This window comes from Trachemys scripta, chromosome 3 (genome assembly GCF_013100865.1).
Source record: "Trachemys scripta elegans isolate TJP31775 chromosome 3, CAS_Tse_1.0, whole genome shotgun sequence".
Taxonomy (NCBI): Eukaryota; Metazoa; Chordata; order Testudines; family Emydidae; genus Trachemys; species Trachemys scripta.
The window spans coordinates 62479624-62551712 of record NC_048300.1 but is presented as its reverse complement, the minus strand read 5'-3'; the positions used below and the strand labels follow the sequence as shown (position 1 = coordinate 62551712).

The window sequence follows — 72089 nt, the reverse complement described above, 5'->3', positions numbered from 1 at the left end:
AAAAGGCAGACAACTGCAGTGTCAGGGCAGCTTTTGGTAAGAGGGGCTAAAGGAAGAGAGCCTACTGTGCCACACCTAGCCAAGAGGATGGTGTACCAGCAACGAGGCCTCTCAGTGTGACTGCCCTGTTTATCGTCTTTCATATTTTGATGGTGTTAATAAACACAGTTGCTTAATTTAAACCAGACTTCACCTGTGGGTCATTATTTCAATCCCACCTTCTTCTATAATAAATCTGAGATTTCCCTCTCCTCTAAGAATAGTGCCGACTGGATTCTGTTAGATACAATGGTGTAAATCCAGAGTAATTCCATTGATTTCATTTGAGTTACTCCAGATTTACATCAGCATACATGAGTTTTGATTATCTGACCCACAATGGACAAAAAAATAGAGCAAATATCTCATGCCACAACAATTATGGTCTATGTTAAAAATAATTGTGATTATTTATTACAAGGATGCTGCATGGGACAAAGGTGTAAGGAGCATTTTAACAGAATTCTGCTGCAAATAAGAATGTACTGACGATTATTTAGGTGCAATCCAAGTAGGCACACAGCTTCTATTAAGAGTCACAGGAACTGTGCTTCTAGGTTTCACTGCACTATAATAAAAATGTCATTCTGTGGGCCTGCCCCATCTTCCACTGAAGTTAGCAGGACTCATTCCATTGACTTCATCAGGGGTTGGATCGAGCTCTGTGTGTCTGAGAAAAGCTAATATGGAATTCAACTGAATAAACAGTTTAGTGATGAAGATTACAAAGTAACCTTTTACTTGCTCTTTTTTTAAACAGGGGAGAGATGTTTTGCTGCCAGTTTGTGTGTTTATTTTCCAGTTACCATAGGAAATAACTGACCTATTTTCTTCCAACGATAAATACCTTTACTGAAGCTTCCTAAAATGAGCACGCAGCCAAGACTTGCACTGAGGGCCCCACCCACACTGTCTACTGCTAGAGCCTACTGTGGACTGATTTAAGCATTACCATTTTTACTTGTGGCTGTGAACTGTTGGATGAGTGTTTTTTCTTACTGTATGTTTATCCTGCTGACTCTGCTGTTCCAGATCAGAGATACAATTCTAATAGGAAACCTACAGCATTGTAGGCTGTAAAGAGGCCAAGGAGCCCAGCAATGCCACTGCCCCTCATTCGTAATTGTATCCCCACAATTTTGTTTAGCTCCAACTGTGCACCTTTAAAATGTTTATTCTGATTATTCCTATTTCTCTTCTTGATCCAGATGTTCAGGGCCTGATCCAAAGCCCATTGAAGTTATGGGGAGTGTTTCACTTGACTTAAATAGCTTTTGGATCAGGCCTTCAATGCTAATGCTGTTCCTCTTTGTTTCCAGTTTAGTTAATGTAGCATCTTTTCTTTTGTTAAAAAAAAAAAAAAAAAAAGAATCTGTGCAACTTTTTCAATGGGCGTTTAGCACTTGTGAAAAATAGGCTAATAGTTTCTTTAACCTACGTTATAACATTTGATTTGGCATCAATCTCGTAGCTCTTCTCCCTTGTGCTTTTTCATTTCTATTATTAGAGTAATGTCTGTGTATATATTACTCATATTGGCTTATCACGGTTTACTCAAAACAGTGCTCGAATTATTTCTGCCAAATGATAGCCAGCATTTCTATTTGTATATCATATTTGTTTTTCTTACTGCTGCTAAGCACTGTGCTGAATCTTTCAGAGTCTTATCTATCACTTTGTCCAGACACCAGTCCTGTTCAGTGTTGTACAGTACGGACAGCGAATGAGGCAAGTTTGTGTAATGAATGAGGCTGTCCAAAGGGGAATTTGAAAAGCATGTAATGAATGAGGCACAAAGAAGTGAAAGGAGAGTCTTGTGATTAAGTCATTGGACTGAGACCCAGAAAAACTGGAAGAGCCACTGATATTTTGCCCCTGCAAATATGCATTTGAAATTAATTGTTTAAAACTGTATGTCACAACTGGCCCAGTACCACACTGTACGAACACAAGTCTGTTGCAGGTGTACCCAAACACTGGGTTCCACATGCTTTGAAGCCAACTGGCCCTGGGCAGAGCATCAACTATGTTTCTAGCTCTGGAATTCTGGGGCACGCTCCCAGGCTCAGACTTCTTATCTAAGCCCCTCTTTGTGACATGAGACTTTGCAGTCCAGCTATGCTAGACTCCAAAACCACTGCCTCAGACCTCAACCCCCGTAGTTGTTTGCAGATTCTTTTGTCCTGGAAAAAAGCAAAAGGCACATCCCTGACACAGTCCACTTCTCTGCCAAATTTCAAGCCCTCGCTCCAAAGCCTGAAGGCACAAAAGTTTCTAAGAGAAACACTTGTAAGAATTTTTATAACCTGGACAAAACATTGTATTCTTACACACACACACACACACACACACACACACACACACACACACAATCAGCCTAACAGGGTCATATAATGGGAAGTGTTGGGCAACCTTCATTGTAAGTGGCACTACCAACCATTGTACATTAATAATCTGAGGTGCAGAGCAGTCAGGATCTTAAGTGTGTTCTGTAACTAGGCAAAAACCTGCCTCAGTTGTATTGGTGGTGTAGGTAAAAGGGGACCAGGATGGTTCATAGCAAATTCTCAAGCAGCATGTGCATTGCTACACTAAGCATATCCCAAATCCATCAGTCACATCTTTAAGTGAATTTTATAGCAATATCGAGTCAGTCTCCCCAGTAGCTGGTACAGAACATTCATAGATTCTTTAAAAGGCATTTGTTTAATCAAAACTAGTTTGCTTATAAAAAATTTTTTAAATATGCAAATATACAAAAAATACTTTTAAGATATGTACAATAGTGCATATTGCAAGAGTATTTCATAAATTCAGTTACAATTAAGCATGACTGGAATTCTTGAGGTGGGACTGACATCCACTGGGAAGAGGAAAGGGAAATTATTTACTCAGCACTAAGAAGAGCAGGAGTACTTGTGGCACCTTAGAGTGCCACAAGTACTCCTGTTCTGTTTGCGGATACAGACTAACACGGCTGCTACTCTGAAACCTGTCATTATACTCAGCACTGGATCTCACACCAATAAAAAAAGACACATGGTTTTGATTGCTTGTCTCCCCACTAAATTCCCTTGTATAAAAGTGAAGTGATCCTAAAGATGCTCGGGGATCTGACCATTCCAGCATCTACAAATTATTTATCCAGCTAAATAGAACCCAGTGTTTATTTTAACATTCATCAGCTCTTTCGTATGTTGTTATTGTGGCATTTTTCCTTCGTTTCACTTTATTTCAAGTGGAATTCTATTTAAGATTATAGGTCACTGCCTTGTATCCTTGGGCTGAATTTAAATCTTTAACTGAGCCACTACAAATAAATTGTAATAATTTTTATGTGATTTCAGATCATGGTTGTGCTGTTGAGAACATTTTATTTAAATGCCCTGTCACTTTTGCCTACTGCTTGAAGGCCAGTTCATGAAATGCAATAGGTGTCAGTAGAAATGTTACATCTGCAAGAAAGAACTCATGCAAATGTAAAACTAGAATGTGGAAAAATGGTGTAATACACTCTGTAATCTAATACTGTTCTGTCTTCAAGGAGATGTTTTCTATATTGTGAAGTGTGGTTTACTGGTACGATTGGTGCTTCATGTCAGTGGTGACTAAGTATATTTGATAATTTTCCTTTTCTTGGGATGCTCCTGTTAGGGCAGCTCCATTCTAGCCTCCTGTACATTTTGAAGAATGTTTTTCAATCTAATTAGGTAGAAATCTTTAGCAACACAAACTCAGAACATAATTAGAAGGGGAATTAGATCCATTTTCCTTATGGAAAAAAATAGAATTCCACCCTGTCAGAGAATGGCTGGAACTTCCAGGGAGTTGGGCCCCAGGTCACCTATGATTGGTTAGCTACCTCCCAGCTGAGACTGATCAGCTAGGAATCCGGTGATTATAAAAGCCAGCAAGTGGCTCAGTGGGGATAGAGAGCTGCTAGGGGGAGGGAAGCTCTTGGTTTGGGGAAGAGAAGCTACAGGAAATTGGTTGGCTTGCTCTGGTGTGAGGTCCTGGAGTAGGGTAGGACTTTTTCAGAGGTGGTCTGTAGAGTGGAAACCTGTAGTGAATAGATGGACCCCAGGTAGGGGGAAGGGATAATTGATATTCAGCTTATGGAAGAAATAAAGCTGAACCAGACCCTGAACATGGCATCACTCCTTTCTGGGCTGAGGGGACAGGCCAGCATTGTATGCCCCCAAGGATCCAAAGGAAATACTCCAGATATCCATGCCCCTTGATGCATTGTTTTAAACTGAATTATATACCTAATGAAACAGTCCGAAGAAGTTATTCCCCCCCCCCCCCCACTGTTTCCTGAACTAGTCATTCATTGTAGCAGCACAGAGAGCTCAAGAGGCAATGAACACAGGGGAAAAAATGAAGAGGAAAACCATTATATGATAGTGATGTCAGCCACATCAATGGTCATCTGGCCAGCTGGCAGCTATTCCTCCGCTTTAAATCTTAGCCATTCAATTAATGGCACTAGCATTCTTTCCCTTCCCAAGGTCTCTCTCCAGCCCCTGAGATCTGTCTCTGAATGAGGTCCCCTTGATGGTGCCTTCTTTATCTCACTCCTCTGTAAAGTTACTTTCTTCCATCCACTTAGGGAGGCTCCTGTTGGTCAGGCCTCTTCTTCTTATGTTGCCTCCTCTACACACACCCAGCTGGGTTGTTGCTGCCTTTACTGAGAGTGGAAGAGTCCAGAGCTCCCCAGTCTTATAGTCCCTAAATGGCATCTCTTCTGCCTTCCCCCACCCTCGCTGCTGAGGTTTAGAGTCCCCTCTTCTGCTTCATTTTTCCTGAACCCAAATAAATCCTGCCACTGAGCTGCCCCTTCTTATGTCTGAATGCCAGAGGGGTGGTGGTGACCATAAATGATGGAACAGGCTCAGTTGGATGGCACAAGGAGGAAGCCAATCACACAGTGAACAGTGCCTTAGGTGGTCCAAAATTTAATTAAAATCCAGATGGAATCTGCTTTTGAAAAAGTGGGATGCCAGTGGCTTTATGGACTCCAAACACCAGCTTTACGCAGCTTTAACAAAGACTGTAAGTGACCCAGGATTTTTAGGAAATATTATCTTGGCAAACTTTCCTTCCTAGCAAACACTTTACATTTGGAAGGCTATAGTCACAAGGGAAAAAAAACCTAAACACTTTTCTTCAAAATGGAAAACAGATTTTTCAGGGGCAGAAATGAGTCTCTTCACCTCTCTCACACACACACTCCTGATCAAACACTGAAGAAAACTGCATTATTAATTCCCCCCATTGTTCCATTAATGATAAAAATGCATTTAATTAAACTACAGTTTGGGTTGAAATACATATCAACAACTTAAGGCCAAATAAACTTTAAAAGAACCCTGAAGTTTAAACAAAAACGAATGAAACAAACAAAATTTAGAAGCTGAAAAATGTGAATTACTCTTTAAAAAATATGTTGCAAAGTATGGAAAATCAGTTAAGATCCCCTAAATAATCTTAACTCTGCTTCTGTAACCCTGTTTAGTGTCCCCACCTGTGTTCTCTCAATGTAAGGCTGTTTATGACAAGTACCACAATATCACAGCTACAGTAGTCTAGACAAGGGTGGCTCTATGATTTTTGTTGCCCGAAGCACGGCAGTCAGGCGGCCTTCGGTGGCACGCCTGCGGGCAGTCCGCTGGTCACGCGGATTCGGCGGCGTTTCTGCAGGTGATCTGCTGGTCCCGCGCCTTCGGCGTACCCGCCGCCGAATTGCTGCCGAAACCGCGGGACTGGCGAACCTCTCACAGGCATGCCGCCGAAGGCTGCCTGACTGCTGCCCTCACAGCGACCAGCACGCTGCCCCCACGGCTTGCCGCCCCAGGCACGCGCTTGCTGCGCTGGTGCCTGGAGCCACCCCTTGAGTCTAGATCTGAAACCCTACATACTGAGCTAGGAAACCTGATGGCTGGGGACACATTAAACTCCATAGATATTAAGGCCAGAAAGCACCATTATAATCACTTAGTCTGACCTCCTACATACCATAGGCCAAAGAACCTCGCCGAGCAATTTCTGCATAAAGCCCATAATGTCTGTTTGAGCTATAGCATATCTTTTTAGAAAGATATTCTGTCTTGATTCAAAGACTTCAGGTGATGGAGAATCCATTGCATCCCTAGGCAAGATGTTCCAGTGGATACCTACCCTCGCTATTAAAATTTTGCATCTTATTTCTAGTCTAAAATTGTCCATTTTCAGCTTCCAACTACTGGATCGCATTATGCCCTTTTCTGCTAGATTAAAAACCATCTACTATCAGAAATACCTTCCCAATGGTAGGTACTTTATAGACCATATTTGTCACCTCTTAGCTTTCTCTCAGACAAACTAAATAGATTGAACTTCTTAAATGTCTCACTGTAAGGCAGGCTTTCCAGACCTCAAATAATTATTTTCTGGCCCTTTCCAATTTTTCAACATTTTTTTAAAGTGTGGACAGCAGAACTGGATACAGTATTCCAGTAATGGCCTCAGGACTGTGGAATACGGGGGTAATACTACTTCCCTACTCCTACTTGTTATCCCCCCATTTGTACATCCAAGGATCACATTCACCTTCTTAGTTACAGTATCACAAGGGGAGGGGGGTCATTTCAACTTGTTATCTACCATGACCCCAAAATCCTGTTCAATGTCATTGTAGTCCACCATCTTGTAAGAGTGACCTACATTCTTTGTTCATAGATATATGACCTTGCATTTGGCTGTATTAAACGGCATGTGGTCCAAATGAGTCCATCTTACCAACTGAGGCAGATTGCTCTGTAGAACTGACCTGTTCCCCTGACTCCACCAATGTCTGTGTCATCTGAAAATTTTATGAGTAATGATTTTGTTTTCTTACAGAACACTGATAAACATATTGAATAGCATTTGGCAAACAATAAATCCCTCTGGGACCTCACTGGAAGCAACCCCATTGGATGATGAAATTCCCCTTTTACAATTCTTTTTTGAGATCTATTAGTTAACTAATAACTATTTTTAATCCATTTAACATGAGCCACACTGGTTTTGTATGGAGGAAATTTTTACCAGAATATTATGTGGGATCAAGTCAAATGCCTTAGAGAAATCTAATATATATTGTCAACAGGTTTACCTTTTTCAACCAAACTTGTGATCTCAAAAAATTATAGCAAGTTTTGTTTGTTTGACCTATCTTCCATAAAACCATGTTACCTGGCGCTAATTATGCTAGCAACCTTTAATTCTTTATTGATTACATCCTATATCAGCCTTCTCATGATTTTGCCCTGGATTGATGTCAGACTAACCAGTTTGTAGTTATGAATTTTAGTCTATAGCTATTAATTTTCATGGTTCATTAAACAATAAGTATAGTGAGTTTAGCAAAGAGTCCTGTGGCACCTTATAGAGAAACAGACGTATTGGAGCATGAGCTTTCGTGGGTGAATACCCACTTCGTTGGATGCAAGTGGGTATTCACCCACGAAATCTCATGCTCCAATACGTCTGTTAGTCTATAAGATGCCACAGGACTCTTTGCTGATTTTACAGATCCAGACTAACACGGCTACCCCTCTGATACTATAGTAAGTTTGCAGCTGTGGACCTCTTGAACAAGATTCCCTCATAGCTTAGGGATGCAAGTATACATAGCCAAACCATGAGGTTATATAGAGTTTAAGTTGCCTGCTGCTGAAGAGAGCTTGACTACTGTGGATAGCAAAAAGCTTAAAGCAGGTTTAGAGGCCAAACGACTCATTCATCTCTACTAGTGATCTCCAGAACAGATGTGAGACTCAGCGGCAATGTGATCTGGGGGATGCAAGTGCTGTTGCTTATGCTCTGCACCTTTTCTGTGGATAAACAGAGGAATTCATTCCCTACATGTACCAACCCAGCACTTTTAATGGGCATTGTTTTCTCTTTAAAGATACTTATGCCAATGTATAGAGCAGGAGCAGGAGGAATAGAGCTGGGTCTTTTGACGCCTGCGTGAATGCCCCAACCACCAAGCTATAGAGTAATTCTCTCTCGCTGGCCAAATGACTCTTTAATTATTTAATCCAAAGTGGAACAGCTTCAACAGGAGAGGCTGAAGGAGTCCTACATCAGAATATCCCCTAGCCCAGAGGTTAGGCATCTCTCTTAGAGAGGGAAGGACCTTCAAATACTTTCTCCCCAACAGGCAGAGGAGACAATTGAACCTGGGGATCTCCCACGTCCGGGATAATGATCTTACCAGTGGGCTAAAAGTTATAAGGCAGCAGCTAAGCAGGGGGGTTGTGGATCACAGTGGTGCCTAAAACTGGGCCCTAGGCACCTAAGTATCTTTGTGTATCTGGGCCCAAACCCCTAAGCTTCAAAAGAATTTGAAGACTGCATGTAACTATAGTGGTCACTTGTGACATGTCAAAAGGTAAATGAAAATTAAAAAGATAATGGGTCAGATGCTCAGCTGGTTTAAATCAGTGCAGATATATTGAAGTCACTGGACCTAGACTGATTTACCTCAACTGAGGATCCAGTTGTGGTTTGGTTTGGTCTTTTTCCTTCTGTGCCCCCTCTCAAAAATCTGACACAAAATTCCACACCTGACCCAAAGACCAATACAAATGGGATTCACTGATTTGCACCTACATTTTATTCCAGGGAAATGTTTCCACTCGTTCCTTACTAGCAACTATTCAAATTCCCTCATGCAAGTGCTATTTCAGTGCTTTACTCACAGCTGGGAATATGGGGCTTCCTCCTGGAACACCATCCTTTATTGACTCTATCAGTCATTTAACTATCACCATGGTGTCTGTACACCACACTGGATACATCAGTCTAGACAGGAGGAGCACAGCGAAAGTGTTCTTGCAAACATCACTTACCACCTCTAACCCCAAGCTGCCTAATTTGAGCATCTCTGCAATGTACCAGTTCAACTGATCTCGAAAGCAAGAGTCCCCTAAACTTGACTCTCCTACATAAAAGTGTGAAGCACCGTGATGGGCTCCTGACTTCACTGGATATTGTTAATGAACAAATAAATTATTAAAATCATACCCAGAGAAAGGAAACTGCGCTATAAATATAACAAGCTGCTGCTTGCACTCAAGAGTTAAGCAGTCATCCATACCCTAGCTCATGTTCTAAATTATATAACTAGCTCACCCCGGTGGTTTATCCATTCCCTTCAAACATTATATATCTGCATTTGCTTCTATGGCAGTGTTATATTTTGGATCCATAGAATTTAATTGAAGACTTAGCCCCATTACCCAAGAGGGGGCAGGTTTTGTAGCTTTAATCATAACCTCGAAGCCTAGGTTTATCTTTATTTTTCAAATATGTGCTGTGGGGTCAGCACTGGGTCTTTGCGTTGATGACAACTACAAACACACACAGTAGAAAAATGAACAAGGGAGGTTTAAAATGGTTTCATCGGGATGTTGCAGCCACAGGAACCTTGATATAAACCAGCTGTGAGGCACTCAGGGTAAAACAGCATTAAGATGAATCAATTTTAATAAAACTTCTAGTTTGTCTGCCATTTCCACTGTCTCTATAAGGCTGCCAGGTTTGTTGGGTTCAAGGGATATGTTCATTATTTAAATAGTTTTATTATTTGCATTCATCCAATAAAACTTAAGAAATAAGTTCCTCACATGCTAACTATGTATGCTGCCGACTCCTAAGAGACTAGTAAAGGAGCTGATAGGCCTACTTCATGTCTCAAAGTTAGCAGACGGGTCCAAGTATAAATGTAAAGCGCAGAACAAGTCTTGTAAATAAACCCTCCAAACAGGAGAAAGAAAAGTCTTCTGAGTCATTTCTGTAACCTTAATTCTGACTGAGGGCTAGATCTGAAATAATCAGCCTCCCAGGATATCTGCAAGTACCATGAAACTAAAACATCCAGCGGTAACCTAAGGTGCCTCAGCTTGTTTCAGGTACAATAAATGTGGGAATTTTCAATTAATATATTTTTCCTAATTTACACTAAATTATTCTATGTGCATTCTATTTATTGTCTAAAAATGAACAAACGTATATAGTGTTCAAAAAGTTTCACTTGTTGCAAAACGCAAACTTTTGCAGTTGTATTGTTTTTAATGCTGATTGTGAATGGGTTGAGGAGATTTGGGACTGGCTCTGAATTAGGTTTAGGTTCGGGTTCAGAGTCTGGATCGGAAGCCAAACCAAGACTAGCAGTTCAAGTTTGATGATGCTATAATCCTGCTAAGTATTCCCTGAAGATTTTGTCCCCAAATTGGTGGAATGCTGACTTCTTGAGATTGTCACCATTTAGGGGCTGATCAAAAATAGATTTGGAAAATTAAGTCCCTTCAAGTTTTGGTCTGATCACAAGCCAAGATCATACAGGCAAGTTTGGGTCTGGGGAGTTGAATCTGAACCCACACACCCACCAATCATCTAAAACGTGTTTGAAATTTGAGATTCTAGTGTTACAGTGTGTCTTGCACGCCAGCAAAGTCCTGGGCTGCGTTAATACCACATCTTCCCTGCATTTAGTTGAAGGAGGGGAAAACTCATATGAGCCACTCCTCATTGCAACCCTTGGGTGTATGCAAACCTGCAAAAGATAAGAAACTCTACGTGCAAGTACTTGGCAGTTAAGTACACCATGGAAATACAATTAATTACTGCACTGTTAAACACAGCATGCAACCTGATTATCTGTCACCCCACCTTGGAATTGTAAACAAACTAAAATGTGGGGCAAATGCGACAGGGTATAGCATCCTAAACATTTTCTTGTGCTTCAATTAATGCATCTAGCTTTCAATACAAGGAATTCAGCAGTAGGAATTTTGATGTGCCAATTAATTAAGGTGTTCAATAGTGAAAAAGAAAATGACTGATTGGTAAAAATGAATGTAACACAGTAAGGGCTTGTCTATACTTTAGCACAGCTACACCTGTGTAGTTGCTTAGTAAAGACACTGCCTACGCCAACGGGAGAGCTTCGCTCGTTGGTATAGGTACTCCATCTCCCCAAGTGGCAGTAGCTATGTTGACAGAAGAAGCCTGCTCATCAATATAGCACTGTCTACACTGGGAGTAAGTTCAGTATAACTGTGTCACACAGGGCGTGGAAAATCCACACCTCTAAGCAACGTAGTTATATTAATATAAACTGGTAGTGTAGACCAAGCCTTAGTCAAACAAATTGTCAGAGACAGTCCTGGGAAGAGTAGCAGCTTCTCAAGAAAGGGAGTTCACCCCAGCAAGGGACCCTGGCCTACCTCAGTGCTGGACCCCAAAACACCTAGTCTGCAGCACAGGACCCCTGGCCCCACTGTACACGTGTACAGGACCCCAGACTCCAATGTAGGTCTCCAGTGAAAGATCCCAGTGAGAGACCCCAGTGTACACACTTGCAAGACCCCAGCACACATCAGTGCAGGATCCAGGACTCCCCAGAGGGGGACCCCAGTGCACCTGCATTGGCATCTGTCAGTTTTGGTGTCAATCTTCTATGATGTCCATGTGTTTAGGCTTTGCCTATGGGGGCATGTGCTCACTTCCATTGTATCTGAGCACGTTGGTGTTGAGTGGCCACAGCTTAGGAGAGCACAGCCACCTATTTTTCCCCAGTGTGATCCCTGTATGTGAGTGTGTATAGCTCATGGGAGCAGTTCCCAAGCAATGGAGGAATGATTCAAAAGTGGATTATGAGACGGCACCCAGTGAGTCACATACGCTAGCCAAGAAATGCAAAATCTCACAGTCAATAGGACCTAGTGGGAACTGAGGTATTGGCAGGGAGGAGCAAGTCTCTCCTCCCGGTTTCTTCTGCAGTAGCAGCTCCATCTGCCCCACCCATCATCCAATTCTATAATAGGTCCTTGTCTTCCACAGGGTTCAGTTCAGCTCCAGGTTGGGGGAGTGGTGGCTCGAGGAGCTATGGGGCAACTTCACAGCCTCTTGGAGCCAGGCTGCAACCCTCTAAGCAGCTATTACACTGCACAGTATCATTTTTTAAACCTAAATATTTCAGCCATAGTCATTCACATATTTTTGTTTAAAACCTGGTCTACATTAGGGATTTGCAGCCTGCAGAATTTCATTTTAGAAAACAAAGGTGATTTCTGTTACAGAGGATTAAACTAGTTAAACTAAAAGATTTTTTTCTGTTTCTTTGCCCTCTCAGTTTCCTCCATCAGAGCAAAACCATGTTACTGAAGAGGACTGAAAATGGCAATTTTAGAGTACTTTTGTGCAATTGACCATATTTTTTAAATGGTCATTTAAGAAAGAATTCCATTCTCAAGTACAAAATATTTAGAGGCTAAATTTCAGCCTGAAGTTACAATTTATGACTGTTATGACCCTCTTAAAAGTGAGGGACCTTTAAATGCAATGGTGGTAACAGGCACCAGTATCTTGCTGTAATAATTTAACACTTGTAGACATTGGACAGATGTATACAAGTGCCTCTTCATACTCAGGCATCCACTAATTTTTGTAGCAAATGAACTGCAAATATAAGAGAAATATAAACTGGAATTACAGATGAAAAAACCCATGATGGTTTCAGAAGTCACAATTAGAGATATGTACAAACCAAATGACTGGGAGACATTTTTCAAGGGTATCTGAAAGTAGACTGCTCAGTACACAGTAGGAAGTACACTTCTTCCTTCCAATGTAGTCAGTTGGAGTTTTGGCCAATAGTTACATATAGCAATGCAAGTATTATATACATTATGTGAATTATCTGTGTTTCACTCATCTGATGGGCAGTAGTTTCCCTGACAAACCAATCCCTTTTAGCTGCACCTATGGAGAAACAGTGACATCCAGTGGCTAAATTGACCATAAATGTAATTATTAGACTCTAAATAGGTCAGGGCTGTTTCACAGAAGATTGACTATTCTCTTAATATCTTAAGAGTCTCTTAATATCCATAGTTTCCTATCAGCTGGTCAAGTATGAAAACTACGTTAATGGCAAGATCAAGTTGTGCTGCTGTAAAACCAGTATGAGTTCAGAATCAGCCCAATATCTTTATTTCCACTTAAAAGTCAAAATTTAAATCTGGCATCAATTGTTTGTGTTTTTCAATCTGAGTAAAATACCATGCTAACGAAATTCCCCTTACAGCAGGAAAATTGTGGGTCATGTGCTCCCCTCCCACAGAAAATCCCATGAGTGGGGAAAATTACTTTTAAAACAGAAAGCAGCCTGTGAATGTGAATTTGCAGTTTCAGGTACATGTTCCCTTTAAAGAAAAGGGATTTGTGACCTTGCAGAGGGGACAGGAGATACAGTCCTCAAATTTCCACAAGGAAATTAGCCTTCAAGCCACAGATTCCAGAACAACCATGAGTAGGATTGTCTGTCCTTCCATGCTGCTATGAGAGCCATATGTAACACACACACCATCTGGGTGTGGTGTTCTGTCCCATCTAGTGGCACCAAGACCACTTAGAGGAAAAAAAAAAAAAAGAGAGAGAGAGAGAGAGAGAGAGAGAATCAGATTCTGCTCTACAGCCTTAGCTAACAGGCATTTGGCTTTTAGCTCATGCGGTAGAGGCTCATGCACTAAGCTCTAGAGGTCCCCGCTTCAATCCCGGCGACGAGGGTCTGTTGCCATTACACGTACATTTGCTAGGGGGAGCAGATCAGGCTTTTAGGTTGACTGGTATCTGTTCCAGGTTGTGACGAAGCAAAGAAACTGCCCGCCAACTTAAGCAAGGCTTAAAGAAAGCCTTTGGGCCCTGCCCTGCTCTGCTCTACCTGCAGCCAATGCCAGGCCTGGAGGGGGGATAAAAGAAGGGAGCCTGGCTTAGTTCAAGGCTGAGTGGTGAAGAGGCAGGAGCCTATCTGTCTCCCTGCCTGAAGGGATGGACCACCAGCCTGAGCAGTCACCTGGAAGAAAGCCACCAAGGGAGACTGTGAAGGAACTCCAGCACTGGAGGGAACTGACTGAGTGAACCACTGAGACTATGGGGCTCACCCTCACCAGCTTGCAGCTGCCCCACATGAAGGAGCCTGGGACTGCATCCAGGTGCCATCCAGATCCCAGAGAGAATCCTGTGGGAAGCAAACTGCCTGGTAGATTGTACTAGAGGATCCATGCCTCAAACTAAATAGGCTGGTAGGAAGTAGCATAGGGCAGTAAATTCTGGGTCCCTGCTGAGAGGGATGCCAACCCTCCAGTTAAGGGATTGACATCCACAGGGCTCTAGGCTGGGCTCAGGTCTTCATCCTGTGTCTTACCCTCCTCTTCCCTGCCCTTAAAGGCTGAGGCCACTCACCCAGCCCCAAGCTGAGAGTCAGCTGATCTAAGCACTCTGCCACACAAGCCCTGTTACACAGGTCCTCAAAGGTTCTGAATCCACACTGCTTATTGAAAGAAATGTGACTCAGTATCAGTTTCTATCTTATACATTTTATTAAATCCCTTAAACTATAATAAAACTGAGAAAACATATAACCAGAGCTAGGTGACTAATTATACTTAACTAAGAATAAAACACTCTACCACATTAAGATAAAAATCAAACCAGTTATTTTCAATATTTGAGTGGAGTTAAATCTTCATATACATTCTAAGAAGGCTGTTTGTTTGATTATAAAGCCCAACTGAACTTCACCAAAGTCAGTCAAATCTGTTTCAGTTTAATACTTGAATCTGGTTCAGTTTAATACTGAAACCAAATTTTCTAATCTCTGAGCCACAACCTCAGAGCCAGTTATAAAACTTCTGTTTAATACTTGAAATGGGATGGCTAATCCTTTCCTTCCCCCCTCAACAGAGATATTATAATACAAATGTTATCGGAACATTTTTGATAAGCGGAAGTTAGTTACAGAGACCTGTTTGTTGATGTCATGACTTCCTCTTCCCAAGATGGTTGGTCTTGTTCGTTCTGGAAGGTCAGACTTTCCTCGGGTGGCTTATTGACCTGAAAGGCTAGGCCTCACAGCCTTACTCTTCATTCTTATGGTTTATTAATTGCTCTCATTCTGACTTAGGGTGCCTGCCTCCAAGATTTTTGGATAAATCACGTGTGAGACCTACTTTGGAGCCATGCATCTTGGTCCAATCAAATTTGAATTAGGTCATTATCTTTTCTGATGCTTGCTAACCAAGTCCCACTTAAGCTACCAATTTTTCAAATGTGCAGTGTTGTCCATATTACAGAGACTGTTGGTTTGTGACCTCCAGTAACATAAAGAATCTGACACACACAACCACTTTTGAGAATGTTTACAGAACATTCAAATAATGTGGAAAACCCTAGCACAACAAAACCAGTTACTCAACACTCATTCATCAGCAAAAGAAACATAAACTCATACCTTTCAATGTCATCATCTCCACTTTCTATTTTGCTCTATGTCTTAGGGTGTCATCAGTTGAAACTATATTTTCTAGAAAAATTCTGCCCCTGCTCCAATTTTGAGGCTAATATAGGGGGTTTATTGTGGATTTCAGAGGGGGGCAAAATCAGGCTTATAAGGGAAACTCAGTGGCAACCTTAAGTATTAACTCCAAAATGACATCATAAAAAAATGTCCTGCTTGAAATGAAGTGAATTACAAGGTTTCCTGGCTAAAAGCTAATCTCTCTTTTTATCAAGAGAGCGGATGATGAGTTCAGAAGAGGGAAAGCATTGTAATTCACTTCAGACAAGAAACATTTTTCATTACTGTTGCAATATACTTGTAAGGTATGTATTGTGTACTTTTCTAGAGACTAGTCTATATAGAGGACAATGTTCTGCCTACTGGTGCCAGCTAATTGAATTACTCCTTAGCTCAAGTGATCTATGCTTTGGGTCTGAAGGTCCTAGGTTTAAACCCTGCTAAAAGTTCACCACAGGGGTTGTTACATTGTAACATATGTCAGTGCCTTATAGCACTGCAACAAGTGAGGTGTGATTGCATATTACATGCACAAAGCTAGCTTTAATAACATGTTAAGGTTGAGAAACTCAGAAGTTGGGGGATGAAATCCTGCCTCCATCCATGTCCATGACAAAACTCCCATTAACTTAAATGGGTATGTCTACACTGCAAAGAAAAACCCATGTCACTGAGTCTCAGAGCCTGGGCCAATTGACTCAGGCTTATGAGGGTTGGGCTGCAGGGCTAAAAATAGCAGTGCAACTGCAGACGTTCTCAAACCTCACCTGGCAGGCAGTGTTAGCCTAAGTGTGGATGGGGAATCAGTGAAAGCATAGCTCCTGAGGGACCCTTGCTGCCATGGGGAAATGTGTGGGTCTAGGACTTAGCTGGGCTTCTGCTGATGCTCTCACCATCTGTGGGATTTCCTTATGTATGTCAGCTATAACCACTACCCCTTTACCTTACCAGCTGCGTGATTTGGGAAAAAAATCTGAGTGTTAAAATTGAGAGTTGTTAGACCTTACCAGAGGTTTTTCTGGGGTGGCGGGGGGGGGGGGGTGGCATGACTTGACCGTAAAGCACAAATGATTGTCCTGGGCCAAATGCCAAGAAAATTTGAGTATCTGCACTGAAGTCATTGGGAATGGCAGATGATCAGCGCCAATGGCCTTGTGTGTTTAATTAAAGGCTCTTAAGATTAGAGGAAAAAGGAAAGAGCACAGCAACAAGTAGGGGGGAAGAATTGTTTTTGGGAGGAGAAAAGTTTTTTTTCCACTTTTTTAAAAGATACTTTTCTTCCACAAGAATGCATTAGGTTTGCATACAACAGGGCTAATACAGAGAGGAGGTTAATGATCGTCTTGCGTGCTAGCTGGTCATTAGAGCCTCAAAGTGAAGAAAGTGATCAGAGAATACATGTCACATGCCCAGGCTCCCCTAATTCAAAGCAGCTGCCACCTCAGTGCATCATATGAGGCAGGTCAAGCCCAGGGTGAAGCAAGCTTTCTGTGTAAGAATTTTAATTAGCAATGAGCACAATGAAATCCATAAGCTGTTGAAAGTTAACAAGTGCTACTGTCTGGGATTTATGCTTAAAGCCAGTTTGTGCACGCACCCCCATCATGGATTAGCCATCTATTGGATAGTCATCTACAAATATTGCAGTCATCCCTCCTAATCTTATTAGCCAGCCGCTAAGAAGCATTAAGGACACATTTATACCACTTATGGGAAATAGTCCAAATAAAACTAACTAAAAAGCTACTTATTCATAAGCAAAAGCAGCCTTTTATGACTGATGGAGTCCAAGTTAATCAAATATATCAGGGGCCTAATTCAGGTCCTAAGTCTGGGAAGGTGCATGACATGATTGTACATAAATCAGTGAAGGCTCACACCCTAATTTATTGTAAAGACAAACCATGAGCTTATGTATTCTGCAGTTTGCCCCTTTTTATGCATTTATTTTGACATTTTAAGTATTTCGTCAGCATCTTTTCACCTTACAAATTGGCACTGTTCTGCAATAGAATTGTAACGGACTGTCAAGGTCCTAGGAAAAAGGGGGTACACAGTAAAATACAATTCTAAAAAATGTGAATAAAGTTTCCAAGAACATTGAAAGACCTCAGTATTTTTGTCTTCAACAAGTGTCATGAAGCTGATAACCGAATAACATCCAGGACTTTGTGGAGCAAAACTTGAAGCAAATGAGGAGGGAAAGGGTGCAAAGGTGGCTTTGTGTTTCTCTGAGCCTGAGGCCATTGTTACTTTTTTATTTAAAGAGGGATGCATGGGATGGGTCAAATGTGCTGTATCAGCAGATTGACACACAGAAGATTGTGCAGTCTGCTCTGCCGACTTGGAACCAAACTTCCATGGCTCTGCTGTTATGTGTGTCTGACTTTTAGGGCCCAGGCCTATTGACTTCACTTGATGAAGGATCTGACCTTCTATGTAGTCTTCCCCCCACCCCCGCTGCTTCCTCTGCACCTTCAACCCCTACTTGCAGCCAATCATTCACAGAGGGTGAAAGACTTTACCTAGGTCCTCTGCTCACCCTCTGAGCTTTCAAAACAAATGTCTGAATCTTTTATGCTTCCTCATCACTAATTCATATGTAATGAGAAACTCTCTTCTAGGAGGCATCATACCATGAACAGCGCTGCAAACTCCCTAGATTCACAGATTCTAGGACTGGAAGGGCCCTTGAGAGGTCATAGAGTCCAGTCCCCTGCCCTCATGCCTTCCTCACTAGGTTAGCCAGTCTGTGCCCAAATAGGGTCTTTCCCCTCCCCAAAAGGTGAACGCCATCTCTGCCTAGCATTCCTTCCTGGAATAGCATCCCATGGTCAAGGAAGTCAAAGCCCTCCTGGTGACACCATCTTCGCAGCCAGGCATTCACCTCCACAATGCACCTGTCTCTGCCCAGGCCCCTACCTTTGACAGGAAGAATCAAAGAGAATACCACCTGCGCTCCAAACTCCTTCACCCGTACTCCCAGAGCCCTGTAGTCACTCTTGAGCCGCTCAGTGTCACACTCGCAGTATCATTTGTGCCCACATGGATGAGTAACATGGAGTAGTAGTCAGAGGACTGGATAATCCTTGACAATGCCTCTGTAATATCTCAGATACAGGCCCCCAGCAGGCAGCATACTTCCTGAGATGAAATGTCAGGGCAACAGACAGGCGCCTCCATCCCCCCCAGAAGAGTCTCCGACCACCTCTACCCTACATTTCCTATTCACAGTGGTGGCAGCAGACCTCCCAGCCTTAGGGGTACAAGGCTTCTCCTCCTCTATTGTAGGGGGTGAGTCCTTCTCTCCTGTATCAAGAAGAGCATAACGGTTACCTATTACCACGGCGGGAGGGCTCGGGGCAGGGGTGGTGCACTGCCTGCTGCCAGAAGTAACCAGCTGCCAGTGTCCACCCTGAGCCATCTCCTCCTCCACCAGTAGTGTGTCAGCAGTCCTGTGTACTGGGACAGCTACCTCAGCTGTCTCCACAGGGACACTGTCCAGGAATTGCTTGTGGATTCAGATGCTCTTCAACCTAGCCACCTCCTTCTGTAGCTCCCCCACCTGCTGCCTGAGAGATTTCACCAGCAGGCACCTTTCATATTGGATGGTCCCCACAGCCTCAATGTCACTAAGTGGGAATTGCAAATCACAGTCTCTGCAAAACCACACCAGGATCTGGGTAGAAGTATTCATGCTCAGGCACTCTGTCTGGCTACAGGCACAACTGTTGCAGGTCTTCCTAACCATCATAGGCCTCCCTCTGTCAAACTCCCCTGTCTGCAGCCCCTGGTTGCTCTGGCTTTTAAAGCCTGCTTGCCTATGTCAGTCCCCCCCCCTTGTGAGTCACACTGGGGAAGGCCAATCAAAGGCAATCAAGGGAACAAGGTCAGGCACTCAGTCCCAACTGCCACAGCAGCTGTAACTGAAACTGAAGTCACCTGAAATCAGAATCAAAATTAAAATTCAAACAGTCAAGCAAACTCACTCACACCAACAGCTAGTACTCTCACTCTCACCTGGAAGCCTATTCGGCAGTGGGATCTCTTGCTCTCCCTCTCAAACTCCCCTGTCTACAGAAAGAAGAAACATTTAAACATAAACAGAATTTGTACCTAGCACTACTTCAGCCTCTAAATGTGAGTAGGCTCTGTGGTGCTAAGTGAACAAGAACATGAAGGGTGAGGACATGGGGAGGCAGGAGAGAGACCAGAGGGCTGGGCATGAGTGTGACAAGCCACCTGGGAGCTGGAGCAAGGAAGCTGAGAGCCGTGCAAGGAAGCTGGCTATGCTGGTTGGAAGCCAGCAACGGGAGACAGGCCAGCAAGCAGGATATGTGAGACAACTGCAGTGAGGGCTGGAAGAGGAAAGGCTAAAACTGCTTGGTTAACGGTCCCTGAACCATAACCCAGAGTAGTGGGCGGACCGGGGTTCCCCTGCTGACCATTGGGGAAGTGGCACCATCAGGTCAGTATTAGAGAAGACTGCCTTTGGGTAACCCCCCCCAGAAGGGGAAACCAAGTAGTGACCCAGCAGGAGTCATGAAGAAAAGGCTGCGAAAGGAGCTGCAGGGTGGGATGACGATGAGAGGGACACTGCCAGAGGAGGATGCAACACCTAGCCAGAGCTAATTCCCACATGCCACCTGCAGTGAGTGCAGCCTGTGACAAGGATGTGCTGTGATGGTTCTTGGGATACCCAGAAATGACAGCCACCTTGTTATCCACTGCCCCCTGTGAGATTTTTTTTTTTTTTTGTGGCAGTTGGGTGTCTGCTCTCTGACAGTGCCAGCCCTTCACCCTCTCAAGCACACTCCTCTGGACTGTGTCAGTCCTAATTTTGCCTTAAAGATTAACAATAGGTGCACCCCAATCCTTGAGTCCCTTGAATCACTCGTCTGTGATATCCAGCCCCTGAGACTGGCTACTCACAGAAATCCCAGATTCTTGGAACCCAAAGATACAGTGTAACCCAATTTACCAGTTTGACTTTAAACCACCGCTCCTGTAAGCCTCACAGCACGTGTGAACTAATAGTAAAACATAGGAAGATTTATTTAAGTAAGAATAAAAATTTAAGTAGAAACAAGAGAGAGTGATGGAAACAACTGGTTAAAATACAAAACAAAATCATAAAACATGAATCTGGGTCTGCCTTCATCAGTGGTTACTCTTCCTAGCTAATATAGTAGATTTCCCCCAAAGTCAGTCTTTTGCAGAGTTGTCTGGTTTCAGACAAATCAGGATCCAAGTGTTCATGAATGCCCTCTGTTCTTTAAGGGGGTTTCTCAGTTATGGATCCAGAGGGTCTTTCCCCCCTCCTCTATTATACTGAAAACTGTCTTTCATTTCTATTCACAGCCAGGGAAAAAGTCAGAGGGAACCATCGTGATCATCTAGTCTGACCTACTGGACATTGTAGGCCACAGAACCTCACCCACCCACTCCTGAAATAGACCCCTAATCTCTGGCTGAGTTACTGAAGTCCTCAAATCATGGCTTAAAGGCTTCAAGTTACAGAGAATTCACCATATACGCTAGTTTAAATGTGCAAATGACGGTTGCCCCAAGCTGCAGAGGAAGGCGAAAACCCCCCAGGGTCTCTGCCAATCTGATGCGGGGGGAAATTCCTTCTGACCCCAAATATGGCAACCAGTTTTATATATATATATATGGCAACCCTGAACATGTGGGCAAGACCCACCTCCAGGCAGATATCTGGGAAAGAATTCTCTGTAGTAACTCAGAACCCTCCCCATCTAGTGTCCCGGCCATTGTGGATTTTTGCTACTGGCAGTCGCTGATGGGCCAAGTGCCATTGTAGGCAGTCCCATCATACCACCCTCTCCATAAAATTATCAAGCTCAGTCTTGAAGCCAGTTAGCCTTTTGCCCTCACTTCTCTTGGAAGATTGTTCCAGAACTTCACTGCTCTGACATTTAGAAACCTTCACCTAATTTTGAGCCTAAACTTGTTGATGGCCAGTTTATATCCACTTGGTTTTTGTGTCCACATTGACGCTTAACGTGGACAGCGGGTATCAACGGCGGGGGAAGGCTCAGCATACCCAAACTGCCTGCATTGCCCCACCCAAAGTCCACCCCAAGACTCCCTCCTGCTTTGCGCTCTTCCTTCTCCTGTGGTCAGGGCCCTGGGCCTGTGGCGCCAGAACTGTGAGGGCCAGGTGGCCATACCCCTCCCACTTTTTAAAAGTGTATGGGCCTGGCCCATCCACTTTTGGTCGGGGCAGATCCTGCCCCCTTCCCCTCCTCCTGTTCCCCCTGGGGCCCCACCCCCCAGCCAGGCCAGCGTGGAGCCCAGCCAGGGAGCCTGGGCAGCTGTGGGGAGCCACAGCAGACCCTCCACCTGCCTGGCATGCTGGGGGGCTGAGAGCAGCCCCTGGCCCATGTCCCCACTCCCTGGCTACCCGGGCAGGAGGAGGGTTCACGACTCCATGCCAGCTCCCCACAGCTGCCCGCATGGCTCTCCCCAACCCGGCTCCAGCTGGGTGGGGGGGCCTCAGAGAGCAGCCCAGCCATGGTAAGAGAACCAGGTCGAGGAGAGCCGTGTGGGCAGCTGTCAGGAGCCGTGGAGTCGCAGACCCTTCACCTGTCCCGGGTGGGTGGGGAGCCTGGGGGATGGGGACATGGGACGGGGGCTGCTCGGGCCCCCTGCATTGCAGGCAGGTAGAGGGTCCGCCGCGGCTACCCACAGCTGCCCGTCCAGCTCTTATCATAGCCAGGCTGTGGCTCTGAAGCCCCCACCTGGCCAGAACCGGCTCGGGAAGAGCTGAGTGGGTAGCTCTGGGGAGCTGCAGTGGACCCTCCACTTGCCTGGGGTGAGGGGGGGCTGAGAGCAGCCTCTGGCCCATGTCCCTGCCTCCCCGGCTGCCCAAGGCAGGAGGAGGGTCTGCGACTCCACGCTGACTCCCCACAGTTGTCCATGCGGCTCTCCTGGACCTGCCTCCAGCAAGGAGGGAGGGTCTCGGAGCTGCAGCCTGGCCATGGTAAGAGCCGCATGGGTAGCTCTGAGGAGCCGTAGCGCTGCAGACCCTCGATCTGCTCTGGGCAGGCAGGGGGTGGGGATATGGGCCGGGGGCTGCTGCCCCCTCCCACCACTGTGGGCAGGTAGAGGGACTACTGCAAATCCACAAAGCTGACCGCTCAGTTCTTATCATGGCCAGGCTGAGGCTCCTCCCCTGGCTGGAGTCAGGTTGGGGAGAGCCAAGCGGGCAGCCATGAGGAGCCACAGAGTCGCAGACCCTCCACCTGCCCCGGGTGGGTGAGGAGCCCGGGGGGTGGGGACATGGGCCGGGGGCTGCTCAACCTGCGCCCCCACTGCGGGCAGGTAGAGGGTTTGCCACAGCTCCCCACAGCTAATCGCGTAATTCTTATCATGGCCAGGCTGTGGCTCTGAGTCTCCTCCCCTGGCCAGAGCCAGGCAGGGGAGAGCTGTGTGGGCAGCTGTGAGGAGCCTGGTTCCCTCCACCTGCCCTGGGTGGGGGGCCTAGGACACGGGCAGGAGGCTGCTTTTGCCTCCACCTCGGGTGGGGGCCGCTGCCCTTACCCCCCACTTTTGGGAGGGCTCCAGCGCCCTTGCCCCGGGCTGGGGCTAGTGGGGTCTGGCCTGAAGCCAGGGACTCCAGGCAGCTGGAGCCAATGCTAGCATGCTGCCACCCACCCAGTGCTCTGCGGTGGGAGTGGGCCTGCACTGCCTGCCCGCCCTCTGCACTGGGAGCCACGATCAGCTGCCTGCCCACTTGCCTCTCTGGGGTTCCGGCGGGGGGGCTGTGCTACCTGCCCACCTGCCCATTGGGCGCTCCAGGTGGGAGGGGCAGGGCCCTGGGCAGAAGGGATGGGCTTGCTGGGGGCTAGCCTCCCAAAGCCTGCAGTTCACCCACCACCCATGGCACTTAACTTAATTCCTCTCCTTCCCTGATATTTAGCCCTCTGATGTATTTATAAAGAGCAATCATATCTCTCCATAGCTTTATTTTGGTTAGGCTAGGGATAGCTCAGTGGTTTGAGCATTGGTCTGCTAAACCCAGGATTGTGAGTTCAATCCTTGAGGGGGCTACTTAGGGATGTGGGGCAGAATTGGTCCTGCTAATCAAGGCAGGGGGCTGGACTTGATAACCTTTCAGGGTCCCTTCCAGCTCTATGAGATAGGTATATCTCCATATATAAGCTCTGAGTCTCCTCTCATAAGCTAGGTTTTCCATTCCATGAATCATCCTAGTAGCTCTTTGCTGCACCTGTTCCAGTTTGAAATCATCTTTCTTAAACATGGGAGACCAGAATTGCATACAGTATTCCAGATGAGGTTTCACCAGTGCCTTGTATAATGGTACTAACACTTACCCATCTCTATTGGAAATACCTTGCCTAGGATGACATTTAACCTTTTTCACAGCTGATGGCTCATGGTCATCCTGTGATCAATCAATACACCCAGGTCTTTCTCTTCCTCTGTTGCTTTCAACTGATAAATCCCTAGCTTATAGCAAAAACTCTTGTTGTTAGTCCCTAAATACATTACCTTGCACTTTGCACCTCTAAGATGTTTTAATTGTTTGTCATTGCCTCTGACGAAGTGAGGTTTTTACCCACAAAAGCTTATGCCCAAATAAATCTGTTAGTCTTTAAGGTGCCACCAGATTCCTTGTTGTTTTTGTAGATACAGACTAGCACAGCTACCCCTTGATAATTGCCTCTGATGGTTTCCCATTTAAAGTCTTAGTATTGTGCAAGGCTAAACATTTAAGCTAACCAGGGCAGGGTGACAACTCCCCCTTGCCCAAATGGGACATTACCAAAACATCCTTTTACTCCAAGTCCATAAAACAAACTTTCAACAGAAATACATTATTTATTATTACCCATATATAAATCTCACAATGATTATGAATTGTGACCAGTTACAAGCTTTCTGTAGATACCTCACATAGAATCATAGGACCTGGAAAGGACCTTGAGAGGTCATCTAGTCCAGTCCTCTGCACTCATGGCAGGACTAAGTATTACTTAGACTCTCCCTGACACGTGTTTGTCTATATGTATATGACATACCATCTGATTCCAGACTTCCCTCTATTGAGAAGAACAGGAGCTGAGCACCAATGCTTGTGACTTTCCAGCCACATTGTGGAGAAACCAGTTCAGAGTGTTCTGGTTTGTTTTCCTGTGCTGCATGCTGTGTAATAACATGAGAGGCCTCAACATTTCTAAAACTAAACTGGGTCTTTATTAAGAGAACCATTTACAGAGTTGCTGTACTGCAGCTACCATTTAAGCCACATGTACACAGACTGGCTTCCTGGTGCCTCCTCCAAATTCTTCCCTCCTGCCACTTATGCTCTTCCCTCCAAGTTCCATGAAGATTGCTGCACATTTCAGCCAGAGCTGAGACAAATACATTGTCCCAGGCATTGCAACCAACACTTGTAAACACTGTTATACCCCTGGAGTGGTTGTTGTGTGTTGACAGATACAAGCCAATGTACAACATGGCAGGCTTGAGCCACAGCAACAAATGGTTGTTCCCAACAATTTTAAAACAATTGTAGTCTGGGCTGAAGTCACCTAATAGTAACTAGTTAAGGAAAATTACTTAAACAGCATGTGCTTTATCTTTCTCAGGGACCACCCTGGACATGATCCATTGGCAAGCTTTGGTGTAGCAAAAGTAGTAGTATGGTGCTCTCTGGTGGCTTAAACGAAAAAGAGAAAATCAGGTCCCAAACATGATCAACAGAAAACAAAAGAAGAGAGAGTGATCAGTGCAAATGCTGGAGGAAAGGCAAAGTCCCTCCTTCATATCTCTTACATGATATGGCATCAAAAGGCATTTATAGAATAAAGGCTGCCTAGCCAGAAAATCCACTGCTTTCCTGCTCTATATAAGCATGGATAAGAGGTCTTTCTTCCTCCTTTCCTAATAGCTATGCGTGTCAGCTCAACCGGGTCTAAAGACTGCCTATGAAGAGGAAGAAGAAAAAAGTTTCTTTTTATCATTGAGAGCCCTTTTCAACAAAGAATGTAGGGAATATGAATTAATCTGTTTTTAAATGGAGTTATGGAAGTAGAGAGAAGTTAAGTGACTTATCTTAGTCCATACAGTAAATCACTGTCAGAACTACAGCTCATAAGAAAATTTTTTTAAAATTGTCAAAATTGTCACAAAAATGTATCCTGTTTTTAATTAAAAAATAAACACCTTTCTGATGGAAATTTTACAACAGCACTAGTTACAACCAGGTCCCCTAGTTACAACCTAGGTCTATAACTAAGGGTACGTCTATACTTACCTCCGGGTTCGGCGGTAAGCAATCGATCTTCTGGGATTGATTTATTGCGTCTTGTCTAGACGCGATAAATCAATCCCAGAAGTGCTCGCCGTCGACGCCGGTACTCCTGCTCCGCGAGAGGAGTACGCAGAGTCGACGGGGGAGCCTGCCTGCCGCGTGGGGACCCGCGGTAAGTACCTTGTAGTTCGAACTAAGGTACTTCGACTTCAGCTACGTTATTCACATAGCTGAAGTTGCGTATCTTAGTTCGAACTGGGGGGTTAGTGTGGACCAGCCCTAAGAGGGAGAGAACAGCTGATTATCCACACATCTATCACATCCCTTAGCTTGTGCAACTGATGATAAGATGCATGTGATTTCTGTGTGCCATCCTGCTGGATACCTCTGCATCACTAACACCCCTTGTCCTCACATTGTCCAAGTTTCCTCCTCAAAGATGATCCAATGTGTGAGCTCACACATATAACATCAATGGACTGATAACTGCTTTTCAGTAACAGGTATGTTATTTTTCACACGCACCCCCTACAATGTCCTGCAATGAACTCTGTCTTGGGAGATCGTCAGGGGACTTGCACAGAACTCACTGAAAGACTGGGCCCTAAGTCATCAAATGAGAATGCCAGTAAATCAAGTGCCAGCTTTGCATTAAGCAAAAAGACCATGGTACGCTGAGTTGTTATCCCCATTTTACAGGTAGGAAAACTGAGCTAGTGAGCAAGTAATTTGACTTGGCCATGTGTTAAATGTGATTTTCATGGGCTGGAAGAAGCAGAGCTTGACCTCCGAGAGGGAAGCCCACCCCCAGAAAAAGCAGGGACTTTCCCAACAACAGCAGAGAGCAGCAGTGGGACAGGGACAGTCCCTGCTTTAGACCTCTTCCCTTGCCCAGACCTGTGTAGTCCTTGATGCCAGTGATGGGAACAGATTGCTTTTTCAATTAGTACTCTGGACATAATTTTCTTTTTTTAGTAACAAGTTTGTATTACTTCAAGAACATGTGTGAACAACCAATAGGCAAACAAGCATAATAATACAATTATGTATGTTACATTTTTTGTAGCTGAATTTTTTCAGAAATAAAATAAAATAGTACAACAAAAAGACATATGAGAGACAAAACAGCACAATCATAAAACTATAGTGAATGTAAGCCTTGCAATGACAGAGCCAGAGGACGACGACGTACCAGAAAGAAAAAGTGGGCCTACATGTATAATAAGGGCTTAAAAACAACACAAGGCCCATATCCATATCATAATGTTAAAAAGCAATTACATTTATCAGGATTCTTCATTACTTTTTCAGAGTTCTTCACTAAAAAGGGGCACTGAATTGTACCAAAATCACTAGGAGCCTTTTTTGTGCTAACAATAAGCTTTTCAATAGGAAATATATCCCATATACTTTTAAACCAAATAATTGTATCTGGAGGTTCCTTCTTTTGCCATCACACAGTTAAGGAGCATTTTGCCAGTAGATTAGAAATAAACTTAGATTTTTTTCAGTGGCCACTTGCCTTTCACAGAAGGTAGCATTCTGAGGCCCACAAAATGAATTTAAGTCCAGTGGTTTAAAAGATTAAATGAAGGATAGATGTAAAAAAAAATGACTATATTTGGACATCCTGTTGGACATGATTTTAAAAGCACCTTGCTTACTATACTCACTCCAGCATATGTATTTGAGAAAGAACTTCTGGTGATTTGTTTAATAGAACACATATAGAGGAGCTAGCTGCTCTGTTCTAAATTTGGGACCAGTGCTCCAAAGAGGTCTCTTCCAATGTTGTTCCCATTTTGACATATAGCCATTTCTATCCTCCATATCACTTTTAAGAGTTCAATTAAGCCTTTATAGTGTTAATATTGGGACATTATGGCTTCCACTGCTGAAAAAGTCTTTCAAGCCTCTTTCTATCTTGAGTATTAAGTGCACAATGCTTTAACTGTAGTCTGGGAAGAAAAAGGATCTGGAGTAAATAAAGATTTATTTATTTAATTGTTTTAAAAGTAGCAGCTGTGAAAGAGATTATGCCAGATTTCCTCCCAGAACAAGGGAATTCTGGAACTTGTAGTCCAGGGACCATTGGAGTTGTAGGCCAGAGAGCAAGGTCTGCTGGGAAAGGAAGTGGTATAAATGCAAGTCACTTGTCTTAGAATGGGGAGAAACTTGTGGAGAATAAGTGCTTCTAAGGACTCTTAAGTAATTGGGGACTGGTCAAGAGTTGTGGTGGGCTCTCTGCTGAGATGGAACTAAGGAAGGGCTGTGCTGAAGAAATGTGTGGAAGGGCCAGGATTGAGGTCTGAGGCAATCAAGGGAGAGAAGTATCCCTGAAGAAAGATTGAATCAAACAGTTGAGTTTGGAGCAGATGTCTGTTTCATTGGTTGAAGCTTCAGGGCTTGAGCCTGTGGTAGGAGGGCTCCTCTATGCCCTAGAGTGCTGCCTTAGGATGGTGTCCTGAGACCCCTGTAGCTAAGGAAAAAGATCATGGATACCTAATACAAATTGGAGAAGGTCTTGGTCTCACCCATTCTGGAGGAAGGATGAAGGACTCTGTGGTACCTTGGCACTGAGAGGTGAACCTTAGATTTGTGATTTTATTTTTTTTCAGGGGAGGGGAGACTTTTTTTGTCTTTTTGGGGGGGAGGGACTTTTACTTGGGCTGGTGGACTAACCTACCATTAGAAAAGAGAAACTGAGGCCCAGAAGAGGGGAAAACTGAGACAGTGGCTGAACCTGATGTTGGAGAGGTAAAAAAAAAAAAAATTTAAAACCACTTTTTTTTTTTTTTTTATTGTGTTAGCTCCTAAACTCTTTGATATTGTCTCTCTATGTAATCTGTAGAGTCCAGTACAATGGGACTCTGATTCTGACTGGGATCTTTGGGCACTACTGAAATATAAATAATAATGTTAGTGAACTAGATGTGACTGGGAGTGTGGAACACTCCAAAGGTGATTTGTTGTGAGGCTTCTGGTAAGTTACTTAACCTGCCTGCCTTGGTTTCCCCATCTCTAAAACAGGAACTATTATTATTAAACATGTTTGTTATGGGGGTGCCTAAGACTAATCAAGAATGAAGTCCAGTCTGCCAGACATGTGCTTAGACACATAGATTAGTCCCTGCCGTGAGACTCTTACAATCTAAATAAAGAGAGACAAAAGGTAGGAGGAAAGAGGTATGACAAACAGAGCAATAGCAGCAAACATCATGTTAATGCCAAGATTTTTTTTTTTTTTTTTTTTTGGTAAGGTGGGTTTAGTTAGTGAGGTCTTATCCCCTCCTAGGAACAGAACTTGCAAGTTTCTGGGTTTGTAATTTTCTTGTCATTCTTTTAGGACATCTGGACCTCTAAGTGGGTGGTAGTTAAGAGGGAGGCAGACTGGCTGGCTGTGCCCAGTAGTACACTGGGATGGTGAGACAATAGTGGTAGGAAAAGACAGATGGTGCCTACTTGAGAGACCTGATGATGGGGGAGGAAAGGGCTGGATGGTGGGATGCAGGTGGATAATGGGAGGTGATAATGGGTAGCCGGGTAATGGTGTGTGTGTGTGTGTGTGTAGGTAACCAACAGTAGTGGACAGTGAGGAAACTGTTGCAAAGCATGGTGACAGGTGGCAGTTATGGGCCAGCAGTGGAAGATGATGGTAAGTGGGAAGCAGCAGCAGCAGCCACCTGCCTGGACTTGGGCTTCATCAGCTAAAATCACTTGTGCTTATGGGAGGCAGTAGTCAAGGCCCTATTTACTCCATGGCACAATGGGACCTAATTCCATGGCAGTAATTCCAAAATTCTACTTCAGCACTAATTTATTTTATTGCTTCATTTCCATCCCCGCTGCAAACTGGATTCCAACTATTTCCTCAACTTGCTGCTGCTCTGTGGAAGAGGGCAAGGGGCCTGTGTTATAATCTAATGTACTCCCCCTTGTAGGAAGACCTGAGGAACAGTAAGCCTGGGAGGCAGGCAGGGTAGATGAAGAACAAAATGCCAGGTGATTGGTTATAGGGAAAATGCTGAACTATGCAGCATTTCTGAAAAATTCAGTATTTCAGAAAAATCCACAGGGCCCTGAATGAGATGAATGGGGAAGGTCACGTCTTAACAACTATTTTTCAGGATGTTTGCAGGCTCAGCAGGGCAAGGTTGCATTGACTTATTGCTTGGCTCATTCTCACGGTTGTCTCTGCAACCCATAAAAGCCAGAAACATAATCTGTTTTAAAACCAACAAAGAGATTCTGGAGCCCAGTTCTGCAGCGAGGGGTGGATTCAATGGCCATGGAAAAGGCGTGGGAGGCAGCCTGTGGGAGCAAGAAAGGGGAGTGCATGGTGGCATGTGAGGGGAAGGGTGCAGGCCGATCAGCCAGGCAGACAGGTGATGGGAAGCAATGGGAGGTGGTGGTGATTGGGGGGGAAGGGGAGTGAAGAAGGGCAGGTGCAGTGTCAGGAGGGGTGGGGCTCGCTGGGGGCAGCAGTGAGCTGCGTTGAGTGACAGCTGCAGGCACCGACTCTTCTTCTGGAAGAAACCAAACAGCTGTATGGGGATGGGGTGATATAGAACAAAATAGCCCCCCGCCACAGAGTTATTTCCTCTTCCCACCCCCTGGGGTTGTTTCCACCAACCAGAAGGTTTTTTACAGTCAGGTCAATGAGTCACTGTCCTAAAATGCGGCCGGAGAGCCAATCGGAATGGGCGCTCGAGCAACCAATCAGACAGCACCTTACAAACAGCCAATCGGAAGGGCAGTGGCATTGTTGTTGTCCTGTCACAGGGGGTTGGGCCGTGGAGCAGCTCGCCCGGCCCGCTGCCGCCGAGTGAGAGTCTTGGGGAGGCCCGAGGCCCGCGCCCCTTCCTCTCGGTCGCGCCTTCGCCGGCCCCGCAGCGGGCGGGGCGATGCAGCCTCCGGGCCCCCAGCAGCCGCCCCTCTACGCGCCCAGCAACGGGGACTTCACCTTCGTCTCCTCGGCCGAGGCGGAAGGTGAGAGCGGGGCTGGGCAGGTTCGCGGCTCCCGGCCCGGGAGTGGCCGAGCGGGCGGCCCGGGGGCGCCTCTGTCTCTGGCGGAAGAGGTGGCCCCTGCCCCGTTAAACTTGTGGGTGTCGGGGGCTTCTGCGGGACCCCGCAGCGTCTCTCCGTCTGGGCACTTGAGGTGGGTGGGAATAAAACGTAACCGCTTCCCTGCGAAATCCCAGCTACGCACCCGGCCCCGGGCTGCGGCTTCATCTGCGTGGCACAGGCAGTGCCTGTGGGGCTGGTCTCCTCCTCCGGCAGCGGTGCTATCCAGGCCTGCGCCGCGCAGTGACACAGCCGTGCTTGTGACGCGTGTGGAGGTTGGGCGCCCGCCCCCCCCACTCCCCCGACATGCCTGGGTTTGCTGCTTAGCTGATGCTGTGAGTAGCTTGGGGCCACCATCTCCAAGGCTCAGTAACTCGGCGCTGAGCAGTAGGTATCTAAAAGCGAGTATTGTGCGGGATGCGTGGCTAGCACACTACGGTATAGTGTGGTGAATAGGCTGACACTGCGTGAGCGGCTGTAATGTATTATCAAAATGTGTCTCGGGAGAATGCTGTCTTTATGTCAAGATATGCGCTCGTGTTTAGTACAGCAGAATTATGCCACCTATAATTCGACTAGCAGCTGTATTCTCCCCCCCCCCCCCAGCAATATCTACCCTAGGAGTATGAATGATCATTGCATGTGTATAAACATAACTGGTGGTTCTGAGAACATGTGTATGCAGACGTAATTCAGGATTTATATACAGCCCATCCTGAAACTAGAACCAGCATGGAAATCTACTAGAAAACTGAAGACTAAAGGAGGTGTGCTTATTCATTTATTAATTAACATAAACTGTGGTGAGTCAAGTGTAAAGGTAGAATTAGGTAGGCCAAAAAAGAATTTGAAGAGCAACTAGCAAAAGACTCAAAAACTAGCAGCAAAAAATTGTTTTACGTACACCAGAAACGGAGCCTGCCAAACAATCAGTGGCGCCACTGGATGAGTGAGGTGGTAAAGGAGCACTCAAGGAAGACAAGGCCATTGTGGAGAATACTCCAGCGGGAATTCTGTGCCATTGCACAAGTGCAGAATTAATGTCCTCTGCAGATGTTTGTTTTTTTTGTTTTGTTTTCCCCGAAGAATAATTGATTCTGATGGGGAGGCGAAGAGAAGCCACGAGAGGAGTGTCATGCATCCCTCCCAGGCAGCGGTCCCAAGTGGGTGCATCTGTTCAGGCATCAGAAGCAGACAAGGGAGATGTAAATCACTGCCTCGGGGCTGCCCATGTGTGCATGCAAGACTCTGTCCCTCTTGCTTTCTATTGCCCTGTGCCCGGCGCAGAGGGGCAGGATGCTGGGATGTTTCTGGGGGAGGCATGGGGTGGGTCAGGCCCGTGCACTGGGTCAAGGTTTAGTACAGCCTTGCCACCAAGTCCATGTCCAGGGGAGGTGAGGGGGGGCTGGAGGATGAGCCCCCACCTCTGTGTAGCCAATGACCTGTGCCTTTCTAATCTAGGATACCTTTCTTATCTAGGACACCTGGGAATCAGCTGGGGACATTAATTGGTGTTGCTTTATTTCTTGATTTGTATTATTAGATCTCACTGTCTTGATTCCTTCCTCCTATGTGCAATTCTTGCATGTCTCCAGAGTGTATACTGGCTGATTGCATGACTCCCTTTCTCCTCCAGGAAAGTTTTCCCACCCCCTTCTGCTTTTGAGATGGACACCAAGATGAGCCTGCTTACATTCTTGCCCTACCTTGTGCTAAGGATCAAATACACCTTCCTCTAATGTGGTGATTCACTGACCATTCATTTAGAAAAACATATCGGCTTTATTTTAAACATACTCAGTATTTTTCTTTCTATTTTAAGAATTTGTTTAAATTAGCCAGTCTGAGCAGAAATGTAATTCTAAAATGCACCATTTTGCACCATTTAAAAATCAGGAGCGTAAGGGAATATTTTTCTTTCTTTTTTTTTTTAATTTATATATAAATTTAATTTTTTAAAAACTGATTTTATACAAGGTCTCATTATTTAGCTTGCTGAGTATAAAAGAACATAAGAATGGCTATATTGGGTCAGACCAAAGGTCCATCTAGCCCAGTATCCTGTCAACTGACAGTGAACAATGCCAGGTATCCCAGAGGGAGTGAACCTAACAGGGAAGTGAACCTAACAGGAAATGATCAAGTGATCTCTCTCCTGCCATCCATCTCCACCCTCTGACAAACAGAGACTAAAGACACCATTCCTTACCCTTCCTGGCTAATAGCCATTAATGGATTTAACCGCCATGAATTTATCTAGTTCTCTTTTAAACCTTGTTATAGTCCTAGCCTTCACAACCTCCTCAGGCAAGGAATTCCACAGTTTGACTGTGTGCTGTGTGAAGAGGAACTTCCTTTTATTTGTTTTAAACCTGCTTCCATTAAATTTCATTTGGTGGCCCCTAGTTCTTATATTATGGGAACAAGTAAATAACTTTCTCCACACCACTCATGATTTTATATACCTCTATCATATCCCCCCTTAGTCTCCTCTTTTCCAGGCTGAAATGTCCTAGCCTCTTTAATCTCTCCTCATATGGGACCCGTTCCAAACCCCTAATCATTTTAGTTGCCCATCTCTGAACCTTTTCTAATGCCAGGATATCTTTTTTTGAGATGAGGAGACCACATCTGTATGCAGTATTCAAGATGTGGGCATACCATCGATTTATGTAAGGGCAATAAGATATTCTCCGTCTTATTCTCTATCCCTTTTTGAATGATTCCTAACATTGTTTGTTTCTTTGACTGCCGCTGCACACTGCATGGACGTCTTCAGAGAACTATCCACGATGACTCCAAGATCTTTTTCCTGATTAGTTGTAGCTAAATTAGCCCCCATGTACAATTGGGGTTATTTTTTCCAATGTGCATTACTTTACATTTATCCACATTAAATTTCATTTGCCATTTTGTTGCCTAATCACTTAGTTTTCTGAGATCTTTTTGAAGTTCTTCACAGTCTGCTTTGGTCCTAACTATCTTGAGCAGTTTAGTATCATCTGCAAACTTTGCCACCTCACTGTTTACCCCTTTCTCCAGATCATTTATGAATAAGTTGAATAGGATTGATCCTAGGACTGACCCTTGGGGAACACCACTAGTTACCTGTGACAGTGTACCCCATAAGGCTTTATGGGGAGGGGGTGCTTATAAATGTATGTATGACATAACTGGAATATGTTTTGTGCTGCCTGTGCCATGTAACATATCTCCGTAAGGGTTATGATCTACTATATCTATTCATCCGATTTGTACATATATATCATTTTCTACTCGAGGTTAAGAATATGGGCTGTATGCTTGCCTGATTTCTAAGTAAGCTTTGTGAGGCATTTGGTCAGCTTCTTTAGGAAGGAATTTGCCAGGTTAAGTACCTGATCAGGAGACACTTAGGGAACAATGCATCTTGGAATGCTCCAATCCACATGAGACGTCTTCCTGGAGACATGCAAGATGCCATGTGGACAATGGCGTCGGCCTGCAAAGACTGAGTCATGCAGGGGCATGTGACTTGTCCAGGTGACTCCAAAACTCCATCTTGGAGCTGGACTTTGCATAGGAGGGAGGAGGGGGGTCTCCACCCACAAGAGAGAGTCTATTTAAACCCAGGGGAGACCCCTCCATTTTGTCTTCAGCTGGCTAAAGAAGGAGCCTCTCCACCCCACCCCAGGATACTTGAAGGAGACTGAAACAAAGGACAGTAACTGCAGGGGGTGTGAGTGATTGCTGGACCCAGGCTAAAAGGAGATTAGCCTGTAAAAGGGAGCACTCTGGAACTGGTGAGGAAATTATCTGTATTCAGTTTGATTAGGCATAGATTTGTGCATTTTATTTTATTTTGCTTGGTGACTTACTTTGTTCTGTCTGTTACTACTTTGAACCACTTAAATCCTACTGTCTGTATTTAATAAAATCACTTTCTATTTAGTAATTTACTCAGAGTATGTATTGATACCTGGGGGAGCAAACTGCTGTGCATATCTCTCTATCAGTGTTATAGAGGGCGAACAATTTATGAGTTTGCCCTGCATAAGCTTTATGCAGGGTAAAACGGATTTATCTGGGTTTAGACCCCACTGGGAGTTGGGCATCTGAGTGCCAAAGACAAGCACACTACTGTGAGCTGTTTTCAGGTAAACTTGCAGCTTTGAGACAAGTGATTCAGACCCTGGATCTGTGTCTGGAGCCAAACAGGAGTGTCTGGCTCAGCAAGACGGGGTGCTGGAGTCCTGAGCTGGCAGGGAAAACAGAAGCAGGGGTAGTCTTTGCACATCGGGTGGCAGCTCCCAAGGGGGTTTCTGTGGTCCAACCCGTCACATTACCCCTCTCTGAAAATTTACCATTTATTCCTACCCTTTGTTCCCTATCTTTTAACCAATTCTCAGTCCATGAAAGGATCTTCCCTGTTATCCCATGACAACTTAATTTATGTAAGAGACTTTGGTGAGGGACCTTGTCAAAGGCTTTCTGGAAATCTAAGTACACTATGTCCACTGGCTTCCCCCTTGTCCACATGTTTGTTTGACCCCTTCAAAGAACTCTAATAGATTACTAAGACATGATTTGCCCTTACAAAAATCATGTTGACTTTTGCCCAACAATTTGTTCTTCAATGTATCTGTCAATTTTATTCTTTATTATCATTTCAACTAATTTGTCTGGTACTGACATTAGACTTACCGGTCTGTAATTGCCAGGATCACCTCTAGAGCCCTTTTTAAATATTGATGTTACATTAGCTATCTTCCAGTCATTGGGTACAGAAGCTGATTTAAAGGACAGGTTACAAACCATAGTTAATAGTTCGGCGATTTCACATTTGGGTGCTTTCAGATCTCTTGGGTGAATACCATCTGGTCCTGGTGACTTGTTAATGTTAAGTTTATCAATTAATTCCAAAACCTCCTCTGGTGACACTTCAATCTGTGACAATTCCTCAGATTTGTCACCTACAAAGGACAGCTCAGGTTTGGGAATCTCCCTAACATCCTCAGCCATGAAGACTGAAGCAAAGAATTCATTTAGTTAGTCCGCAGTTACTTTATCGTCTTTAAGTGCTCTTTTTGTATCTCGATAGTCCAGAAGCCCGACTGGTTGTTTAGCAGGCTTCCTGCTTCTGATGTACTTAAAAAAACATTTTGTTGTTACCTTTTGAGTTTTTGGCTAGCTGTTCTTCAAACTACTTTTTGGCTTTTCTTATTACATTTTTACATTTAATTTGGCAGTGTTTATGCTTCTTTCTATTTACCTCACTAGGATCTGAGTTCCACTTTTTAAAAGATGCCTTTTTGTCTCGCACTGCTTCTTTTACACGGTTGTTAAGCCACGGTGGCTCATGGTTTTTTTTTAATTTAATTTTAAAGCTCCAGTGTATGCCTCTTGTTTTGACATTCATGGCCTGTTTTGAATGTGCATCCCCCCCCAATGCATCATTTTACATATAAATCTTCTCTGAATTACATTGCTAGTGTTTCTGACTTCTCTATGCAGAAATGTGTAACTTATGCTAACATAAAATGTTTCTGAACTGTTTCAACATTGTCTTGTTCAGTGAGTACCAAGGAGCCACTATTTGTTGCTGGGTTCTATATTGCCTTAATCCAGGTACACTTATGTTGCAAACTCTGGTTGAGAAACTAACAGTAGCTCTGCCTATGTGTTTAGGTAATGCTGAATAGGTATTGCGAGGTTATTTTTATGTATTGTAGTTTAATTATTACGTGTATTCCTTACTACACATAATACAGTATTTTAATCTGTCAAAAAACATTTCCTAAATCTTTTTTGTCTATAGTGTTAGACATATTTGCTGATAAGTATGTTGAAATAAATTACCAAAATAATTGAAACTGGCATGATTATATTGTTTTGAAAAATAAAATATGCAGAATTTTAAAATTGTGCACAGAATTTTTAATTTTTGGTGCAGAATTCCCCCAGGATTAAGAGAGGCTAAATGAAGTCTTTGCATCTGTCTTAGTCGCAAAGGATGTGAAGGAGATTCTCACACTGGAGTCATTCTTTTTAGTTGACAAATCTGAGGGACTGTCCTAGATTGAGGTATCAATAGAGGAGTTTGGAACAAATTGATAAATTAAACCATAATAATCCACTGGATCAGATGGTATTTACCCAAGAGTTTTGAAGGAACTCATGTATGAAATTGCAGAAGTACTAACAGTGGTATGTAACCTATCACTTAAATCAGCTTCTGTACCAGATGACTGAACGATAGCTAATGTGATGCCAATTTTTAAAAAAGGCATCAGAGGTGATTCTGGCAATTACAGGCCTGTAAGCCTAACTGCCAGACCAGACAAATTGGTTGAAACTATAGTAAAGAACAGATTTATCAAACATGTAGATTCATAGATTCTAGGACTGGAAGGGACCTCGAGAGGTCATCGAGTCCAGTCCCCTGCCCACATGGCAGGACCAAATACTGTCTAGACCATCCCTGATAGACATTTATCTAACCTACTCTTAAATATCTCCAGAGATGGAGATTCCACAATGTAGATGAACACAACTTGTTGGGGAAGAGTCAACACAATTTTTGTAAAGGGAAAGCATACCTCACCAATCTGTTAGTGTTCTTTGGGGTAGTGAACAAGAGTGACAATGCACATAGTGTACTTGGACTTCAAAAGAACGCTTTGACAAGGTTCCTCACTAAAGGCTCTTAAGCAAAGTAAGCAGTCAGGGGATAAGAGGGAAGATCCTCTCATTGATCAGTAACTGGTTAGACAAAGGATAGGATCTTTCTTCAGAATGGACAGAAGTAAATAGTGGTGTCCAAGGATCTGTATTGGGACCATTGCTGTTCTACATATTCATAAAAGATTTGGAAAAAGGGGTAGAACAGTAAAGTGGCAGAGTTTGAAGATGATATGAAATTACTCAACATAGTTAAGTCCAAAGCAGATTGCGAAGAGTTACAAAGGGATCTCACGAATGGCAGCTGAAATTCAATGGTGATAAATGCAAAGTAATGCACATGGCAAACATAATCCCAACTGTGTACAAAACGATGGGGTCTAAATTAGCTGTTATCACTCAAGAAAAAGATCTTGGAGTCTTTGTGGATGGTTTTCTGAAAATATGTGTTCAATGTGCAGTGTCAGTCAAAAAAAAGTTAATGTTTGGAACCATTAGGAAAGGGATAGATAATAAGATGGTAAATATGCTTCTGCTATATAAATCTATGGTACACCCGCACCTTAAATACTGCGTGCAGTTCTACTCACCCCAACTCAAAAAGGGTATATTAGAAATGGAAAAGGTTCAGAGAAGGGCAACAAAAATGATTTAAATATATGGAACGGTTTCCATTTGAGGAGAGACTAAAAAGACTAGGACTGTTTAGCTTAAAAAAAAAAAGAGATGGGGGCAGGGAGGGGGGGAGGCTTATGACAGGTCCATAAAATCATGAATGATGTGGAAAAAGTGAATGAGGAAGTGCTATTAACCCCTTCACATGACACACGAATCAGGGGTTGCCCAATGAAATAAATAGGCAGCAGGTTTAAAAAAAGTACTACTTCACACAATGCACAGTCAACCTGTGGAACTTGTTGCCGGGAGATGTTGTGAAGGCCAAAAGTATACTGTGTTCAAGAAAGAATTAGGTGAGTTCATGGAGGATGAGTCCATCAATGGCTATTAGCCAAGATGATCAGGGACATAGCCCCGTGCTCTGGGTGTCCCTAAGCAGCTGACCTCCAGATGCTGGGACTGGACAACAGAGGATGGATCACTTGATGCCTTTAAACCATCTGGCATTGACTACCGTTGGATGCCAATACTGGGCTACGTGGACCATTGGTCTGACCCAATATGGCCATTCTTAATTTCTAGCTAAAAGACCCTGCGGGATTACAAAAAGCTGTGTTTGTTTTTTTTGTGTGTGTGTGTGTCACTATTAATATGACGAAGTAAAAGTTTAAACAGGATTACACAACACGAGTGGTTTCGATACCTGCATCATATCCACACCAGCACATCCATTGATGGAGCCAACTTGTACAGAAAAATTAGTTACACATTTTCTCCAATGTAGATTTATTGTAACGGGCAAAAATTGCTGTCTGGTGTAAAAACTATGCTCTTTTTCCACTCCTTTGTTTGTCTATCTTCCTTGTCTCTGACTTCTTATTTCTTTTGGAAGATTCCTTCTCTCAGTGGGCAAAGGATACAAGAGCCACATTGTTCTCCCATCCATTGTATTGCTGCTTCATAACAGGAGCAGAGAAGATTCTGCTTTGAAAGCCAGCTTTCAAGTTGACTGTCTGCGAAAGATCTCGGTACCACTTGCACAGGATGCTCTGCCTCAGTGAGGCATCACAAACAGAAGTTTTTGAAAGGTTCCGTAGCATTATACTATTACCACTAACTGCAGGACTTGCTTGTTGGAGGCAGATTGGTGGCTTTTGATTCCCTGTGGGCCCATGTCCTTTCTATCATATGTCCTGAACATGGTTCAGTAGGACTACATGGTTATGCGTGTAGTATTCATGATGGACTATTCAAAGTCACAGCTTGTCAGTAACAGACAACTGATATAAAGTAGTCCTACTAAATATGATTTGGCCATAAGTCTTCCTGCCCTAAGACAGGATCCAAAACCTTACCACTCTGGTAGAAATGTTAAGCAGGTGACTGCTTGTTATGCTATACAAATGTTGGGTTTGATGGCAATAACTATATTCATAATACAAAGTACACTGCTCAATGAGACAGACTTTGTAGATAATGATATCCTACTGGAACCAAACATCTGTATGCAATACAAGAGTGCTTGTGGTAACGGATTAAGAGATTCAAAGGTCAGAAGGGACCAGTGTGATCATGTAGTCTGACTTCTGGTATTCTACAGACTATAGAACTTCCCCAAAATAAATCTTAGAGCATAACTCTTAGAAAAACATACAATCTCAGTTTAAAAATTGCCTATGATGGATGAGGACAACCTCTGAGGGGCTCTCCAGGTGCCAGTCCAGGGACAACTTTGTTATAAACTTCCAAATGCCTCTCCCAGTCCATTTCTCCTTCAGAAATGATACTGAATAGGGGGCCTTGCTTGCACGTACATCCCTCTACTGCTCAAGCTATTGCTGTCAAGAGCTAGGGGAGTTCTGTCAGACTAGTTCTAAATTGCTGAAAGCTGAGGAAAAAAAAGTTCTGCACAGGTTAGTGAGATGTCTTGGTCAGGTCACCCTCAAAACTGTGTGTCAGTTTCCTGTGAGCACACCAGCTTGTCTGCCTTGCTGGCAACCTTCAAGACTCTGCCAGTCCATACCTTGCCTTGCAGGTGACAGTCAGTGAACCACAGTTCCCAGGTTTTCTTGAGATGTCTTTTGCTGCATCTAGACCTCTGACTGGACCCTCGGAGAAGGTGTTAAGTTTGCTGCCTCCAAAGAGACAACACACACTAGCCTGTTAATACACAACATGGAGATGGTTTTGTAATAAAACAAGAATAAGTTTATTAACAAAGAACATAGGGTTATGTGATTTCAAGTAAGTGAAAGAGATAGGAAAGGTTAGAAATGAAACAAACAAAACATACTTTCTAGTGACTAAAATTAACTTCAGCAAGTTATTTCTGTCTAAATAGGTTTTTCATCTATAGTCAGTTCCCAAAGACTTCAGCCTCTTTGATTGAAGGATCCACCTTTCTCAGATTTCAGGAGCTCTGGGCCCTTTTGCCCTAGTGACGGATGCCAAAATGGCATTCTGTTTCTGCTTGTATTTTCCAAAGTCTGTTGTCTTTGATGCCAGAGCCAGGAAGGCTTTGTGGCGGAGCAGGCTTCATTTCTATTGTGATCATTAAGTGGCCTCCCCTCCTCCCCGACTTGTTTTGCTTGAAGACTGTGTGCTGTCTAAGTAGGGGTACTTTTCTTTGTCTTCTGACATATTACCTGGCTCAGTTTACATTGGAAACATAGGAAGAGAGGTGAAACAACATTCCTTTGTCTAAGACGGGCTGGGCTTATAGTTGCAAAACACCTTCTAACAACATATTTCCAAACACACATACATCACATAATATTAATGACCAGCATGTCATCAGTTTGCATAAGGTACCTAACATGTCACCTTTTAGATACAGATTATAACAACAGTGGGTTGGGGCAATAAGTGTGTCAGGTATGATGTGAGAGGGTTGTGGTATGGTATGTCCTCTACCAGCTGGCATTAGGGAGGCTTCCTGGCTCACAGTGATGTTGTCAGAAACAAAATTACAAACCAGTAAATATTTCCTTTTGTAATTTAAAAATGGCTGAACAGCAGACACAGGGAAAACTTAAGTTCCAAGAGTGAATCGTTTAGCTAACTGAGTTTAAGGCAGAATTCTAAATTGGTCTTAACATTGGGTGTTAAGTGAAAACTTTATGCATACAAACAGTATAGACTAAGTCGTTATACCATCATTATAAGTTGCATCTTGACTTTTTAAAAACTTAGTTGTATTTGCATAGTCTCTTATCCTATATCATTCACATAAAAATATAACAACATAGACATTGTCAAATTTAAAATCCCTAGATACTATGTCTATACCCAGGATTGCTGTCAATTATATGGTTCATAGACACTATTCTTACGTTCCCTGTTCCCCGCCCCCTTTCTTTTGCTGTGTGAAAGGCCCACACAAACAGAGAAAAATGACTTTTCCCCTAGCATTGGCAGGGCAAGATTCTTAAAGACTGGAGGTGCCTCCAGGTTCCATATTGTAAATATTTGCAGAAATGCCACTGTGATCTATCTGTACTCTGTGCTAACTATGCTTACTGCTGTAAAGCTCTCAAAAAGAAGAGTTTCTGTACGAAAGATGTCACAATCTGCCAAAGGAGAGGAAAGACACCTGGGAATAGAAATACTTTAAATTGTTTTTGTTTTTTGTTTTAAACAACTTGATTTGGTTTAGATTCTACTCCTGGGCATTGCAGAAGTGCCTTTCAGATAGATTTGACTGCTGAGAGATTGGTTTCTTGGTGAACAAGTGTGTATATAGAGAGAATTTCATGAGGAAGGGATGGTATGGATAAGGCAGGAAGGTGGGAGGAAGGAAATGGAGTTTCTTTAAAGAAAACCTGTGAAACAAAGGAGTTGAAGTCAGCAAAATGAGATCACAGTTCTCGCTTGCAAGGTTCTACACCAGTGTACTCAGCACAAGCTTTCTACAAAAGTTATGCTTTTTCTAGTAACAAATAGTGATTGAGACTGTGTTCTTGGAAGATAGAGAATACCGTGTGGAGAAGTATCAAACTTTTTAACACAAAATGGAGCCTAGAATGGCATCCCTTCTTTTGTGACCTTTCTTTCCCATAATTTCCTACTTCTTCCTTGCCTTTGTTCTGCTTTCAGTTATTACTCTGCTCCTCTGTCATTCTAGTTTGTCTGTACCTCATTGCAAAGTAAGTGAAACATGCCAATACATTTTAGTTTGCCTTTTGTGGCATGTATACATAAACAGACAGAAAGCTTCCTTGCTTTGCTCCTTTTTTGTTTCTTTTAGTGTTGTGCCAGGGCTAGATCATTCTGTGTTAGAGAAGTCTGAGAATCTCTTCTGATGATAGCTCTGAATAAATAAAAGCAGGGCCTATGGAGTTCTGGTAGTTTTCTTTTTTAAAATGTCTGTGTAAAATCCAGGTTACAAATTGAAATGCATCTATGAAAGGTTTTCCTGTTGTAACCAGTCAGACATACAAGGGAAAAATGGGGTGGAATAGAAAGGTGCTGGAATGCAGATAGGTTGCATTTAGTGCACTTGAAGTACTAAGCAAATTGCTACTATTGTGGCATACGATAGTAATGTCATTTAACTATCAATAATATAACACAAAGTAAGTCCAAAACTGTCAAACCATAATGTCTACAGTTAGACATCTAAATGAATGGGGTAACTTTAGACACCGAAGTTGGACAGTTTTGGCCCTAGAGCAATAATTGATACAGTTTTGTCAACATTTTCTGCCTAAAATATTTTATATATCACTTTCAAATTATGCATCTTATAGTGTACAATTTTATTCTATAACTTTGAATATTTCTCAGTATTAACCTGTGTAGGGTAGAGCTACTGGAATACAGGAAAAAATAGGCGAAGCAGTTCAAACTGGCTTTTGTGAAGGTATAAACATAGTCTTTCTCTCCTTTTTGTTCCAAGATCTTAGTGGCTCTATCGCATCTCCAGATGTTAAGTTAAATCTTGGAGGAGGAGGAGGAGGAGGAGGAGGAGAATTCATCAAAGAATCTACTGCAACAACATTCTTGAGACAGAGAGGATATGGCTGGCTTCTGGAAGTAGAAGATGATGACCCAGAAGATAACAAGCCACTTCTGTATGTCAGAATTGCTCTTTGATATCTATCTTCATTTTCTGGTTAATAACTTTTTGTTTGTTTGTTTTCCTGAACATTGGTGAGCAGTTAGTCTTTTTGCTGTGACTAGGATTCCACAGTGATAAATGGCTTAACTTTAAGTCTGTCATTGTATTTGTAACATTGTACATCATTATCTTTATTCAGGTTTTATTTTTGTGTTGTGGGGAAGAAGAAGCTAAAACTTGTTGCTTGTCTTGCTTTAGGGGAGGGTGGAAAGGATGAGGTAAAATTTGAGTATAATTGGCCATGGCTCATATAGAGTACAACAAAAGGTTGTTTTCTCACTGCTTCTTTTAAACTTTTGTTCTTTTAATGATTAACAAAAAATCAAATTTTAGGCTTGGTCTATACTACAGCGTTAGGTCAACGTAAGCTGCCTTATGTTGACCTATGTCAGTGCCTACACTGCAGCCTTGCTCTCACTGATGTAAGTGCCCTACTACACTGACATTATAACTCCACCTCCAGGAGAGGCATAGGGCTCTTGTTGGTGTAGTTAGGCAACACTGTTGCTGTAGAGGCTGCATTACCTACCTCCCCTGTTGGCTACAATTCTTGTCAATTCTGCTGGAGCTGTGAAATTGACAAGAAAGGCTGTTAGGTTCCCTGCTGTGAACCCTGAGCCAGGCTTACAGAGCTGTCATCCTTGGACAGGTGTGGGGCTTCAGCTAGAACCCGGCTGCCCTCTAGGCTCCTGGCAGCCACTCTGAGCCCAGCTACCAGGCACCGAGAGCCGGGGCTCCCAGAGCTGTCAGAACGTGGCTGCTCTGAGCAGAGACAATAGCAGTGTGAAATTGCCAAGAATGTCAATTTCACTGCTGGTAGGCTCTGTGCTGTGAAATTGAGCCTGCATGAGTCTCACAGCTGGGGCTTTCACTCTGGGGCAGATGGGGGGGCTCCAGCTGTGAGCCCCATGTGGCTATCAGTGCCCCACACTCAGCTGTCAGTGCCCCACAATGCCCCACTTCAGTCAATGCAAGTGCTCCTGGTGAGGACATGCTCCACTGGCAGGAGGAGGGTAGTGTGGACACCAACAGCCAATTGAGTTACTGCAGTGACTGTAGGATGACCTAAATTAAGCCGACCTAATTTTGTAGTGTAGACAAGCCCTTAGATTGTGACCTTTCTGTCCTCCTCTGTTGTGCTGCTATTAAGCTGAGTTTGTTTAGCATTGTTAAACAATCAACAACCCTGACTTACTGCTAGTGTTCACTTGATATTTTGTTACTATCTGAAATTAAGGTATTGGAAATAGTGGTGGTCATCACCATAGTCTTGAAGTAAGTGGACAGAGATTTGGATTTAATTCGGGTTTAACTCCTCTGATATAAACTGACTTCATCAGGGCTTTTAAATGCTAGAGAAAAAAAATTCCTGCACTGTAGTCTTGTATACTAGGATTTTTCAGATCAAGGCTGTTTCACCGAAACTCAGTTTTAAAAGTATTATAAATGAAGTACAGTTCTTTTCCCACATCCTTTCATGTTATGTCAAAGGCACACAATCTGTTTAAAACCAAAAATTACCATGATGCTGATAAACCCATGCTTCCCCCTGTGTAAAGAGGTCTGGTTGGGTTTTGTGATCTAATGGCTAGTGCACTTTGAAGCAGGTGATTTTGGTTCTGTTCCTAGTTCTGCCACTGATTTGCTGTGTGGCCTTGGCAAGACACTTAATATCTGTCCCGCAGTTTCCTCTCTGCAAAACAAGGATAATACTTGCCATTTTTTGTAAAGCACTTGGAGATCCTCAAACAGAAAGAGCTGGGAGACAACAGATATTTCTGGAGACATTAAAACTCCATCTGCATCTCCTAGAGTAGTGAAACCCAAATATCTTTTCATATGATAAAAGTTGCACGCTAACCTTTTGTTTCAAAAAACTAAGACCACATTTCATCTCTTTTCCTAGAGAGCTAGACTGCTACATTGGGGGTGACAAAGCATAGGTGCTCTCTGTCACATAAGACTGTACACTATAAAAGCCAACTCTGTGCACCAAAAGGTGATCTGTGCATTCTTAATGTTTATTACACCTCACAATTGGAGGACAAAGCTCCTAACCTTAATGCTTCTATGGATTTAAAACATGGCAGGCTGCCAGAGAGCCAGCACTGACTCTGTTCAATTGAGTCAAGGTCAGACTTCATAGGATAAACCCGTCTTTATTGAGGGATGGCCTTATTCATGGCCCACTTCCAATGACAGCCACCACCCTCTTGAATGAGAGAAAAGTCAACATCAGGCAACAGACAGATGCATAGGCTTGGTCTACACTAAACCCCCAAATCGAACTAAGGTACGCAACTTCAGCTACGTGAATAACGTAGCTGAAGTCGACGTACCTTAGTTCGAACTTACCGCGGTCCAGACCCGGCAGGCAGGCTCCCCCGTCGACTCCGCGTACTCCTCGCGGCGAGCAGGATTACCGGAGTCGACGGGGAGCACTTCTGAGTTCGATTTATCGCGTCCAGACAAGACGCGATAAATCGAACCCAGAAGTTCGATTGCCTGCCGCCGAACCAGCGCGTAAGTATAGACAAGCCCATATACACGATGGAACCTATTGAGTGGTGGGGCTATGAATTTAACTCCAGAATTTAAATGATCATATCACATGACTTTCAGAATGAAATGTAAAACAAATAGTTGCTGACTTTAGGATGGATGGAGAGACATGCATGCTCCTGTCCTTTAGACAGTGGAAGGTACTAAAAATGTTGTGGCAAAGTTCAGTAAAAATACCTTGCTATAACCGAAGGAGATAAACTGCCCTAAGACTTGCATATACAAAAATAATTTCACTAGACTCAATAAAGAATATTCCCTGTCTGGGGAGACAGTGTAACTGCCTGTTTTCACTGGACTTAACTCATGGTCCAGCTTTTCTGAGAGAAGGCTATAAAACAAAGACCCTCTTATTTCCAGAGTACATTGTAAATGAGCATCATGGGACAAAAATCAAGCAATAACTTATTCTAATCATATTTAGCAGTTCTGTAATGATTTTCATCTGTAGAACTCAAAGTCCTTTACAAAGGAGGCCAGTATCATTACCTTCATTTTATAGCGGTGGAAGTTGAGGCACAGCATGGAGAGGGATATGCCCAAGATCACCCAGCAAACCAGTGGTAGAGCTGGGAATTGAATCCAGATCTGTGCCTTCTAATATAGTGGTCCTGATTCTGTACTTTCAGACCTATGCTCAGATGGGCAGCTGCAGGAGATCTCTTGAAGCTCCCCACTTCAGAGCTGCCTAGTTCCAACTGCGCAGGGGCAGCCCTAACTTGCATTAGAGTCCATCGGCAACCTTACACCAATAGAGGATCAGATATAGCAGAGTTCTGCTTTGCCTCACCTCTCCCTGTCATATCTGTGCTCTGCCCCTTGAATGCCCCCTCCTTTCCCTTATGCCATGGTTGAGGGGAGCAGCAAAGCTAAACTCTGCCAGATCTATACCAATGGAGAGTTTTGCAGATGGTAACTCTCCACTGGCCATCCTGTCTGTTTTAAGGCTAATTTGTGGCCTGGAAGTGGGGGAGGGAGGTTGGAGAGTAGCAAGATCTGCTGCTAGAACATTTTACTGGTTTGATCAGCCCTTAGTTATTGCTGTTTACTCATGCTGGAAACCAGCCAGTTGAACTATTGGCATAAACTGGCCTGGGGGAAACTACCCAGTTTAAGCAACTACCTTTCCTTTAATTAAAAGACCATCTACTTCAGCTTGTTGGTATGCTTTTTTTAAACACTTTGAGGATTAATGAATCCTATGCTTTTGTTCCCTGTTGGGAGCATGTATTATTTTTAGTTGCATTATAAATAAATGTAATGTGTCTATGTGGTTGCATATTTCAATGTATATAATCTTTAAAATAGCATGACAATAAAAAAAACCTTGACAGATGAATATGGCATACATGTGCCTAGATGTTGGAGGACAGAAGCTTTGCTTTAATTCAGACTGCAGGGTATTTTACCCTTCTTTTGTGTTCCCAACCACAGTATTTATTTCAATATAGTTAATGATAAAATTGCATTAATGTTGAATAAAGTTGTTAGAAATTTAACAAGGGTTTCTTGAAGAAATATTTAAACAGTAAAAATAATTTTTATCTCACTAGGATGTTGAGATTTCATTTTATGCTGCCGGTATATCTTGGAAGTATTCCACGTCTTGTGTGTCACTGCATCTGAAAGCATGTTCATAATGAACAAACTACAGACTCACTGCTTAATTAACCTGCTCTCACAGATTAATTATGAGATGAATGATTCTCTTTACACAAACTGTTCCAGTACCAAAATATGTAGTAAATCTTTTGTTTTACAATTGTAGGGAGGAACTGGACATTGATCTGAAGGATATTTACTACAAAATTCGATGCGTGTTGATGCCTATGCCATCACTTGGGTTTAATAGACAGGTAGTGAGAGATAACCCTGATTTTTGGGGCCCTCTGGCAGTTGTCCTCTTCTTCTCAATGGTTTCATTATATGGACAGTTCAAGGTAGGTATAAACCTTTTATCTAAAGAGAACTTTAAATATTGCGACTTGAATGCTAAACAGTTTATCATATTTATAGACCAGTAGAAAGCCTCTTCTCCCCTTGCCATGAGTATAGTGAGAAGAATGGAGCATCTAGTTCCAAATATATTTCTTTCATGGGTGTCTTTCTGCATATTAAAAAACTTGTAATACTATACTAAATGTTCCTTGAACTACATCTCTAAGGCTAATTAGAATAAAAATGTCAAGTTTTGTCTCTGAAATGGAAGTGAAGGAAGGGTGGGATTTCTGGAGGCTTGTAATGATATGCAATCTGTCAGATGCTCAGCTGTATACTAACTGGAATGACTAAAACATAAAACCTACATAATAGGTATATTTCAGTACAATGCTAAAGCAAAAGACGGCACCTTTACAATGCTGGTTCATCCATGTTAAATAAAATGTAAATTGTGACTGAAATTGAGGGACCCATAGGAATCAGTGATGAAAGTGAATGTCACTTAAATTTCTGTAGTTGGGGCACGATCATAGAGTAGAAAGTCTGCGCCATGTTTTTCTGTATGAACACATTCCCTCCTCTGAAATCTTCTCCCATCTTTAATTTAGTTCTCAAATACAATTTACATTGATTGTACTATTAACTTCGTAATGTTTCAGTTCCCTCTACCACTGTCCTCTTTTTGCATTGCACAGTGAAAAAGATAGTTGGCTTTCCTACATGCTTCACAAAAAAGTTTGGGGACAGAAAACCATTAGAAGATTCCCCCCGCCCAACCACGTTACCCAGCCACATACTCTTGCAAAAATCTTTAGTAAGGATATCTCTTCTAGAGAGGGGAAAAATTAGCTCTGTGTCCGGACATATTAGTAATAAGTTGTTAACTAAGAATTCTAATTCAAAAGTGGCTTATTCAGTTGGCAGTTAGATACTTGCTGGTTGAACCTTCTGCATTATAGTCATACTAGTAAGCTTTTTTTCAGATAATTTTAAACTTATTTACTGGTTTTATTGCCAGAGAACCTTTGTATAAAGATCTTGAATTTATTGTGGTTACAAATAATGCCATAACTGTCTGGTACTTTTTTGTCACCTTAGTTACCTTTTCCTTCTCTTGCTCCCACCCCCATAATTAAATAACTTCTATCTTCTTAATACCTCTGTCTCTTGTCACTTGACTTCTCCTATGGTTCCTTCAGAACTCAGGGAATGCAGCTTTTGATTGGCCAGCAAGAATTATAGTATAGAGATGCTTGGCCTTTCTTCCGCTTTTCCAGTATTGCCCAAGCATAACATCCCTTGTAGTGCTTCTAATCACTGCAACCTTTAAAAAGTGATAGAACTTAGATATGAACCTAGGTCTTCTCTTGGTAGCACCTAAGTGAGCCCCCATGCAAGCTCCACTTATAATAATGAGTAAACACCTTTAACCTTATCTTTAAATATAGCAATAAGTAAGGTGGTGTTTTAGTCACGGGTATTTTAGTAAAAGTCATGGACCGGTCACGGGCAGCAAACAAAAATTCACAGCCCATGACTTGTACTATATACCTAACTAAAACTTGGGTGCTCAGGGGCAGCCCAGGGTCCTACACGGGGGTGGGGGGTTTGGCATGACTGGCAGGCACTCTACCTGGCTCTGCGTGGCTCCCCAGAAGTGGCGACATGTCCCTTGGCTCCTAGGCAGAGGTGCGGCCAGGAGGGCTCCACGTGCTGCCCCCACCCTGAGCGCCCACTCCACAGCTCCCATTGGCTGCGGTTCCTAGCCAATGGGAGCTTTGGTGGTGGTGCCTGCAGGTGGAGGCAGGGCACAGACCTGCCTGGCCACGCCTCTGCCTAGGAGCTGAGAGAGAGAGAGAAAGACATGTTGCCATTTCTGGGGAGCCCCCCCAGGAAAGCGCCGCCCAGAGCCCTTACACCCTTCTGCACTCCAGCTCCCTGCCTCAACCCGGAGCCCCCCTCCCACATTCCCAGCAGCGTCCAGTGTGGCTGGGCCCATTGAATTTTAAATGCAACCATACTTTGAAGCTCAGAGGCTGTCCTGGGAGTGCGGGTTCCCACTGTAGAAGTGCTATTTTCAAAGGGAAAGCAATATTTCCCTTATTCTGCTTAGCAGCTGCACTCCAGATCAGCTGGGCTGCGATTTAATTTAAGTGTAGGCTAGGGACCTGAATTGCGTGATAATTTAAGCCAGTTTCATATTCATATTAAGAACTGAGGAGAGGAGGAAACCTGGGAGGAAGACTACTGCCTAAACTAGAAGTACTGTCAAGGTGTAGAAAGAGTTAGGAGTCATAACATAGATCTCTATTCTTTTGATTTTGTATTTTAAGGGTGACACACAGTATTCTGCCATCCCTAGAGACGATCTTCATCAACGAAGAAAAGAGATACAAGCTGAACATTGATTTTTCTTTGTTTTGTTGGTTTAAGCCAACCGCTCAATGTTGTCTGGGCATGCTTTTCATTGGGTGTGAAGAGATATTGATTTCCTTTTGTGTTTCAGAGTAGAATGAAAACAAACATGTTACCATCTTGTAAAATCTGAGACTCAGTTGAACCCTCTCATCAGTGGATTCACTAAAATTTAGCCAGAGTTCTTTTAATTCCAAAATTTTTACTGACACTTTCCTGTTCTGATAACAAAACCACACTACGGGTAAAATACTGGTTTTACCATATTTTCTTGTTTGGGCATTCCAAACACACAAGCAAACTTGTCAGAAAAGATATTGTATAAATAATAAAACATCTGAATTTTATTTCTAAATTCCATTGTAATACTGAATAATACAAGGTTTGCTGCAGTTGACTTTCTTATGAAACCAAAATTAATTCTGAATTATAATAAAAATAATTGATTGATAAGAATTAATTGTTCTCTCTCTTTTAAGGTGGTTTCTTGGATCATAACTATATGGATATTTGGATCCCTGACAATTTTTTTATTGGCCAGGGTTCTTGGAGGAGAAGTAAGTAGCATGTGAAAGTGTGATTGATATATAAAATATTCAGAAGTGACTTAGCTTTTTGGATGCTCAACTTGCGGCACTTTAAAATCACCTAGCTACTTTCTCAAAAATCTTGACCTCCCATATTTAGACATGAATTATAGCACAGTGTGGAACACATTGGTCTCTGTTGAAATTGAGTTTCAAGATAAATTCTTAGAGTTAGATCTAGTCAGAGAGCTGCTAGCTAGTGAACAGGTTTTGATTAAAAATAAGAACCAGTCCAACTAATTTGTTCATGTAAGTCTGGATCTAAAAAACAAAACCAGACCCTTGGTCAATTTCACGTGCATTTATTTAAACTGCTGGCATTTACTTACAACCTGGCCAGAACCAGAAATATATCAGAAATACTACTAGACTTCTAGAGCATCCTTACTACAATTTTCACTGCTAACATGAACTTCTATCATTAATTTAGGCATCCCAGTGGAAGAGTTACTTTGTGTGGTGGTTAATTGCAGATATTCAGAATTAATGATAATTGTCGAGTTGATTATGAATTTGAAATCTGACCGTGTATTTCATACATACTATACTAATTTCTAAATGCTGTAATAATTATTTGAAATGCATTACTCTGTCATTACCAGTAAAGAACCTTGCATTAAAAAGACTGGAAGTAACCAATTGTTATAATTTGCATAAATATATTACCCTGTGAATTTACATTTAATGACAGTAACATCAAAAAAAAAAAAAAAAAAAAAAAAAAGTTGCACATGTTAACAACTTTAATTCTGAGCCACAAGACAGATGCATGTACTCAACACTACACTTACTGGAATAGCTACTAATTCCATCATGACAAAATGTAAGTGTTTTCTCTGTTGACAAAACTTATGAGCTAGATTGAAGACATTTTTTTTTTTTTTATTCTTTACGAATTGATTTATAATTTTCAGGTTGCATATGGGCAAGTTCTTGGTGTGATAGGATATTCTCTACTTCCACTCATTGTAATAGCACCTGTCCTCTTGGTGATTGGATCATTTGAAGTTGTATCTACACTAATAAAAGTGAGTTCAGTAATGTTTATTGTTTGTCACTATGCTTCAAAATATTATGTTGCCCTGAACAAAGTAATAATTTTAGTAACTTGTAATAGAATTTTAAAAGTACTGCTTGAATTCTTGTGACCCTCTTGTTCAGAAACATAGGTCAGGAAGTCACTCTGTCTTCCCCATAATTCAATATAAGATATGTTTAGTTATTGCAATGTGAATGGTAACGTCAGTCATGTTCAGAGAGATGGTAGTAGAAGTAGTAATCTCAAACCACTTCTACAAAGAAGGTAAGTATTGTTATCCCCATAACACAAATGGAAAACTGAGGCAGAGAGAGCCAAAACTGACCAGCCCAAAGTCAACTACCAGTAGAGCTGGGCAAAATTTTTCAAACAAAACTTTTTTTAGCAACAAAATGCAGATTTGGTAACACTGAAATGTTTCGCAAATTGGTGTTGGTTTTGCCAAATTTGTGTCCAAAAATTTTCAGGAAAAGTAGAAATGTTTCATTTTGATACTTCTGAAATGAAACTAGGGCTGTCAATTAATCACCGTTAACTGAAGCGATTAATGCAAAATACATTAACTAGGTTAAAAAAAGGCACAATGAATCGCAGTTTTAATCACATTGTTAAACAATAATACAATACCAATTTGAAATTTATTATAAATATTTTGGATGTTTTTCTATCATTTCAAATATATTTATTTCAATTACAACAGAAGTGTACCATGCTCACTTTATATTATTATTTTTATTACAAATATTTGCACTGTAAAGAGATAAACAAAACAAATAGTATTTTTCAGTTCACCTCATACAAGTACCGTAGTGCAACTTACAAATGTAAATTTTTTTTTACATAACTGCATTCAAAAACAAAATAATGTAAAATTTTAGAACCTACAAGTCCACTCAGTCAGTCCTACTTCTTGTTCAGCCAATCACTCAGATAAACATTGTTTACATTTGCAGGAGATAATGCTGCCTGATTCTTATTTACAATGTCACTTGTAAGTGAGAACAGGTGTTTGCATGGCACGGTTGTAGCCAGTTTTGGTATTTATGTGCCAGATGCGCTAAACATGTGTATGCCCCTTCGTGCTTTGACCACCCATTCCAGAGAACATGTTTCCATGCTGAATTTAAATTGATATTCTATTATTGTTTAACTGTGTGATTAAAACTGTGATTAATTGCGACTATTTTTTAATCTCGCGATTAATTGTGATTTTAAAAAATCATTTGAGAGTCCTAAATGAAACATTTTGATTTTTCAATTAAAAAAAAAAACTAAACGAAACACTCAAAATTGAAACAAAACATTTTTTCAACTTTTCAGTTTGCTGAAAGGTTCTAAAAAGTGTTGGGTTTTTTTGTTTTGTTTTTTGATTCACACCAAAACAATTTTTCGTTTTTGAATTGCCAGTGAACCAAAAAAATCTTTTATTTGCCCAGCTTTACCTACCAGGCCTGTGGCAGTAGAGAACTTTAATGAACTGTACTAGTATGGCAAAAGTTTCCTGAGGGTTTGCCTACCCAGCAATTAAAAATGCGTGTCTGACCCATGCCAGTTGACTCAGGCATGTGGGGCTTAGGGTACAGGGCTGTTTAATTGCAGTGTAGATGTTTGAGCTTTAGCTGGAGCCTGGGCTCTAGGACCCAGTGAGGTGGGATGGTCCCAGAGCTCAGTCAGCAGCCCAAGCCCAAACGTCTACACTGCAATTAAACAGCCCCCCTTAGCCCAAGTCAGCTGGCACGGGCCAGCCATGGGTGTCTGATTGCACTGTAGACATACCCTGAGAGGTCTCAGAGCTATGTGTGATTCTTTAAAGACTATACTACCTGAGTACAACTGCATGAATCTTTACTTGCAACTGTTGCCAGATTTCAGGGACGTGGCGGGTTGTCAATCAAAAGGTAACCTTGCTAGCTTTGTCCTGTATTCCTTTTGTATTGCTCAGTTTTGTTAGTTTATCTTTACTGTTAGCTACCAGTAACCACTCTAATTTCCTCAAACTTGAATTACACTTTAGTTACCTTGCAGTTGCACCGTGGTTGAGGTTTTGCTACCTGTAATTACCACTAATTTGTATACTCAGAAGGTTAATCATTTTTGAATTACTTGTCTGTCCATTAATTAATACATAATTCTAAAAATAGGGTTACGTTAATTAAATTTTAGTTACATGGTCATTATTTTATTGTCTTATGGTAACTTTAAGCAGATATGTGCACAATTCACTTGAGTTTCCAGTGCAAAAAATGCAGGGCCAAAGCCCTGTATCGAAGACATTTTAGCCCTGTGAAGCACCTATAGGTTGGCTTGAGGGTCTGTACTAGTGAGAATCTTCCAACCTGAGGGTGCTCAGGAACATTCCAGCGAGTTCTTTTCCAATTTCAGTCGGCAAAGGAGCTCCCTAACAATTCCAAATGATGTAGCTCAAGCCTTTACTATCGCAGCCTTTGATAAAGGCTATGAATATCTTACTGAATTCCAGTCACTAACGTCTTCTCCTTCCTGACTCTGCCTACACAGAGCCCCAGTTCAGGAGTCACATGCGTGAGCATATAATCAAAGGACTTTTTGAGGCTATGTGCGTATTCCACTACTTATGTGAACAGATCCTTGGGAATATTGCTTGCAACAGGCTAAGGTCCTTTGACAGTCCCTCCAATTCATAGATTTCATTTTACACCAGTGTGCTAAACCTTCTTGCTTGAGGACAGTGGGTAGAGCCCTGCAAATCTACGGATATCTGCTTTATATCCGCAGATCATTTTTGCGGATTGGATGCAGACACAATTTTTGTATCCATGCAAGGTTCTAACAATGGGTGTTTGATTATATTTTACACTATGACCCAGTTAGCTTGAGACTAGAGGTTTGTATCAGGGTTCACTTGGTCTGAGGCAAGGCAGCCAATACTGCTTGCCTCAAGATGTGTCAGTGACAAGCACATGCACACTAACTAGTTATGCGACACTCTGCATATTCACTAAGCACTGCTGCTTGTGTTCAGTCTTTTTAAAGCATTCCTGCCTTGACTTTACAAATACGATTGTGCATCCAAAGCAGAGGAATCCAAACTTGCCTGTACTTGGAGGTTTTTGTTTTTTCCAGTGGGCAATGTGTTAGAACAGTTTTGTTATTTGGGGGGAGACATTTTACAGCCTGTACAGTGTTTGGGCCAGATGTGTTCTAGGAGCAGTAGCGTAGCTAGGGGGGGAGCAGGGGAGCAGCCGCTCCCCCACTGAGCATAAGTGGCGCCATGTCAATTTCTTGGCACCTTTTTACTCACCCAGGGGAGTGATTTAAAAAAAAAAAAAGGTGCCACCCGCTGTGGTGCTTTTATTTTATCACCCGGAGGCACTCTGGGTCTTCGGCGATGGGACCTTCACTCGCTCCAGGTCTTCGGCAGCATTTCGGCGGCAGGACCTTCAGTGCTGCCGAAGACACCTGGAGCGAGTGAAGGGCCCGCCGCCGAAGACCTGGAGTGCTGCCGGGTGAGTAAAAGCGCCGCAGCGGGTGGCGCTTTTTTTTTTTTTAATTGCTCCCCCTGTTCCCTCCACCTGGCTACGCCACTGCCTAGGAGTTCTTAAATCCCATTTCTAAGATAACCAATATGAGTTTCTTGTAGTAGTTATTGCCTCATTTTTCCACTGGTACACCGTGGAGCTTTGTAGTCTCCAAGAGTGAGACTTCTGCCATAGATGACATCTTTAGGGAAGGGAAAACTACTTATGTGCAGGGAAGAATTCACAGATATAGGATAAAATGTCCAAAGTTGCTTACGTACAAGGTCACTTAAGTCCTTTAGAAAACTTAACCCATAATCTTTCAGGATTCTCTCCCACTCTTCTACCCTGCTCCACTTCAGAGTGAGAGGATTCTGGATATGATGTTTTCTTGATTCAGGCTGGGATTTTCAAAGAGGCCATAGTATAGGCACCGAACTTCCATTAACTTCCTTCAGCCCCTTTGAAAATCCCAGTCTCATGCTCTAGGCCACGGGTGGGTAAACGACGGCCCGCGGGCCAGATCCAGCCTGCCAGCCATTTTAATCCAGTCCTCAAGCTCCCGCTGGGGAGTGGGGTCTGGGGCTTGCCCTGCTCTGGTGCTGCAGCTGAGGAGCAGGGTTGGAGGCCGCTCCACGTGGCTCCCGGAAGCAGCAGCATGGTCCCGCTCTGGCTCCTACGCATAGGGGCAGCCAAGGGGCTCCTCTCTGCACACTGCCCCTGACCCAAGTACCGCCCCCACAGCTCCCATTGGCGGGAACTGCAGCCAATGGGAGCTGCAGGGGCAGTGCCTGCAGACGGAGCAGCGCGCAGAGCCACCTGGATGCGGCTCTGTGTAGGAGCTGGAGGAGGGACGTGGCTGCTGCTTCCAGGAGCCGCTTGAGGTAAGCACCACCTGGAACGTGCACCCCTGAGCCTCTCCCTGTGCCCCAACCCCTTGCCCTAGCCCTGATTCCCCTCCCACCCCCTTGATCCCAGCCCAGAGCACCATCCTGCATCCCAGTCCCTCATCCCCTGCACCCCCGGCCGGAGTCTGCACCCTCCCCGCACCCCACTCCTCTGCTCCACACCAGAGCCCATACCCCCAACCAGAGCCCTTACCCCCTCCCACACACCAACCCCAATTTTGTGAGCATTCATGGCCCGCCATAAAATTTCTATTCCAAGATGTGGCCCTCGGGCCGAAAAGTTTACCCACCCTGCTGTAGGCAATCATGTATATATTGCTGTTACCTCTGGGATGTTAATATCAAAATAATTTTTTACAAAAATATTCTTTTTATGTCTATGCCTAAGGGAAGCTCTTGCTTCTTCTTGTTATTGAAATAAATTGGTTAGTATGTTCCAGAGCCCTTGAGGTAGGAGAATGCTCAGTAAAGTGACTAAGGTCACCAGCCAACAGGTGCTTGAGGAGGCCACATTTTTTTAGTTTTTCCCATGATTTGCATTGGAGGTACAAGACCCAAGGGTAAGAATCTTGCAAGATGACATTCAGAGAAGCAGAATTACAGGTAATAATCATGAAAAAAGTTCAAGTTGAAGAGGACTAAAACAGAATGAAGAGTTGTCAAATAGTGCTCCCCTGGTATAAAGATCTATACTATCTGAATATGTACACTTACTGTTTGCTTTATTGTAGCTATAGACTCTTAAATTCAAATGAGTGCACGTGCAGATGCTTGACGCCACATGATGACCTTCATTGTAAAGTGCTTTGAGATCTGTTGAGGAAAACCAGTACATAAGAGCTGGAGATTATTAGTACGAATACATGTAGGTAAAATCTCTCAAATATCCATGAATGAAAATACTTAGAGACCAACATGGTGCATCTCTCTCTGAACACAAAGAAAATAACATACTATGTGTTCTCAATATAACACTCAGTAAAAAATGTAAGGTTTCTTTCCTAATTACCTTAATAAAAAAAAAAAAAAGTACTGATTTTTGTATTGGTATCTGGACAGATTTTCTTGTACTGTCAGCTAACACTATACCTTTTTTCTTTTTAAGCTGTTTGGAGTCTTTTGGGCTGCATACAGTGCTGCTTCATTACTAGTCGGAGAAGAATTTAAGACTAAGAAGCCCCTTCTGATTTATCCAATCTTTTTATTATACATCTACTTCTTGTCCTTATACACTGGGGTGTGACCTGAAGTGTTGGATGTGGCCAGAAACAATATTTTATTCACATGCAGACTGGTAAAACATAAGATTAAGGAGGCTGGAGAAAATAGGAGTGACTGTTTTGTATCCAGTTGTTGAAAAGTTTTAAGACCTAAACACACATTTGTGTATATTATTTAATTAAGCAATTATAGCTATGTGGATTTGTATCAGAGTTCTAGGTTTAAGATTCTTTAGATTTTCATGAAATAATATAAGAACTTTGTGTTTTATAAGATTGTGTAGCAAAAATACAGCTTGATACCTGTGCCATAAGCACCAGGACCAAATTACTATATTACATTGAACAGGAATATGAAAAAATATTGGTAATGGTCTCAAAGTGCAATTTTTCTTTTCAGTTAAACACAGCTGGCTTTTTTGGCACAGCAAATTCTGTATATATTTATGAAACAATCCTGATGGTTCACAGAATAGGCTCTATAATTGAGACATGAAGATATTAGTATTTTTATGTTAGAGCCCCAGATTTATTTGATTTGGCTTTTGCGATTTTATAAATTCTAATTTACTTTGGGGAAAAAAGTGTACATGTGTATTTTGTATCTATTGCTTGTGTGTAGCAGATATACTCCTTGTTTAAGGATGTACATTGGGTTTTCAACACTTGAAGACCCAAGCATTTGAATTAAAATTCACATTTATATCTCTGCCCAACGGAGCAAGACATATACTGTGTGACATTCATTCATTAAATGGCTTATTTGTGAAATCAAATTATTTCATATTTAACAAGATCTGAATTTGAAGTCACACAAAACAACTTTCAACTGCAGCATTGGAGTAAGGTGTGGGAGAAGGAAGATAATGTATCAAATTTGTGACCTTGAGCAATGTTTTAAAATGACAAAATAAACAGAATGCTTCCCTAACCTTGTATCTGTTTTGTAACAGCTTGTTCTGTATTGCTTTTAATGGTATGTAATTTAACCAATCACGAGTGTTTTTCTAATATACTGTTCACCTTTTGTAAAATGAAATATTAAGATTCTTAAAAGCCTGATTCTGCCTCCATTGAGTAAGTAAGGCAGAATTAGGGACTTAGCAACAAATTTTCACACTAATTTTGACTATCAAATTAGGTAATATTGTGATAACATTAAATATTTCCTGTATATACTATATAAATTGTTTATGTAATAGTTTATGTTGATGATATTAATGGAAATTATGGAAAGAAAAAAATTATTGAAGGTAACTTAGCATGATATTTACTTTATTGAAAGTAAAGTTGTTTGCTATCTTTAGTAGGTAATATTTGGAAATAGGTTTTGACTGACTTGCAATTTTTTTTTTTTTTGCAAACTTTTGTCTCTTAAAAATAGTAATAGTACAACCAGAGATCCTTACTGCAAATAATAAAAACTTATCAACCATTACAAGGTGATATGAGGAACTGCCTATTCTCTGTAGTAGTCAAACTGCTGTGATTTAGCTTAATTCTGCAATATTTTTAATAAAATTATCCATATAACTTGAAACTTTAATTATTAATTTCATATAATTTATAATAATACTCATTAATTAAAATTTAAAGTTAAATTCTTAGCCTCCAAAAGAAACTTTGGTTTCTGTTACTTGCTTCTCTGCATGGGTACCTGGTAGTTTTAAATTAAACTACTTAAAGTTGGTGCTGGACAAATGTTGTGATAGCAAATCCCAGCTATTCTAAGTCTCACAATACTGTAAACCCAGAAAAACTTTTAAACTAAAGTTGATCATGATACCAATCTTTGACTTCAGCGGAAGTTTTTGTTGAATAAGAACTGCAAGATTTTGTACTAAACAAATAATATGGTTTCTAAAAATAGATTATATATCTACAGCTTAGTGAACCTTAACCTATACTAGTGTATTTTACCAATTACCTTGTTGCATAATAATCTATAGTGAATGAAATTCATATCCCAAAGTGTTTTGAAAGTATTTGTACTGTTTTAAAATAATATATGCATTAGCAGTGCAGCTCTATCAGATATGATTCTGGAAGAAGTCAGAATAATGTGCTTCCGATCTTTATAATTTATCATTGTATTATAGTGCTTCATGAGAAGATCCAATTAGCATTTTAAACTTTAAAGAAATCAAGTCAGTGTGAATGAATGTAGTTAACTGCATCATAAACACTAGGGGTTAACCCACTTAAAGACTGGTAGGTATTTAATGAGTTTTTACCATTTCTTGTCTGTCCTTTCCAAGTTGTGTTATAGACAACTTTATAACATGTTTATGGATCTGAGATGACAATATGAACTTGGGTACTGACTGAGACAGTTTAAAATCACTCTTTCTACACACCCAGCTTCCTTTTCATAAGGGACTGTGATCACATTTCTTTAAAAATCTTAGTTTCTTTTATGCTAATATTCTCTTAAAACTATAGTTTTTGCTGTTTTAACAGTTCCCTCCTGCAAACTAGAGGGGTGTGTGTGTGTGTGTGTGTGTGTGTGTGTGTGTGTAATACCCAGTGTATATATGCATATAACATAGTAAGTCTTTTATAGACAACTGCAGAATTGCACCTTTTAAAGTCAATATATTTAGTTTCATCTTTCGCATATGCTATTCAAAGAAACATACTTAAACAGTTCTCAAATGGTTCCAATAGTTTGTTATAACTTTGCATTCAGTTAACTCATATTTTTAGACCAGGTATATATGTAAATACAGCATAAGATGTATTTTATAAAGATTTTGAATTAAATTTGTTTACCAAATGTATAAAGCGTATTTATATTCACTGAATCAAAACACATACATCCACATTCCTATATATGTAATCAATTTCATGTTCTAAAATTGTAAATAAATTTTTAGGATTATGAAGTATACAAACTTCTGTTTCGTACTTGAAAATGTAATGCAGATTTCCTATCATTAGTGCAACTTCTAAACTGAAGCAATTACTTTCCAGATAAGTTTATTTGCAATGGCATGGATGCAACAGTATGGGACTTGCATGTGCACAGTGAAAATTGTGTTCTGACAAACTTGTGTGCATCGTGAACAGACGTACAAAGAAGTATTTTCCTTTCTTCCCTCATTTGCAAAACTGGTACCATTTGATGAAAAAGGCAGTACAGTTGTTGGAATTGCTCTGTGTTGCCATATAATTGCTTTTACTAGGCGAAGATGACACAGTTTGACTTTTGCATGGAAGAAATCACCACCTTTTCTCTAAGTTCTATTCTAAAATTACACACCTGAATTTTTCATACTCCACTGAAATAACGAGAGGTTGCCTAAAAGTTACTAGCATTTGGCCCTTAAAGCACACTTTTCTGGCTTCTCTTTTCACTGTCCTGCATCCAGTCTTCATACTACATATACTTTCTCTGCCTGCTCCCTCCATTTGCGTACACAGTTTCTGTTCAAAGATAAACCCTGATGTTGGTTCAGCTACAGGGGCAGATACTAACTATCTCATTGGCTTCTACCATAAAACAAATCCTTTTGTATCAATGGAACCCTGTAGCTTTTGTCTCAAGTGCATTCTTACAAAGCGACAGCAGTATATTTTTAAATATCGAATGTCCATCTTCAACTATAGATGACCTAAAAGTGCGTGTTTGTATTGTGTATCTATGCAAGCTAAAACTGCTAGCTCCTGCTGCTGGAAATTGTTGCAGTTTGGGAAAAGTAAGGGAGGGTCCTGTTGTCATAAAGACAGTTGACTACAAAGCTTAGTCCATCAGATCTCAATAATTCAGTATTTTAAGCTATTTTTGATATGAAAAAGTAATGTTTATAAAACTGCTTGTTGTAACTAGAATTTAAAGAGCATAGCTATTTATTCAGCGTTGGACAAGCACTGCTTTCATCTTGAAGCTTTTAGGGCCTTACGCAAAGGCGACTGAACCCAGTGAGAGTATGACTGCAGTGGGCTTTAGACCATGGACTTGACTATGGGTACAGCTACACAGAGATAAAAAACCTGTGGGTGGTCTGGGTCAGCTGACTCCATCTCACAGGGTTCCAGGGCTGAAAAATTGCTCTGTAGACATTCAATCTTGGACCCTGCATAGGTGCAGGGTCCCAGAGCTCAGGCTTCAGCCTGAGCCCAAACCTCTACACAGCAACTTTTAGCCTCGCACACACAACTCCATGAGCTTCATTCAGTTGACTCAGGCCAGTCACGGCTAAGCTGCAGGTCTTATATCCCTATGTAGGTGGGGAGACAGATTTTCAGAAGAGATCAGCATTGTTCTCAGTGGGTGCTGCTGCACGCAGAGCATTTTTCCATATCTGGGTGCTTCCCTTAGGTGCATAAATGGGAGCTGAGCTCTTTAAATATCTCACCCCAATTTTCATTTCCTCACACTTTGGATTTTTGCAGTGGCACCGCAAGAGTAGAGGCTGTCTAATTTCATCCCAGTAGATTCATGAATAGCATCGTCCTCACACCATCCTTCAAGATCAGTAAGGCATTCTTAAAAGAGCATATTCTTGGAAAATAAAGTGTAGCAGTCACTTCTGATTATTTAGATCAATAGACATCTAGGATTTACTATTCGGGCACTCTTGCATCTACAGCTGCATGTAAACTGGATAATTGCTTACCTCAACAGGAATTCTGCTTCTCACTGCTCATTATATGCAAAATCCTAGAAATAGCATGTTGAAAATAAACATAAAATTTCATATACATTATGTATATGAGGTCATGTCAACACTGCAAGGTAAGCCCAACATTTGAACTTAGGCTGAAGACACAGATTTTGCTAACCCAGGGCTTGGTTCCAGGGTCCCAGGACCCTATAGGGGTGGAGGGTCCCAGCCTGAGTCAAGCCGGGACCCAGGGTTCAAGTCCTATTGCTTTGCAGTGTAGACACAGCACTACTGGACTTATGCTCTGAGAGTCTGCCAAAAGTAGTCCACAATCTCACAGCCTGACTTTCTTTGTCCTCTGGACAGTCAAGTTGGGTGGACAGTCAATTTTCCCCACATTGCACCATGAAGAAAGGGCTAGAGCAGCCACGTTTTGGGAGGGCACTAGGAAGTCTGGGCTATGGCTGACTGAAATTGGGCCCACATAATGCAGTGTAGACACTAGAGCCCCAAGTTAGGATCCAGCGTTGAACAATTCCTACCTGAGGTTATAAACTACCTCAAGCCCTAGGTTAACAGACGGGGGGTCTGCTAACATTAGTTTTACTAACCCTGAGTAGACATATCCCAAGTGTCAGAAATTTAGGCCACTGATATAAAAATTAGATCTAGCAAATAAAACTTGCTTTCTCAGCCCTTTTCTGGGATGGATAAGAACATTGGTTTCCAATACAAGGCTTTTGATAGCAAACAAAAATTTTATAGAAGCTAGAGCTGGAAAAGAATACATTTGAATAAATAATTGAAATATTTGATTTTTTTAAAGTTCAGTTTTATTCATACATATAATTCCTTATTCATGAATATTTAGATAGCCAACAGATAATAAAATGTTCATGTATCTCAATATTTTCATAATTTTAGCCTAATTTGATTGTTGTGGTACACAAATCCTTTTAAAATATTTGACAGTGTGAATTACATATCATAACTCAGCAGGCAATCACTTTAGATGCATGCATTTGACTCTAGAGGCTCTAGCGACTGGTGGAGTCTTATTAATCTAATAAGAATTTTTTTTGTGGGGGCTGGCAAAAAGTGTACAAATATCATAGCTACACTTAGTATAAATCAATAATTTATATTACTAAAAATCAACTAGGCTAAGATGAAGAGGGAAAAGGGGTAACTAGAAGTCAAAGGAGCCAGACTGCAAGCAACAACTGAAGTTCCTACACACTCAGCACAAGAGAAAAAGTAACTGAAATTGTTGGATGGGCTACACCTTCTTTGTTTAACAGGGAGTTTATTCTTATTTTAAATGGAAACTGGAACACAACTTTAAGTAGAGGGCCACAACTGTCACCTCCATAATTACCTCAGGCGCTCAGGGCTAACTGCCACTTTAGGCAACATTTAAGTGCTACTTACTTCTGTGAAACACCCTGTTCAGCTGTCACCTAACACTGTAAGTGCCTAAATTGCCTATGTACCTATGTTTCTGCCAGTAAAGCTACCATAGCATCTACAGGAGTACTTGTGGCACCTTAGAGACTCTAAGGTGCCACAAGTACTCCTGTTCTTCTTTTTGCGGATACAGACTAACACGGCTGCTACTCTGAAACATAGCACCTACGTTTCTGCTGGTGGGTATGTGTAAAATGGCTAGTCCTGATAGGCTAGTCCTAGTTGAGCTGCTCAGTGCCCTAGTGCAATTCTCAAAATAGACATTTTCTTGCATATCTTGCCTATAGGACCCAATCTGGTAGGTATGCTCTGAGCACACCTAACCCACATAAAGGAATTTTTATGGCTGGCAGGCTCTGTGTGAGTGTGTCCAATAGCCCTGTGGGCAGGGCATCCACCTGGGATGTGGGAAATCTTTTCTCAAATTCCGAGTCTGCCTGCGTTTGAAACTTAGGAATTCTGGATTTAGAATAGGGACTTGAACCCCAGTCTCTCACCTCCCAATTGAGTGCCCTAATCCCCAAGCTATGGAGTATTCTGAGGTCGGTAGGGCTCAATTTCTGCCACTGAAGCTGTTCCACTTTGTATAATAATTAAATATTAATTAGGCCAGACTAGGGTTACCATATTTTAAGTGTCCAAAAAGAGGACACTCCATGGGCCCCAGCCCCGCCCCAACTCTGCTTCCCCGCCCCCTGCCCCAGCCCCGCCCCTTCCGGCCCTGCCCCAACTCCGCCCCCTCCCCTGGATGCTTCGCCCCCTGCCCCTCCCCCTCCCCTGCTTCCTGCAAAATTTGATTCGCGGGAAGCCTGAAATAGCAGGCAAGCTGGGGTGCGGGGGCACAGCCTAGTCCGGCCAAGCGGCCGGCTAAGAGGCTCTGGCCCCGGCATCTCCTGCCCAGCTTAGCTTGGGCCTGGGGCGCCGGCCGAGCACCGCCAGCCTTGGCCCCGGGCCGAGCACCACCGCCCCCGGCCCGGCTCCCGGCCGAGCACTGCCGGCCCCAGCCCGGCCGCCGGCCCTGCATCGCCGGTCCCAGCCCCCGGCCGAGCACCGCTGGCCCCTGTCCCCGGCCCCGACCCCCGGCCGAGCACCGACGGCCCCCGACCCCGGCCCACGGCCGAGCACCCCCAACCCTGGCCGCCGGCTCCGGCCCCCGGCCAAGCACCGCCAGTCCCTCCCTCCCTATTTTCCCGGACATGTCCGGCTTTTGGGGATTTCCTCCCGGACGGGGATTTGAGGCCCCAAAAGCCAGACATGTCCGGGAAAATCTGGACGTATGGTAACCCTAGGCCAGACAGAAATAGATTCTATAGTCTTGTGATCAGAGCCCTCCCCTGTGATATGGGAGACCAATGGTCAGGCCCTACTCCAAATCAGGTTGAGCAGGGAGTTGAAACAGATCTCCCACATTCCAAGTGAGTACCACAACCATTAATCTATTGGTTATAATGGGGTACAGTCTCTCTTTCTCATTCCTCCTCTCTCTCTCTCTCTCTCTGGTTTTTCATGAAACAAGGCTGACCTGGCCTAGGCATCTAACTCCAGGAAGGGTCATAGCTGAGAATGCTTAGTGGGGAGAGGTGCCTCTCTCTGCCTTGCAGTTAGGCATCCAACCATCTTTAAAGGGGTTGGGGGGGTATATGAAATGTTAAGGCGAGGGGTGGGACCTACTGGTTAGCTTAGATGGTTCCCCTCCCAGCTTGCTGGTTTCTGTGAATCCCTTTCTTAGGCACTTATCTCTCCCCATGCATTGTGTAGGGTGCATGGGCACCTAACTCATGGCTGAGGAGTCCATGGGGCCCCAGGGCATATAAAAATTAAGCGTTGCAATGCTGAGCCTATGTTCTCTTTGTGGATCTAGCCCTATTTGGTGCCGAGGAGAGTTCCTACATATCAACCAATATTGTCTGATTGTTTCCTTGTACTCCCCCTGTCTGTATCCTCCTATTGTCTTTTGTCTCAATTGTAAAGTTTTTAGGGCAAGGACAGTCTTTTGTTCTGTGTTTGTACAGCACCTAAAACAATGGGGTGCTAGTCCATGACTAGGGCTCCTTAGTGCTACAGCAATACAAATAAAATACAATCATCATCATCATCCTTCAGGGCCATGGTTTATACCAACACTCCTTGTGCTAGGGCACCTTTCCCAAGAGTGGGGATATGCAGACACTACCCTAAATGGACAAAGTTTAAACTTAGCTACTGATGACTCCATGTGGGAAGGCTACCCGCTCCTCTCTCTGGCACTGTATTTGTTACCTCTACTGTTGCGTACAGTACTGTGGTTACTGACAAAACAAGGAGTAATGGTCTCTAGTTGCAGTGGGGGAGGTTTAGGTTGGACATTAGGAAAAACTTTTTCACTAGGAGAGTGGTGAAGCACTGGAATGGGTTACCTAGGGAGGTGGTGGAATCTCCTTCCTTAGAGGTTTTTAAGGTCAGGCTTGACAAAGCCCTGGCTGGGATGATTTAGTTGGGAATTGGTCCTGCTTTGAGCAGGGGGTTGGACTAGATGACCTCCTGAGGTCCCTTCCAACCCTGATATTATATGATTTGATGGCTTGGCTACACTTCACTTCCTGCTCCACAGTGTTTGTGACATGGGCCTCAGCCCCAATCCCAGAGACACATGAAAGCTGGCAGGGTGACTCCGCAGGAATAAAACTGACAGCAACAACTTTCTAGCTGAAATCAAAACAAGTTACCTCATGTAAAACCAGAACGGTTCTCACAGTGTGGACTCTGTCATGTACTCCTTGTAGATCAGAGGTGGGCAATCTACAGCCCGCAGGCCATATCCGGCCCGCGGGACCCTCCTGCTGTTCCTCCTCCCCCGCAGCCTTAGCTTGCTCCACCGCTGGCGCAATGGTCTGGGCAGTGGGGCTGTGAGCTTCTGGGACAGCGCAGCTGCAGAGCCCGGCCTGACCCGGTGCTCTGTGCTGAATGGTGGCAACAGCGTGGCTGGCTCCAGCCGGGCGGCTGTAGCGCCGCCAGCCACCCGTGCTCCAGGCAGCGCGGTAAGGGGGCAGGGAGCGGGGGTTGGATAAGGGTCAGGGCAGTCAGAGGGCAGGGATCAGGGGGCTTGAATTGGGGCAGAGGTCCTGGGGGGGCAGTCAGGATTGAGAGGAGGGGTTGGATGGGGCGGCGGGGGGCAGTCGGGGCAGGGGTTCCGGAGGCAATCAGGGGACAGGGAGAAGGGGTTGTTGGATGGGGCAGGAGTCCCGTGGGGGTGGCAGTCAGGAAAGAAGGGGTGGTTGGATGGCCAGTAGGGGACAGTCAGGGGACAGGGAGAAGGGGTTGTTGGATGGGGCAGGAGTCCCGGGGGCGTGGCAGTCAGGAAGGATGGGGTGGTTGGATGGGCTAGTGGGGGGCAGTCAGGGGACAGGGAGAAGGGGTGGTTGGATGGGGTTCCAGGAGGGGCGTCAGGGAACAGGGGGGGGTTGGATGGGGCAGGGGTCCAGGATGGGGGAATAGGGGGTGGGGACCGGGCCACGACCCCCTCCCCTAACTGGCCCTCCATACAATTTCCAAAACCCGATGCGGCCCTCAGGCCAAAAAGTTTGCCCGCCCCGTTGTAGATGGTGGGTTGCAGGGCAGCTACAGTAGATCATGCTTCTGTACCAGATTTGGACTGGCTACAGCACTTCCTTCATAGACAGAGAGAACACTCCTGTTGTATCTGTAAGATATTTGAATGCACTGCAAGGTATGACTCTTACCAGCTCAGGTAAGGTATGTCACATATGGTGTCAGCTAATGGCTAAATATTGTAATACAGCTTTAGCATTCCATCACATCTCCTCCCCCTTAGGAATGTAAAACTATCATTTACAAAATTTACACTATCATGTTATGTCTTTTAAGTACGTTATTTCTACACACCTGGAAAAATAGTCCACTATGACCAGGTAATGATGTCCTCTACATTCACATAAATCTGCAGCTAGTCTCTTCCAAGGTCTGTCTGGTAGAGGTGTTGTTAAAAGTTCCTTGTGTTGTGTCGATTTGTTAGTTCTGTAATGTTCACATGCAGATACTTTATTCTTTATGTCCTTGCTGATGCCTAGCTACCACCCTGACTGGTTGCTTGTTCATGGCCTTTAGTTAGTCCTCTATTTCCTTCATGGATTTCTTGTTTCACTGCATTTGGAATGATGATGCAGTCACCTTTATTAGTCCATTTGACTCGCTTAATTGGCCACATAGGTTTTTCTTGCTTAATTTGCCACATTGTCTTTTGTCACCTCCTTAGTGTCCTTTGGATACTTGAGCTAGCTGCCCTAATGTAACTCACAACTTCTTGAAGTTGTGTGTCTGCCAAGGTTGCTTTTTGTAGCTGGTGTAGTCTCTTTTCTGACACTGGCCTGTATGTGTCCACAGCATCCACGTACACTTTTACATCATCTTTGAGCTCACGGGTAGTTGAGTGCAATGCTGATCTCTCTGACAGTGTGTCAGCTACTACCAGATTTTTCCCAGGAACGTATTTACAAACTTGGTTAAATTGCATTAACCTTACCAAAAGATGGCATCTCAGCAGTGCTTGATCCAGGTCTTTTTCACTGATATGGGTTACAAGTGGTTTATGGTCTGTTATCAGTGTAAAAGAACTGTAAAAGTTCTCACACGCCCATATGTTTCCCAGGCACTCCTTTTTAATCTGTGCATATTGTGTTACTGCTTCTGTGAGTATGAGAGTGCAGAATGCAGCTGGTTTGCATTCAGATCCATGTTGTTGCAACAATACAACAACTAGGCCATAGCTGCTTGCATCCACACTGACCATTGTGGGTTTGTTCATCCACAGTACTTGAGAAACTGGAATGTTGAGATTTTTTTTTTTACCTTTTTGAAGGCATTTTCTTGATTTGGCCCCCACAGCCAAGATGTGTTGGACTTTAACAGTACATTAAGTGTTTTTGTTAGTGTAGAAAGTTCTTGTGGGTATCAACCAAGGTAACTTGTATGTGTCTCAGTTCTGGTATATTCAGTGGTGCATTCAATTCTCAAATTGCTTTTACTTTCTCAAGGCTGGGACTGATTTCATCTTTCTTTACTGTCTGTCCCAAAAACTTGATTTGGTGTAGGTGAAAAACACACTTTCCCTTGTTTAACTTCAGTCCAGATTGACTGATTAAGCTTATAACTTCATTGAAGGTTTTGTTGTCATTGAAGGTCTCTTTTCCTCGATGACCCACATATCAAAATATTGTCCATGAAAACTGCAACTCCATTTGTGTTTAGTAACAGTTCTGCTATCTTTCTTTGGAAAACTTCAGGTGCACTTGTAATCCCAAAAGTTAGTCTTCAAAAGCAAACTCTCCCAAAGCATGTGATAAATATAGTTAGTTTAGCACTCTCTTTGGATAAAGGAATTTACCAGAATCTATAAAAGGCACCCAGCTTGGGAAAATACTATCACATTGGGGAGGAAGTCATCCAGTCTTGGGAGGATATATTTTTCTCTCCCAACTGCGTCATTAAGTCTTTTAAGATCCCCACATTTGTATTTTTCCATTTTTCTTCATAACCAGGACCATTTGGGGCACACCATGCTCTTGGCTCAGAGATTTCCTCAATTATACTATTCTGTTCCATTCTCTTTAATTCAGCTGCCACTTTATGAAGCAATGTGATAGGAATCCTATAAAGTGTATGTACATTGTACAGTTCAGCATTGTCTCTTAAGATTATTTGTCCTGGATCGCCTTTAAAAAGTCCAATATCACCAAATACTACATCAAGTTCTTCTACTTTTCCATCATGGCTGCCATGCTGTAGCCGAGAAGGTTGCTGGTCTTTGATCTTTTGATCACAAACACTCTGAATGCAACATTTTTGTTTTTGTAATTTATTTGTGCTGTGAATTGGCCCATGCAGTTCAGAATTCCTCCACAGGAAGTCAGGGCTGTGTCAGGTGATTTCAGCTCTGGGAAGGGATTAAGTTAATTATATGTCCCTTCTGATATGATGGTCATGTCTGGTCCTAAGTTAATTTTACAGTTAATAATCTTTCCATAAATATTCAGTTTCACTCTTCAGGCAAGCTTTTTGTCATTGTAAGTCTGCAGTAGTCAGTTCACTGACTGCTTTAGTCTGGCAAATGGTTACAAAATGTTCATATTGTATGCACTTATGACATCCTGAGCCTTCAGCTAGACGCACATCTCCTGGTTTATGAAATTTTCCACATCTTGTGCATTTAGTCTGAATGGCTTTATAGTTAGCCTGGCACTTTTTGCTCACTGCCTTAAGGGTTTTATGATAAATACTTTTAGTAATCACACTGTGTCTCTTTACAGCTTCTAAGCTGTTTTTTTTTAAGATACTCGTGTGCTTAACTGATTCACTCTGCTTTGTGGCACCTTTAAGACTAACAGAAGTATTGGGAGCATAAGCTTTCGTGGATAAGAACCTCACTTCTTCAGATGCAAGAAGAAGTGAGATTCTTACCCACGAAAGCTTATGCTCCCAATACTTCTGTTAGTCTTAAAGGTGCCACAGGACCCTCTGTTGCTTTTTACAGATTCAGACTAACACGGCTACCCCTCTGATACTTGTCACTCTGTTTTGTTTTCTAGCTAACTATGTGTAGGGTTAAATCAGTCTTTAATTGTTGCTGCTGTGAGAGGCTTTTGTCTGTAAGCCCAATATCTGGTCTATTGCTAATATTTTCATGTTTTACAGTCCCCCAATCACAGTTTTCTGCCAAAGCATGCAAAGTTCTTATAAAAAATACAACAGATTCCCCTACTTCTTGAATTCTCTGGTGAAAACATGCCCTTTCATAAACTGCATTTCTCTGAGAGGTATAAAGTGTGCATCAAACATAGCTAGAACTCTTTCAGTCATCGCTCTGTCATCAGTAAAGGCAAAGGGTTTAAAGATATGTTCTGCCTATAATCTATTGCATAGACTAAAGACAATATATGGGTGCTTCCAGTACCCTGGAAGAGTTTAGTAGCAATGTAAAATCTTGCAAAGCACTGCTTCGTCTGTCTAGTCTAAAGGTTTGTCAAAACTGAAGTTCTCAGGGGCCTTCGAAGAGTTGCATGCTGATAAGATTGATCCCAGAACCTTGGTTGTGTCCCTTTCTGCCTCTGTTTGCAACCTTTGTTCCTGTTTTCCTCCATTGCCAGTTTGGTTATTTTACTTCTGACACCATGTCCTGCACTCTTTGTACATGACAGGTTGCAAGGCTGCTACTAGGTGAGGCTCCTATATCAGATATGGACGGGCTACACAGCTGCCATCGTAAGAGAGAGACCAGACGAGTTCTCGTTAAGATACTTTACTGCACTACCAGGTATGGCTGTTACCAGCTCAGGTAAGAAACGTTACACAGGCTGCCAGCTACTGGCCGCGCCACATTACAGTTTTGGCAACCCGTTGCGGACTCCATTCAGCAGCTGGCGCGGGAGGGGAAACCCAGCCAACTCATAGGCTGGGATTCCCCGCTTCCGCCCCGCCCAGCACGAGCAGTGTGAGAGGCGGGGACAATAAAGCAGGCCCAGGTAGCGCCCCCCCTCCCCCGTTAGAGGGATAGACGCCTCCAGCTGTGACATCAGCCGCAGAGGAGACGGGCGCCCTGTTCCCTTCGCACTTCCGCCCCAGTCCCCAGGAGCGGGCATGGCGGAGGCTGCCGGGAAGAGGAGCTCGGAGCTAAGGGGAATTGCGGGTCGGGGGCGGAGTCTCCCCAGAAACGAGGCGGTGACGCACGCCCGGCCCCTCCCCCTTTCTTCCTTAGCCGTTGGCAACTGCGCTTTTGCTTTTTCCTCTTTCACCCCAGGGCTCTCGCTCTCGCTGTCAGTTCCGTATCCGGCGTGGGACGCGTCACTTCCTGCTCACGCCGGCGCTCTCTCTTTCCCCCTCTCCCCGGACCCGGATGGTGACTGGTGGCGGCCGCTGGGACTGTCACTGAGCGGTTCCCCGGGCCTGTTGTCCTGAGCGGTGGCAGCAGCCGGGAAGATGGCTGCGGCGGCGGCTGCGGGGGCCTCATGTTCCTCGGCGGCGGCCGCTGGCCCTGGATCGGTCTCCGCTGCGCCGGGCCCCTGCGAGTGGCTGCTGCTGCGGGACGGCTGCCTGCGCTGCGACGCCGACGGGCTCTGTAGCCTCTGCTACCACCCGGCTCTCAACGCCATCCTGGCCGTGACCGCCCGCGGCGCCATCAAAGTCATCGACGGTACCTCGGGGGCCACGCTGCAGGCCTCGGCGCTCAACGGTAAGTGCCGGCCTGGCCCGGGGGGAGGCGCCGGCGGAGCCAGCCCGGGCTCCGGCCCGTGGGGTAGGGGCTCCGTGAGAGTCTGGGGCGGGAGGTGGGCTCGGAACAGCTGGGGCTGGGAGTCGGGCCCGGTGGTAGGTGGGAAGGGGGCTGTGATGGGCCGGCTGCCGGCATCTTTTCCCCCTGGTTGCTCCTCCGCCCGGCTGAGTGGCGGGGGCGATGCGGCGCCTGTTTCGGTTGGTTCCTAGGGCCCCGGCTCTCCTGTGCCTGGGGGTAACCCGGGGGGGGGGGGGCGGGGGGCCGCCCCCTCAGACCCGGTCCTGGCCTTGCTCCCGTATCTGAGGAGACTGGGGATCCCAGCCAGCCCCGCCGAGACGGGCCGCTGCCCGGTTAAAAACCGGTGAGGAGGGGCGGGGGGAGGTTGCGCG

At 43.3% G+C, this 72089-nt stretch overlaps 2 protein-coding genes across 2 annotated transcripts in view; both read left to right on the top strand.

Annotated features, from left to right (window-relative positions):
* Positions 1 to 30497: 30497 nt before the first annotated feature.
* On the top strand, positions 30498 to 60146 carry YIPF4 (Yip1 domain family member 4). Its single transcript, XM_034764921.1, has 6 exons — positions 30498 to 30725; positions 42976 to 43150; positions 47528 to 47699; positions 50595 to 50672; positions 51617 to 51730; positions 57252 to 60146. Exons 1-6 carry the CDS (start codon positions 30641 to 30643, stop codon positions 57387 to 57389), a joined length of 762 nt encoding a protein of 253 aa, XP_034620812.1. The 5' UTR covers positions 30498 to 30640; the 3' UTR covers positions 57390 to 60146.
* Positions 60147 to 71325: 11179 nt separating this feature from the next.
* BIRC6 (baculoviral IAP repeat containing 6) overlaps positions 71326 to 72089 on the top strand; it is a 306648-nt gene continuing 305884 nt past the window's right edge. The window contains 3 exon segments of the mRNA XM_034764920.1: positions 71326 to 71342; positions 71344 to 71404; positions 71406 to 71661. Of these exon segments, the coding sequence (XP_034620811.1) occupies positions 71326 to 71342; positions 71344 to 71404; positions 71406 to 71661 (334 nt within the window).

Excerpts from the sequence above, each read along its gene's own strand:
- YIPF4 (XM_034764921.1), top strand. The coding sequence starts at position 30,641 with ATGCAGCCTCCGGGCCCCCAGCAGCCGCCCCTCTACGCGCCCAGCAAC. Across the intron at positions 43,151-47,527 it reads GAAGATAACAAGCCACTTCT|GGAGGAACTGGACATTGATC; the intron begins GTATGTCAGAAT and ends TTACAATTGTAG. Across the intron at positions 50,673-51,616 it reads CCAGGGTTCTTGGAGGAGAA|GTTGCATATGGGCAAGTTCT; the intron begins GTAAGTAGCATG and ends TATAATTTTCAG.